Raw genomic sequence first — 72,089 nt, 5'->3', positions numbered from 1 at the left:
TAATCCGGGACACAGCATCTTGCTCAGTTTCATGGGGTTGGATGGGGTTCAGGTAAGGGACATAAGGATGAAGGGGCCCCTGTTTTTCTTCATTCTACTCCTCCATTATAGCCAGTACTTTCTACTTGTGCCATGAAGACTCCATCATAAGGATAAACATCACTGCTACCAAAAGCATGTCATGATTTTTCAAGACATTTTTTCATTGAAGGTCTTTCCTCAAGATATCTGATCATTTGAGGCCCAACACCTGGCACCCCTGTAGACCAGCTGCTTTTCAGAGCCATGAAGCCAGCATACACAGAGAACAGAGCCAGAAGCAGACTCCTCCTTACATTGTGTAGTGGTTTCGCTGGGTTACTGAAGCTCAGCTTCCATTGAATGATGCTGCAGTAACCCATCATGGCCACTATACAATGTATGGAGCTGTCTGTTTCTGGTTGTTCTCTGTATATGTATGCAAGCAGTCAATAGGGGGAATGACAGGTGTTGCACCTCCAATGATCACACATTGATGGCCTATTCTTAGGGTAGACCAATGATTATACAGTCCTTGATGGATTCCTGTCATATACTGCACATTATTAGATCAAGTCATAGTAAGATTAAAGATCTTGTGAAGATAAATACTGGGCTGTTCAGATGATGTTTGTGATCTACATCGTCCTCCTGTGGTATAGCTCTGACATAGGGCCACGATGATTCCCATTGTATCGATATACAGTGGGACACATCACCTCTAGAACCCCATTTTGAACAAATGTTTACTGCACATTACTGCATTTTTTATGTCTTTTATGTTCTATTTGTTTGAACAAAAAGTGACTCAAGAGGTAAAATCATTAATTTATCCTGAGCCACATAAGAACTTAACTAAAGGTGGATATAAAGCGTTACAATGGCTTAAGTCCAGGGATGATGTCATTGTGAAACCAGCAGACAAGGGAGGCAACATTGTCCTCCTTAAAAGAGAATATTATATATGGGAAGCTGAACGTCAGCTTAAAGATACAGACACCTACGTGAAGTTACAAAAGAACCCATCAATTGAGTATTTGGCAAAGGTTAAATCACTATTACGGAGAGGTGTTGAAGATGGTCTGATGTCTAGACGGTTTGCGGAGAAGCTCATCATTGAGAATCCCTGCAGACCGTACTGGTATTGGATTCCGAAGTTACATAAAGATATGGTTCACCCTCCTGGACGCCCTATAGTGGCGGGTACGGGCTCTGTGACCGAGCCGATATCCAAATATCTGGATTGGGTCCTTAGACCATTACTACAACAGGTACCGTCGTATCTACGTGATACAAAAGAGCTTCTATTGATTTTGAAGGATTTTGTTTGGGGGGAGGGTTGGTCGTTGACCAGCATCAATGTTGAGAGCCTGTAAACTCGCATCCCACAGGATGCAGGTGTGCAGGCTATCCGGCGTCGATTGCTGAGGATGGGAACCATAGAGGAAAATTTTGTTTCATTTTTGTGTAAACTGCTGAGCTTTGTTCTCCACCATAACGCCTTCCAGTTCGCTGGTCAGTGGTACTGCCAGCGGGCTGGAACGGCGATGGGGACTCCGGTCGCCCCAACTTTCGCAAATTTGTTCTTGGCGGAATTGGAGGAGGAATTAATTTTTTCAATAAAAAATAATGCTTTTTATGCGTTATAAAGATGACGTACTTATAGTCTGGTCCGGGACGAATGAGGAATTCCAGCAGTTCATTACATATATGAATGTGAACAATTACAATATGAGGTTCACCTCCCACTTTGGTGGAGATCAGTTAGACTTTTTAGATGTCCACCTGCAGATGGTAGATGGCAGTATCCAGACAAGCGGTTATCGCAAACCGACAGCCACTAACATGCTATTAAACTATACAAGCGACCATCCTGCACATGTTAAACGAGCAGTGCCGTATGGACAATTCGTGCGGCTACGTCGTATCAACAATTCAGTTGAGTCATTTGAACAACAATCTCGTGAGCTGTGTGATTGCTTGTATAAAAGGGGCTACCCACGAAGGGAAGTCAGAGAAGCTATGGAGAGGGCAGGCAACTTAGATCGTAATGGGCTGATCCGGAGATCTAGTGGACGTAAGAAATCAGATAGGTTTGTGTTCACATTTGGTCATGGACCTATGGATAATGTGATTAAGGCAGCAATCTTCAAACACTGGCATGTTCTTGAGGGTGACCCAACTTTGAAAGAGTTAACCGACACACGTCCCATATTTGCTTTCCGGCGCTGTAAAAATCTCCTAGATGAAAGAGGAAGATTAGAGGAGAAAGCGGAGGAAAAACGCACATGGTTAGGACGAACTAAAGATATGCAAGGTAACTACAAGTGTGGCCGTTGTAATTATTGTTCACAATTGAATAATGTACAGGAAGTGCAGCTAGGGGGTAACAGGTGGAAAGTACGTGACTTTATAACATGTAAAACTCCCTTTGTAGTCTATGTTATTATTTGCAGCTGTGGACTTTATTACATAGGAAAAACTGTACGCCCTATGTATGTGAGATTTGCGGAACATGTCCGATCGATTAGGACAGGTAAGGGTTGCCCGAAATTGATCGAACATGTACGCTCGGCCCATGATGGTAACAGTTCAGACTTGCGTTTTATGGGATTGTTGAGATTGCAGAGTTCACCAGCAGGGGGGGATAGACATACCCAATTGTTGCAGAAGGAAACAGAATTAATCCTGAGAATGGACGCATTAGGTCCGCTTGGATTGAATGATCGATCCTCAATACATGGTACCTGTTGGTGATATTGTGACTATAGTATGTAAATATGTATTGTATATATATATTGCAGACGGCAAGAATGAAGTAATCTCTCTAATTGTAAATATGTATGTAATGTTTTTATGGTAATGGACACTTATGTGTGACGTGTATATAAAGGGGAGGTATACGTGATGACGTTGTGGCTGTGACAAAGCACGCTGTGCCGTGCTAAACAGCTGTTGCCTGTTATCTGTCTGCATCCGAAGACCAGCTAGTCGGCTGAATAAATTACTGTTGGTTGGAGCAAGAAGAGTGCTCCTATCTTTGTTTCTTTGTTTTATACTACACTTGAATCATCTTGTCTTTATGCTGTGAGCACCTTCAGCAAGCGGGATCAATATACGGTGAGTCCGAGTGCCGTGGTTCGTCTATGGCTTGAGTGGTGCGGGGAAACCGTTCTTAGTGAGCTCAATTCTTTTATGTTCTATAGCAAAGCTTTTGTTTTTTTGATATACAGGTTTCAAACTCGGTTCCATTGAACTAAATGGGGCTTAAAGAGGATGTACCACCAGGTGCATCCTTCTTTAAGCTGAACCCATGGATTGAACGGCGCCGTCACGTGGGAAGCCGGTGCCGCGATCCGTTTTTCGGACCGCGGACCCGTTCCCGTGCACGGCGCCGTTCTATGCACCAGAACCGTCCGTCGCTCAAGCACTGGAGGTCGGCCGGCCCGCCCCCAGTGGGAGGGAATTCCCTCCCCTGTATGACGCGGCTCCCTTAGAATGAATGGAGCCGCGTCATACAGGGGAGGGAATTCCCTCCCACTGGGGGCGGCTCGGCCGGTTCCGGTGCATAGAACGACGCCGCGCACGTGAACCAGGCCACGGTCCGAAAAATGGATCGCGGCCCCGGCTTCCCTGTGGCTGCGCCGTTCGATCCGTGGGTTCAGCTTAAAGAGGATGTAACTGGTGGTACATCCTCTTTAATTGCAAACCAAACTTGAACTGGAGACAAGAGAGGGGGGAAAGGGGGCCATGTTTTTGTAGCGCTGGATAACCCCTTTAATGTAGCTTTATGGATACACTTATGTATATGGCAGGTGATTTAGGGTCCTATTACACGGAGCGATTTTTAACGACTAACGATAAACAATTGCAAACGAGATTGTTTATCGTTAACCTGAAATCGTCCACCATATTACATAGAGCTAAAATCGTTAGTTACGATAGTTATTGCAATCGTTACTATGATCGTTTATTCCTTCTGATCCCAGCAAAACAATGGGCAATGTGCAATTACAGTGAACGATTAGTGAAAAAACGCGAAACTTGAGCCAACGAATGTGGAATTACAGCGAACGATTAACGATAATTTTAGGTTCAGATCTAAATCAATGATCAACGACATACGAACGATTTTTCAATTGTTGGCTGAAATTACACAGAACAATTATCGTTTAAATACGATCGATTTAACGATTTTTCGCACGATAATCGTTCTGTGTAATAGGTCCCTTACTTCAGTGTACATACGTTGTGTGGTCTTCTGGGTTATATACAGCATATCTCTCTATATCTATCTATCTATTGATCTATCTATCCAGTATCTATCTCTCACATTAAAGAGGTTGTCCAGGAAACAACTATTCATTCCTATGGAGCGATGGGAAGAGCCAAGTACGCCGGAAAAGTGCTGTACTTATCTCTATCGGAACGACTAGAGCCACGGGTAGCGTGCCGTACCCGCGGCTCTATTCATAATAAAGTCGGTGGGGCCCGATTAATCCCCATCTATCTACCTATCGATCGATCTATCTAAATTAAATTTCAAAAGTCCACAGCACACAGCGAAGAAATTGGGTGCCAGCTCCTAAACCTGATCCAAGGTGCAGTAATATATATTCCAAAAATTGAAAATTTTAACTTTTGATCACTTCTATCTATCTATCTATCTCCTATCTATCTATCTATCTATCTATCTATCTATCTATCTATCTATCTCCTATCTATCTATCTATCTATCTATCTATCTATCTATCTATCTATCATCTATCTCCTATCTATCTCCTACCTATCTCCTATCTCTCTCTCTCTCTCTCTCTCTCTCTCTCTCTCTCTATCTGTCTCTCTATCTATCTCCTATCTCTCTCTCTCTCTCTCTCTCTCTCTCTCTCTATCTGTCTCTCTATCTATCTATCTATCTATCTATCTATCTATCTATCTATCTATCTATCTCTATCATCCATGTGTAATTGTATATGTCTGTATGTATCACTGTCATCCAACATGCTGGCTGCTTAGCAGATTTGATGAGTGTTTGCAGACGACATGACAATCTGGTAATTCAGTCTGAGCTCTCTCCCGCTTTCCTGATTAATTCACAGGTTTCAGTGGGGAGGGGAGAGTCTCCCAAATGCACATGCCTTCCCTCACGTAGCACCGCAGCCACTTGGAGGGTTTGCTCAGTGCACGGTTGCTGTGGTAACAGCCATACATCTCATCCTGCCTTCTGGACAGATGTAGGAATGTGTAACCTATAGGAATGCTGCCCCGGCCTAATGATACGTCCACATACAGGCCCTATTTGGTTTTATTATAAGGTTTTATTTTTTTGGTTTTATTATAAGAATTGAAAGACAAAGGGATAATAATATAACTTTATACACTGACTTCTTTATACCCTGGAGATTAAGTTTATTAAAGGCAATAGATTAAGAATGCCGGCATCATTCAAAACACGTGAGCTCGCAATTCAGGGTATGGTTGAACAATGACAATTTTACTGTATTACATCCAATTTTTGTGGATTGTAATATGGAGCTGTATGGGGCAAATAAAATACACCCATTTAAAAAATACACCATGCAATAAGTTTATTCATTTTCCGGATGCAAAACACCTTTTAAAATCTATGGAGAGGGATTACAACCCATATGCATCTGTATGTGCTCCGTATTTCATCAGTATTTCCTCTGTATTACATGATTTCATAGTCTGGTTCAGCTTCCTGCCCATTAGTATTTACTGTACAGGAATGTAGATGCAATAGTCAAGCAATACTCATGACATTCTGAGGCCTTTTCATCTTTCATAAGTCTGTTTTTTTTCTTTTTACAGAACTATTTTATTAATTTTTTTCTACGACTTGAGAAAAAGTGCAGTCTGTGCAAACAAACGATGTAAAACATTATTCTGCCCAGAAAACCTAGGTATATTGTGTGTACATGATTACCTATAAATGTGCCTGTGTTTCAATTGATTCTTTTTCTGATCTTCTCTAAGGTGCGGCATGTGACTGACATCTTGTAATGAAGTCATTTGCTGCATCACACTTATACACCTTCCAACATTAGAAAATTGCTGATATTCACACTCCCTCCCCATGCAGAATAGTAATGAAAAGCCTATTCTGGAGCATGAAACCATAGAAACTCCCATGACAGTGCACGCCATCCAGAGATCGAGTATTATAGAGTAACATAACGCATTACTTACCTATCTATCCCTATCTATTCCAGACATGTCAATTCTTTGGCCGGATTCTGCTAGAAAAGTCTAATAGAAGTCATTGGGGCTTTGAATTTGCACTTTCCGCTCGAATTCTGCACCTATTTTGCACAAACTCCGCACAAATTCTGCCCCAACTCAAGAAGACAAAATTCTACTCAGAAAAATTTCCTCTTTAATTCCTCTCCTATTCCTCAGTGTGAACATACTCTTAGACTCTGTTCCCACATACATGCAAACATATGCCTCTAAAATCATGCCCCCTTGTGTTCTTCAATGACCATGCAATGACAACATCACTCGGGGGCTTGGTTTGAGACACGTGTTTGCATGCCTGTATGAACAGAGTCTTAGGGCCCTATTCCACAGGACGATAATCGCTCGGATAATCGTTAAATCATTTGGAGCTAAGCAATAATGGTTATGTGTAATAGCAGTTAACAATTAAACGACGAACGAAAAATTGTTGATCGCTTAATAAGACTTGGACCTATTGTTATCGTTGATCATTCGGTGTAATAAAACATCGTTTGGTCGTTCCTTGGTCGTTAGTGAGTGCGTTCACCAGCTTAATAGTGCAAATCACCTACTTGAACGATAATCTGTTGTTCATCGTTCCGTGGAATCACTCTGAAGCGAACGATCAATGAGGTCAGGACGACCGCAAGAACGATTACAATTAGGGTATATTCACACGAACGGGCTCGCAGCGAGATTCTCGCTGCGAGCCCGGCAGGTCCTGGCAGTTCCCATAAACTACATACTTGCTGCGGTCTAAACGACCGCAGCGAGTATGTAATTCTGCCGCCCTTAACCCCTTCTGCTCCCGGCCGGCTCCCCCGCTGTAAGCATACATTACCTGTCCTCGCTGCACGGGTCCGGCGTCCGGCTCTCCCGTCCGGCCAATTAGTGTGTTGCCCAGCTGCAGCCACTGATTGGCCGGACGGGAGAGCAGGACGCCGGACCTGTGCAGCAAGGACAGGTAAAGTATGCTGCTTACAGCGGGGGAGCCAGCCGGGAGGAGAAGGGGTTAAGGGCGGTAGAATTACATACTCGCTGCGGTCGTTTAGACCGCAGCGAGTATATAGTGTGTGGGAATTGCCAGGACCTGCCGGGCTCGCAGCCCGTTCGTGTGAATATACCCTTAAAGACAATCGTTCCGTTGGATTATGAGAACAATCTCAAGATGCTTGCTAAAGCGGTAGTTTAAAATCGTTTATCGTCAACGATTATCCAAACGATAATCATCCTGAGGAATAGGGCCCTTAGGGTTCAATTACGTGGCCCACTATAGGGAAGTGCATGGATGCAAGGATACTTTGCAGTGCCTTTAGAAGGCATAATTAATTGTGCATCCAGGTCGCATGAACAATCACTGTATCATTCGTGCGACCGTATAAATCTATTGCTTTTAGCCTGAGCCAAAGCTTTAGCTGTCCAGGCATGATGGGAATTGTAGTTTTGCAACAGGTGGAGAGCAGCAGTTTGGCACCTGTGCTTTATGGGGTCTCAGGTGCACCTTTTGCCCTCAGTGCAGGTCTCTCCTGTAGCCCCAGCTCAGTACTTACCCAAGATGTCACCTGGGGCTGCTGCACTGTGATGTCCGGATAGCCGGAACACTGAAACCTTTCTGAACCTTTTCAATTGAGCAAATTCAATCTGACATCCACTGAATAAACAATGAAGACATTTATAACTATACTGACACAACCAGTTTACTTACATAAAGACACAGTATAGCAAATGACTCAGACCTTACAGCTTCTATATAAGTTGTTCATTTGCATATATATAAAGGTCGAAACAGCTGTTCCTCTCCACGGTTTCTTGGCAGCCTCATGAAATAACTGTAACATGACTGCTACATCTGAATATACCCTAAGGCTAGGGTCACACATAGCTGAAGTGCTGCCGCCTTGACTAAAGCAGTGAAGTGGGAGAAGCTCAAAAAAATCTCAGCCGTATGCTGCAAAAAAACGTCTGGATGACATATGTAAAGGGAGTGACGTCAAATCTGTAGAATGTAAGTTATGATGCTGGACATGCTTTGGATTTATTGAAGATTTTCCCCTTTGAACTCAATTTGGAAGTGAAAATTCACAGTGAATCTGCAGTTTTGTAAGTGAAGATACACAGAAAAGGCCCGATTTTTCCTTCAGAAAGTGGTGTATTCTTCCCAGGCTGACACAGTGCTCCCTGCTGCCACCTCTGTCCATGTCAGGAACCGTCCAGAGGAGTAAAAAATCCCTATAAAAAAAACTCTCCTTCTTTGGATGGTTCCTGTCATGGACAGAGGTGGCAACAGAGAGCACTGTGTCAGACTGGAGAGAATACACCACTTCCTGCAGGACATACAGCAGCTGGAAAACTTGCGATTTTTAAAGAGAAGCACATTATAAATTTGTATAACTTTCTGGCACCATTTAATTTGATTTTTCCCCCCTCCGGAGTGCCCCTTTAAGGAATGGCTACAGCTATTAAATCTGTTAATACCATTTTTTTGCAATTCTTTTTTCCCCTCTGCAGTATAACAAGAAAAAAAAAACCTTACTTTGTGAACCTGTTCACAACCTATGTTCAGATAGACCATAAAACAAAGTTAAAATACGGCTCTGTTATCAATATAATGCATTTCATTGAGGTCAAGGGAAAATTGACCAGCAGTGCACACACCGTATAGAATAACGTCCGTGTATTGATTGTAACCGTCCAGACATGCTCATTATTTATAACCCGCTTTATCACACTATTGTTTTATTTTTACTCAAAATGACAGCCATGTTTAGCTTTTATGTTACTGCGTGACCATAAACTCAACAAAAGTGTGCCCTGTATATACAATACTGCTGTCTATATGCTTATATACATATAAAGAACACAGAAAGATCAATGAAGATCATGAACATGCTGGACACATAAATAGCTCAAACATAGTGGGGGAGATTCATCAAACATGGTGTAAAGTGAAACTGGCTCAGATGCCCCTAGCAACCAATCAGATTCCACCTTTCATTCCTCACAGACTCTTTGGAAAATGAAAGGTGGAATCTGATTGGTTGCTAGGGGCAACTGAGCCAGTCTCACTTTACACCATGTTTGATAAATCTCCCCTATAGAATCTCTTTATTGACAATAACACCAAATATTAATAAAACCACCCACAGAATATAAAATATAAATGGAAGCGGTACAATACACCAGGACCCATAAACAGTCACATGTTTAGTACATGGTGGGCATGCCGCCATATGAAAATGACCCTCAATTCTATAGATTTACGTAAATGAGGCACAAATCAAAGTCCAGCATTTTCACGACCTTCATTGATTGTTCTATGTTCTTTCTCTGTGTGTGAACATAGCCTAAGGCAGGGAGGCGGCCATCTTGTAAAATAGACGGCCACTGATAATGATCATGATCATTATGATCATCGGTTTTAGATCACATAGGTTGTATCCCTCTTTTCCTGGCCGCCCTAGGGCCGGCACTCAACTTCTCCAAACACCAGGAGTCAAATGCAGAGCATTAGGGTTCGGAGAACATTGCCTATCCAGAACAGTTTCACAGGTCCGCTCATCACTACTTACAGGGGAGTATTTGTAGCCATATTTTAGCCATTTTTTAGGCTGTAGCATTAAACTTTACATAAAAAAACAACTGTTTGGAATTAGGCCATTTACTGCCTAAAACATGTGCTGAAAAACTCATTTTGCATCTTAAACATCCTAGCACATTATCTTACAGCCATAGACTTGATAAAGAGAAAAAGATTGGGCATGCTCAATTTTAACCCCTTGAAGACCGGACCAATTTCAATTTTTGCGTTTTCGCTTTTTCCTCCTTGTGCTTAAAAGGCCATAGCAGTTGCATTTTTTCACCTAGAAACCCACATGAGCCCTTATTTTTTGCGCCACTAACTGTACTTTGCAATGACAGGCTGAAATTTTGCATAAAGTACACTGCGAAACCAGAAACAAATTAAATGTGTGGTAAAATTGAAAAAAAAAAAAAGCATTATTTTATTTTATTTTTTTTTGCTTTTACGCCGTTCACCCTGGGGTAAAACTGTCTTGTTATATATGTTCCTCAAGTCGTTACGATTACAACGATATGTAACTTGTAAAACTTTTATTTTATTTGATGAATTAAAACCTTTTTTTAAAAATATATGTTCCTTAAAATCAGTCTATTCCCATACTTATAACGCTTTTATCCTTTGGTCTTTGGGGCTGTGTGAGGTGTCATTTTTTGCGCCATGATCTGTACTTTCTATTGGCACCTTGATTGAGCATATGCAACTTTTTAATCGCTTTTAATTACAATTCTTCTGGATTTGATGCGTTTACCGAGCGAGATCAGGAAATAAATTAATTAATAGTTTGGCCGATTACGCACGCGGCGATACCAAACATGTTTATTTATTTTTATTTATTTATAAAATGGGAAAAGGGGGGTGATTCAAACATTTATTAGGGGAGGGGGATTATTTATTAATAATAAAACACTTTTTTTTTTACACATATACTAGAAGCTCCTCTGGGGTAATGGTTATTCCCCCTGGGGTTAGGGTTATACCCCCTGGGGGACATCTAGTGTAAGTACACTGATCTCTCACTGAGATCTATGCAGTATAGTAATACTGCATAGAGCAATGAGATAGGCGTTCTATTGCTCTCGGCTGCTGCAGCCGAAAGCATTAGAATGCCGAGCCGGAATCAGCGCAGACCCCAGTCGGTATAAGACGCGGGGATCGCTCCTCCGCGACCATGTCGAGGGGGGGGGGGGGGGCGTTCACCCCCACTAGACACCAGGGAACCGAAAATCCTGCATTTTAAATGCAGCTGTCAACTTTGACAGTTGCATTTAAAAAGCTAATTAGCTGCACGGCGATCGAACAGTGCCCGATAATAGCCGCGGTCTCGGGCTTCAGAACGCACCTGGGATTGCGGCAGTTCAGAGCGGGGTCGCCGCGCGGCCCCCCTCTGAACTCCCTTAACCCCTTAGCGTCCCATGACGTACCTGGTATGTCATGGTGCCGCGAGGGGTGTTCAGAGCGGGGTCTATTAGCCGGCGCGGGTCCCGTTGCCGCGCCGGCTAATTAAGCACTTCAATGCAACTGTCAAACCTGACAGCTGCATTGAAGTGCTTTGTACTGCACGTACCTGGTGTCTAGTGGCACGGATCTCCCCCCCACGATGCGATCGCGGGGGGGGGGACCCGTTCTTCTGGCCGGCCCGGGTCTCAGCGTTGGAATGGCTCGGCAATAGATTGCTATGGCCTGCAGCAGGCCATAGCAATCTATCACCGATTGCAATGATCTTTGCTGTGTATATACACAGCATTGATCTCTATGAGAGATCAGTGCTGTCTATATACAAGTCCCCCAGGGGGACTTCTAGTTTATGTAAAAAAAAAAAAGTAAAAATGTGTTTTAATCAATAAAAAATCCCCTCTCCTAATAAAAGTCCAAATCACCCCCCTTTTCCCATTTTATAAATATAAATGAATAAATAAACAAATAAATAAACATATTTGGTATCGCAGCGCACGTAATCGCCCGAACTATTAATTAATCACATTCCTGATCTCGCACGGTAAACGGCGTAAGCGCAAAAAATTCCAAAGTGCAAAATTGCGCATTTTTGGTCGCATCAAATCCAGAAAAAATGTAATAAAAAGCGTTCAAAAAGTCGTATTTGCGCAGTCAAGGTACCAATAGAAAGAACACATCATGACGCAAAAAATGACACCTGACACAGCCCCATAGACCAAAGGATAAAAGCGCTATAAGCCTGGGAATAGAGCGATTTTAAGGAACATATATTTGTTAACAATGGTTTGAATTTTTTACAGGCCATCAGATAATATAAAAGTTATACATGTTACATATCATTGTAATCGTAACGACTTGAGGAACATGCATAACAAGTCAGTTTTACCATAGGGCGAACGGCGTAAATGCAAAACTCCACGAAATCAAAACAAACTCCTTTTTTTTTCAATTTGACAGCGCAAATGATTTTTTTCCGGTTTCGCAGCATATTTTATGGAAAAATAATGCCTGTTATTACAAAGTACAATTGGTTTCGCAAAAAATAAGCGCTCATATAAGTCTCTAGGTGAAAAAATGCAAGCACTATGGACTTTTAAACATAAAATGGAAAAAGCAAAAGCGCAAAAACGAAAATTGGCTTTGACCTTAAGGGGTTAAAGACCACAGGGCATAAATATACGCCCGTGGTCGTTAAGGGGCTAACTGCTACTACTACTAATATTTATTTGTATAGCGCTAACATATTCTGCAGCGCTATCAGACTACCAGACTCTATCAGATTCTTTTGTTTTCATGGAGTTAATGGGATTATCCAGGCTTATAAAAATATGTCCGCCTTCCTCCAGAAACCTCTCTTTTCCTTAGTTTGGGTGTGGGTTTTGCATCTCGGTTCCATTGACATGAATTGCAATACCACTCACAAACTGGTGGTGCTGTTTTTGCAAAAAAGTAGCTGTGCTTTTTTTTAATCCTTGATAACCCCTTTAGGTTATGTTCCCACTACTGTATGTTACCAGTAAAATCACGGCCGGTATTATGAAACAACTGTATTTGCCATGAAAATGACAGCAATTTTTCCTCTTTTCCTGAGAACACGTGCACGCTTGCATATGTGTATGGGAGGATTAGGAAACATATCTGTCTTGCCAAATGAACATTCAGCCAACAGCTTTTTCATGTGTATATTTTGCAGGGAAATGATGGAATCAGGGATTTGATCATATGCCAGGAAATGATGAAATGACCGCGCCGTTCCATCATTTCCCTGAAGAAAGTCAGGGATTTGATCAAATCCCTGACCCCTTTCAGGAAAATGATAAAACAAAACGAGTCAGGAGTCGCCCGTCTCTATGTTTATTTATTAAATAATATGACAATAGTCGTTGAAACGCTAATTATTTATTCAAAACTAATTAACAAAGGAAATAGGTAGTTAAGCTGATATTTTTACCAAATGCGATTAATAAATAATCACGTTCATTCTTTTTTTTTTTTTTTTTTTTTAATTAAAACACCTTGTTGATTTGTGGCATCTTGATTTGCAGAGTACCTAACCTTTTTTTTTACCTGAGTAAGTAAGTACTGGAAGAATTTAGATTTTTAAATAGAAGTAATTTACAAATCTATATTAAAGGGGTTGTCCATCGAAAACATTTTTCTTTCAAATCAACTGGTGTCAGAAAGTTATATAGATTTGTAATTTACTGCTATTTAAAAATCTCAAGTCTTCCCATACTTATAAACTGTTGTATGTCCTGCAGGAAGTGTTGTTTTATTTACATTCAGAAACAGTGCTCTCTGCTGACATCTCTGGAGTCAGGAACTGTCCAGAGCAGCAGCAAATCCCCATAGAAAACCTCTCCTACTCTGGACAGTTCCTGACTCGGCCATAGATGTCAGCAGAGAGCACTGTTTCTGAATGTAAATAAACAACACTTCCTGCAGGACATATAGTAGCTTATAAGTATATCTATACAAATCTATATAACTTTCTGACGCCAGTTGATTTAAAAGAAAATAATTTTCGCTGGACAACCCCTTTAAGTTGGGGTACCAGTTGATTCAAAAACATTTTTTTTCCCACTGGAGTACCCCCTAAAGCCAAAAATGTTCAAAACTTTCTGCAGTGGCAAATATGCACCAAATCGTACAGGTTTCGGTGCGGATTAACCACTCAGTAGAGGTACAGGAGCTACTGAGTATCTCCATACTTCCTAGTCATGCACAGTACTGTATGCATCGCTGCTCACTACATTGACCAGACCAGGTATGAATGTATACCGGGCATATATATTGAGCAGCAATGCATACAATATTATACATGTTATATCCAACCCAGCGAGTGGTATGTAAGCAGTGACACACACAGTACTGTCTGCACCTCCCTCAATACTGCTGAAGTAAGCAGCGATGCATACAGTATTGTTTCACACCTGTCCTCGAATGTTTCCAGAATCCCCATGTCAGTCCATGTGCAGCGTCAGGCAATGTCTCATCCCAGTCATGTAGTGCATTACCTGACACAGCAAAGAGAGGGACCTGGAGCAGCTTCTGGAAATATCAGACCCTTGTTCTAATCCTATGCAACCCTTGCAAGAATTTTGTGGTACTGTGCAAACGCTTTGACAATAGCAGGTTGACCTGGCCTGGAATCTCCCAATGTCACTGTGACCCCTCTAAGGGCAATCAGGGGAGATATATTAATATCCTGTTGCTGCCCGGCTTTAGATTGGATCTCTTAAGCTTTCAGCTAAAATTAATTCGGCTAATGAGCTATGGAAATGCATGGGATTTTCCAGTCTTAGGTAACATTAGGCATTCTTACCTATAAGCAATGTTTATAGGAAAGAATACCTGTAACGTGCAGCATGAAAATATGTATATATACCATGGCTCTATAGGCTACAGACACACGGAAAGGTTATAGATGTTGTTTATAGACCAGCTGATGCAGGGCAAAGCAAGGACAGAGACAAAAATCAGAAACCAATACGATACCAAAGCCGGACGGCGTCAACACAGGAGGTAGTGCAATACACAGTCACAAACTGGAAGCAGGGGGCAGGCACTGGGACCCCCATTTATTTGATCAGTAGGGTTCCCATTGTGGACCCTTATCACTTATCTCCTAGGGAAGTTAATAGAGGGTGATGTGAGTAATCAGGGGGCAGAAGATAGAGCTTTCTTGGAAAAGTGCTATGGTTTTCATATTGCAGGTGAGGTGGCATATCCTGACAGTCTTAGTGTTTAGGAGTCTGAGGCAGCAGCATTCTTCTACCCCTATTAAAGAAAGGCACTTCGTTGACTTATGGAAGGGGAAAGCTTTAAGCCATGTTCACACAACGTATGTTTAGCATAAATCATGGCCGTTGTTGCAATTTGCAACAACGGCCCTGATTTATGCTAAACATACGTGGTATTTGAATGAATGAAATCCTGGCCAGAGCATATACACATAGCATACGCTCCGACCGGGATCCCATCCGGCCACATGAAAAACTGACATGTCAGTTTTGTGCGGCTGCTATTCATTGAATAGCGGCTGCACAATACATGTCAGTTGACAAAATGGAGCGTGCTGCTCCGGCCGCACACTCCATTGTGTGCAGCGGTGAATTGCACCTGCACCCAAATTCACCAGAAATAAAGATCATCCGGCCGGTACTGCTGGGTTGATAATAATAATAATAATAATAATAATAATGCTTTTATTTGTATAGCACACACAGACTCCGCAGCACTTACATAGTTTTGCCAGTTATTGCTCTTTCAGTGTACTCTGATGTCTACAAAGTGGATGACGCCCAGCAGGTACTCCTTAACACACAAATGTAGCAGAGCTGAGTTGGTCAACTGATATGACAGTGACTTGTCTTTGGTAACCTAACAATGCTAAATTACGGTATATAATACATAGATTTAAATGACAAATTCAGCTCAGCTAGTTCTTTAAAGGCTTTTGGGGCACAGACAACAAATCCTCTATAAGCACTATCGAGGGGAATACATCGTACATCATTTTCAGTGAAGGGTATTTTAATTCTTTTGCAGTTTTCCATAGGACATTGGGAATTTGTATACATTTGTTTCTATTGCAGTATAACTCACATATGTTCTATATGTCTCTTCTTCACCCTAGTTGTTGTACATAAAGCAATGCTTCAATTTTGGTGAATGTATGGAGAATCAGCCATTGCCTCCTATACCTGTCACATCCACATTGCTCCATGCAGAAGCAGTGTAAGGTGATTGGATGGGTGGAGAAGTATCCCACGTATACAAATGATGTGTTAAACATCCCTTATATATCCTTACAACTAAAGAGGCTCTGACTTCGAGGGATGAACTCCACAAGACCCCTGAAGGTGTCCTGTGGTATCTGACACTATGATGTTAGCAACAAATCCTTTAAGTCCTGTAAGTTGTGTGGTGCGGCCTCCATGGATCAGCCTTCATTTTCCAGCACATCCCACAGATGCTCGATTAGATTGAGAATGGAGAATTCTGGGGTTCAGGAATGTTTTGTGAAATATGACATAGAGATCAATGTTTTTGCAGTATGGTAGGATGTATTATTCTGCTGAAAGAGGCCACTGCCATTATTAGGTAGGTGGTATATGTCAAAATAAGATAAGGACCCAGGACCCAAGGTTTCTTCCAGAACATTGCCCCGAGCATCAACCAGTGCGTCCTAGTGCCATCTCATTCCCAGTAACACACTAATCTGGCCATCCACCTTCTCCCATTGCTGTATGGTCCAGTTATGATGGTCATGTGCCCATTACAGGCAATGTCAGTGATGGACAGGACGCTGACCAGTCTCACTACAGACCTCATAGGAGAGGTGTGCCTTGTCTCATTTGGTTGCTACTAGTGATGAGCGAACATCCCGATCTTCGGTCCGGATCCAGAACAAAAACATTAAAAAATATTGTCGTGATCGGTTCGTGTTTGCCAAACATTCATGAACAAATATTGAACATACAGTGGAAGCATTTCGGTCTACGCACATGTGTACAGATTATAGGGTGAAAAGTGTAAATTACGCAGTTGCGTACGTTCGCAAGTTCGAGTATGTTCCAAAAATCGTTATAACCATTCCAATCATCAAACAAATTTTTCGTGATCAGCGAACACAAACAATTAGCGTCATGTTTGTACGAACATGTTCGCACTAGTAACTACACCACAAGACCATCACATGAAGAAGACATTTATTTTAATAGGAGGCGATAAAGCAGAAAATCTAGGAGAAAGCCGTCTCTTCTGATACAGTAAGGATACACAATCTGCCTTAGGTGTGTATAATAAAAGCAGCCCCCCTTTATAATAATACATATAGGCCATGTTTTGTAACCAGATACCTATATTAAAGCTGCTGGGTGGGGATAAAATTATGACTGATGGCGACTAGAGGATTGTATATCACTATTTCATCCCTTGCTGCAATATATACATATGCAACCTGAGAGCCCCTTTCCATTGTGATCACTGTCGTCAATTGCAGTTGTACAGAGGGATTGCATCAGCTACATCCTGTATGACTACACATTCCTGGTGACATTGTAGAGCCCAACCCATGGCCGAGCCTCCAGCACGCTGACAATGACACAATACATGGTGCGCTGTCCTGGAAACACTACATATATTATCCCCACAACTCTCCTGTCTCCTGGCCATTAGACATACCATGTGATATAGTATATAGGACACTGACTGCGCTTAGACCCTCCTATCAGACCCCACTGAAGAGATGGCTCAGGTCATAGTGGGAGAAAGTTCATGTTTTGGGTTATTAAGTGGCAGGGTATTGGGGTACATGGCAGAAATCGTGGAGATGATGATATAAGAACTAGATAGATAGAGGTATCGTGAGGATTACATGAGGAGGTCAGGTCAGAGGTATATGGAGGTTTGGAGGGACACGAGGCGGTAGGCCGCAAAAGTGGTACTTGAAGACAAAGCCTTACATAAGCTGTCCCAGGCCAAAGTATAGGTGAAGGGTAGAGGTCCCAGGACAAAGCTTGAGGGTATTATTAGCTAGATAAGATAGCTATTAGCTACTGCATATGAATGTGGTTATCAGCTGCTGTTACATGGGACCACACCCCAACTGGATATGTAGATTCACCTTTAGTGAATCAGATACAACCACCCTCAATGATTGCTTTAGGATATTTGTGTTTTTTAGTTACTGATCTGGACAGTGACCACACATATGCACTGACCTTTCTGCTAAAGCCTCTATTACACAGGACGAGGAGAGGGAGCAAGCGAGCGCCTACCTGTCAGGCCATCGCTCGCTCCTCGTTCCCAGCTCGCTGCCGGTGCTATTATATATGTCGGCAGAGAGCGATTAAGAGCCGGAGGGGCAGCGGGGAGCTGCAGGAGGGCTGCCTGGGCAATCGCTAGATCATCGGGGCAGCCCATAGAAGATAGTGGCGGTCTGCTGCTGCAGCTGCTCCTATTACATGGAGTGACTGCAGCATATTGCTGCTAACCTCATTGTTGATTTTTGAAATCAACGATCATTGATCAATCATTGATCATTGTCTTCTATTACACAGACAGATTATTGGCCGTAACGGTCGGTATTGGCTGAATACGGATGAAAATCGCTTTGTGTAATAGGGCCTTAAGACAGTGAGACATTTGGGGCCTAGCCAATCAATGTCATAAATGTGTGTTTCGGAAAGAAAAAATAAACTTTAAAGGGGTATTCCCTTCTCAACTAACATAGCTAAACTATGGTTTAAACTGACAAACTATGGGTTTGTCAATTTAAATATTTTGGCAAATACATTCATTTAGCAAACTTGCCTCCTCCCCCTGATACGCTGCTCTTTCCCTCCCTGTGTTGACAACTCGTTGTCTAGGTTACCAACCACCACTCTGTTCTAAAAGCAGTGGTCTTGCTAGTATATATATATACTTTGGTTTAAGAGCGTTTTGGTTTAAGAGCTTACAGTTTTTCAAAATTGTGACTTGGTTTAAGAGCATTGCTTTGGTGTAAGAGCTCCCTGTACTGGGTGGGAGGGGGAGTGGAGGTGGGGCATGGTCTGCATAGCGGGGTCTACAGCACTGTACTCTGACCCAGGAAGTCTCCCTCACCTTCCAAATCATAGCAGATCCACTTCAGGCTGGGGCTTACATCAGGGGACAGGACTGTGGGGCTAATCTCTTCATAGCTGTAACCCCTCTCTCCCCGGACAGAGAGAGCTGCATGTATGTGCCCACATCTGCCCTGCTCATCCCTTCATACTCCTTGCAGTCTCTGTTTGCCCTTGTGTTTCCTATCCTCGCCATTGCTGTTTCTGAATGTTTGTTTCATCTGTTTTACATGTTATTCAGGATAATAAATCATTATTTTTGGGGTGTGGAACCAATTGTCTGCCTTTCTATGATTTCTTATGGGAAATTTGCTTTGGTTTGAGAGTGGATTTGGATTACAAGCACGGTCCGGAACGAATTATGCTCGTAATCCAAGGCCCCACTGTATATACATTATATTGTGTATATTTACTCACACTACATAGCTATACATCTACGCTACATCTATATACAGTATCTAGATTATTCCAACCACTGCTTTTAGAGTAGATTGGTGGTCGGTAACCTAGACAAAGAATTGTCAACAACAGTATTGAAAAAGCAGGTTACCAGGAGAAGGAGACATATTTGGTAAATGAATGTATTTGTAAAAATATTTAACTTGATGACCCCTACAAGTATATGCTCATATGGGAATACCCCTTTAAGAAAAACATTTGTAGACTTCTTTTCTGAAGAAATCAGATCACAGAGCCGGCCAACCTTATTCCCCACAACTACCCTGTGTCTGCCAGGCCATAGCATGGCTACAGCCTTGTGTGCCAATTCCCAGGACCTACTGCTTTATTATAAGATTATTGCAACTCTTAAAGGAGCAAATCTGATAATTATCCTATTTACCAGATCTGCCAAATTTGCAGCTGTCCTTACCGATATGACACATGTCACGCTGTACGGCCCTCACACTGTGTACACTCCTACCTGCAGCAGTTTGCATACATAAGAGCTAAAGCAATCAATCTCCTTCTTCCTCTTCTGCAGATGAGAGAGTGACAGCAGGCGGCTTTCTAGTCGCTGTGGGAGACACTGTAACTTTCCCTTGTGTCTCTTATAAATGACTCCAGGTGGGTCCACAATAACAATAGTGATGGTTATCACATGGGGACTGAAGATTTGGGAATGCTTATCTGGTTAATAATAGAAGGTCGGCAGGTGACGGTGACCTTTGTAATAAGGAACAGGTTACACATGACGTGTCTGGAGCCGCAGGCACAAGCTCCACCAGACATAGCTCAGAGGAGAAGTGTCATGTGCTGCAGTGACATAAATCTTTTAGTCTTCTCTAGTATGTAGATGGTATGTACAGTGTGGAAGTGGACGGCTCCGGTACTCTCTTGTAGGCTCAAGTGTCATTCTGAACTCCACTACCGGTCAATACCCAGATAATTATAGTATGGAGAACTTAATGGGCCTATTGCTGGACTGGTTTGCTGGAAACTAGGATTGCTGGAATCCCAACCCATTACTAGAATAGGGGTCTCCAATTCCCCTATGCTGTTACCTGAATGGCCATGGTAAAGAGGGGCATACTCATACTCTGGAGGAATGCTCAGTGTCCCTCCAGTGCCCTGTGTCCCTCAGTGTCCCCCTGCCATCATCCTCTCCCGCAGCCACAGCCCGCACAGCTCTGGGAGTCGGGTCGTGACATCACCATGTGATCCAGGAAGTGACATCACCATGTTATCCAGGAAGTGACATCACCATGTGATCCAGAAAGTGACATCACCATGTTATCCAGGAAGTGAAGCCTTGATGCAGTAGTAAGTGCAGGGAAAAAAGCACTTTATAAGCATTTCCCGTAATAAGTGTATATTGTTGATTTGTATAACTTTTGGGGGAAATACAATACTTTAATAAAAAAATTTGCCGGCCTTCTCCTTTAATTCTTTATATTGGTTGGATCCCCATCATCAAATCCGCAGCAGATTAAGTATGTGTGAACTAACCCTTAAAGTGTCTGTCCAATAAAATAACGCTCATCAGTATTTTATATTAGGGTACACAAACCTCATAGGATACCACTGTATTGGAGGTGTTTTATACCTCGTAGCTGCCGCTATGGACTTGTTTACCGTAGTGGCTTGTGAAGGTTAAGTGACCTCTTGTTGCCTTTTCTATGTCCGAGTCTCTTGTGTGCCCTTTCCTCTCTGAGTCTTCTGCTTCTCTCTCCTTTCCAATCTTCTCACCTCTCCCTCTGTCAAATACAGTCCTTACCCACCTCTTACCATCTTCCTATATCTTGCCCTATTCTGTGCCACACACAGCACACATGGACATGCAGAGTAATGGCGGCCTCCAGCCCAATCCTCTCACCAGGCTGGAGATCTGACAGCAGACTTACTGCAGAGTGTAACGGCAGTAACCACAGCCAGGGTGGAGCTGGGAGCAGAGCCGCCATGTGCCATCCACTTAGTTACATGGACGGTAAAAGACATTCAAAGATTTTAATGGAAAAGAGAAAGTGTATTTGTCTGTTGCTGACACTTACACTATCACCCATAGGGTTCCCATAACACTATCACCCATAGGGCTCCCATAAAACTATGACCCATAGGGCTCCCATAACACTATCCCCCATAGGGCTCCCATAACACTATCTCCCAAAGGGCTCCCATAACACTATCCCCCATAGGGCTCCCATAACACTATCTGCCAAAGGGCTCCCATAACACTATCACCCATAGGGCTCCCATAACACTATCACCCATGAAGTTCCCATAACACTATCACCCATAGGTTTCCCATAACACTATCACCCATAGGGCTCCCATAACACTATCACCCATAGGGTTCCCATAACACTATCACCCATAGGGCTCCCATAACTCTATCACCCATAGGTTTCCCATAACACTATCACCCATAGGGCTCCCATAACACTATCACCCATAGGGTTCCCATAACACTATCACCCATAGGGCTCCCATAACACTATCACCCATAGGTTTCCCATAACACTATCACCCATAGGGCTCCCATAACACTATCACCCATAGGGTTCCCATAACACTATCAGCCATGAAGCTCCCATAACACTATCACCCATAGGGCTCCCATAACACTATCTCCCAAAGGGCTCCCATAACACTATCACCCATAAAGCTCCCATAACACTATGACCCATAGGGCTCCCATAACACTAGGTGTGCCAAGGTGTGGAGACACAGCCCAGGATAGAATCCTTGAAACCTCCGGCTACGAACCAACCACCAGTGATGATCCAAGTCTACTGTATGCTCCACGGATGTCAAATGGGGACTGATAAGGCTGGGTGATATGATTTTACCTACTTGCACCGTACTTGTGGGACTACACCTATATATATATATATATATATATATATACACAGACCTCTGAATTAAAAGATGCGTGATCAGAGGGTAACAGAAAGATGGTCTGAAAGAAGGAGGGGAATGCTGGCAGCACGCCTGTCATGAATGTGCCTGTGCTGAGTTCCGTGCGCCCAGGGCCGCCGATAGGGCAGTACAAGTGGTACTGCCGTATGGGGCCCGGACCCTAATAGACACGGGGGGGGGGCCCGGCGGGCCCGCCGGCCGCCGCCCCCCGACCGCTACGCTAGGGGGGCCCGCACGGCCCCCCTTGCCACCTGTTTTTGAGCATCCCGAGAAGCTGCGGCCACGCAGCTTCTCGGGATGCACTGATCGCTTTAATGTTCCGCCCGCACAGCGGGCGGAACATTAAAGCGATCAGAATACAGGAGAAGGACCTGTCAGCGTCCTCCTCCTGTATTCTCTCCCATAGGCTGCCGGCACTTCATACCAGCAGCCTATGGGAGGCCGGGCCGTGATCATGTGCCCCTCCGGCAGGCGTGATGATGTGACGTCATCACGTCTGCCGGAAGTCCCGTCCCTGCGGCTCGCAAGATGGAGCCCGAAGAGGAGGAGGAAGAGTTGCTGCCTGCACAGCGCGGATTAGGTGAGTAGGATGTTGTTTTTTTTTAGGGGCACCTCTGGGGGCGTTATTAGTGTATGGGGGCACCTCTGGGGGCGTTATTAGTGTATGGGGGCACCTTTGGGGGCAATATTAGTGTATGGGGGCACCTCTGGGGGCATTATTAGCTCATGGGGGCACCTCTGGGGGCATTATTAGTGTATGGGGGCACCTCTGGGGGGATTATTGGTGTATGGGGGCACTATTAGTGTATGGGGGCACCTCTGGGGCATTATTGGTGTATGGGGGCACCTCTGGGGGCATTATTGGTGTATGGGGGCACCTCTGGGGGCATTATTAGTATATGGGGGCACCTCTGGGGGCATTATTAGCTCATGGGGGCACCTCTGGGGGCATTATTAGTGTATGGGGGCACCTCTGGGGGGATTATTGGTGTATGGGGGCACCTCTGGGGGCATTATTAGCTCATGGGGGCACCTCTGGGGGCATTATTAGCTCATGAGGGCACCTCTGGGGGCATTATTAGTGTATGGGGGCACCTCTGGGGGCATTATTAGTATATGGGGGCACCTCTGGGGGCATTATTAGTATATGGGGGCACCTCTGGGGGCATTATTAGTGTATGGGGGCACCTCTGGGGGCATTATTAGTTCATGGGGGCACCTCTGGGGGCATTATTAGTTCATGGGGGCACCTCTGGGGGCATTATTAGTTCATGGGGGCACCTCTGGGGGCATTATTAGTATATGGGGGCATTATTAGTTCATGGGGGCACCTCTGGGGGCATTATTAGTGTATGGGGGCACCTCTGGGGGCATTATTAGTATATGGGGGCACCTCTGGGGCATTATTAGTATATGGGGGCACCTCTGGGGGCATTATTAGCTCATGGGGGCACCTCTGGGGGCATTATTAGTATATGGGGGCACCTCTGGGGGCATTATTAGTATATGGGGGCACCTCTGGGGGCATTATTAGTTCATGGGGGCACCTCTGGGGGCATTATTAACTCATGGGGGCATCTCTCGGGGCATTATTAGTGCATGGGGGTACCTCTGGGGGCATTATTAGTTCATGGGGGCCACCTCTAGGGGCATTATTAGCTCATGGGGGCACAGCTGGGAATCCTACATACAGGGGGCACAGCAGGGGATCCTACATACAGGGGGCATCCCAAACAGCGCAGTTACTATGGGAGCCTACAGGAGGGAGAAAGGGAAGGAAGTTGCTAGAAATGTGCGGAGCCTAAATTGTTTGTCTCGCAGGTTCTGAAAAGATTAAACATATCTGGAAGGACTCATCATGGCGGACTGGGCCGGATGGAGAGGAAAAGGGGAAGTGACGCCTCAGATCAAAGAAGACATCACCGGTGAGTCACTGTATGACACTTTTCTTATTTTGTAGAACATCATTTAGTAGAGGTGCCCCGAGGTGACAGCTACTACATTATCTGTACTCAGAGATATCACTGTGTTATCTGTTGTGTTACATAGGACTGCAGGTGACTACTACATTATCTGTACTCAGAGATATCACTGTGTTATCTGTGGTGTTACATAGGACTGCAGGTGACAGCTACTACATTATCTGTACTCAGAGATATCACTGTGTTATCTGTGGTGTTACATAGGACTGCAGGTGACATCTACATTATCTGTACTCAGAGGGATATCACTGTGTTATCTGTGCTGTTACATAGGACTGCAGGTGACATCTACTACATGATCTATACTCAGAGATATCACTGTGTTATCTGTGCTGTTACATAGGACTGCAGGTGAAATCTACTACATTATCTGTACTCAGAGATACCACTGTGTTATGTGGTGTTACATAGGACTGCAGGTGATATCAGGTGATTTCTCCAGGTTGCAGAAGTTCAAACTTCATTGTGCCCTGGTGTGCTGGTGTCTGTATGTCTGTATACACGTGTGCTGGTGTCTGTATACACGTGTGCTGGTGTCTGTATACATGTGTGCTGGTGTCTGTGTGTGAGATCAATTCTAGAGAACTGGCTCATATATCCCATTTTCCCCAGTGGCTTAAAATGTAACCTCTGTTATACAGTTATAAAATTGTAGAACTTAAATGTGAACAAGGTGCACTTCAAATAGACACTTACTTGTATAGCTGCCTCTTGTGCTCTGTATGCAGTGCATTATATTCACCCTTGCAACGTACAATTTATAGCGTGTCTACAAGCCCAGCGGGGCTCATTATGATGGAGACTAAAACTTATACAAGAGTGGGGTAGGGGTTCCCCTGTATTCAGAATGCTGTTGAGTGCTAGGCAATGCCCCGTTTGGGGTTATTGAATTTCGAGGGTCTATGCAGAGCAGGATAAAGACACCTCTGCTGCACAAACAGGATCTCCTAGAAAGCGTTCTCACCGCCATGTATTCGCTATCACTGGCTTGGGTGAGCTAAACTAGTCTGCCTGGGGGGGGGTGTGATTTGTATATGCTCACTAACATGGAACAGCCTCATTATATTAGCCTTATCAACATATTCTATGTTAGTGAGCATACCGGGGGGGGGGGGGGGGGATATTGGTGAACATATACAAATCAAACAGCCCCCCCCAGACCCTCGAAATTCAATAACCCCAAACGGGGCATTGCCTAGTACTCAACAGCATTCTGAATACAGGGGAACCCCTACCCCACTCTTGTATAAGTTTTAGTCTCCATCATAATGAGCCCCGCTGGGCTTGTAGACACGCTATAAATTGTACGTTGCAGGGGTGAATATAATGCACTGCATACAGAGCACAAGAGGCAGCTATACAAGTAAGTGTCTATTTGAATTGCACCTTGTTCACATTTAGTTTCTACGATTTTATAACTGTATAACAGAGGTTACATTTTAAGCCACTGGGGAAAATGGAGTATATGAGCCAGTTCTCTAGAATTAATCTGAACCAAATTATACCTCCCAGCAAGGCGTGGGTCGAACACACAATTTTTATTTTTTTTTATTAATGTGGGGGGCCCAGACACTTTGGTTGTATGGGGCCCCGAAATTCCTGATGGCGGCCCTGCGTGCGCCCCTCGGCTCGTGCTGTGCGACTGATACTCAGTGTTTTGTATGTGTTGTGCTGTAACCTGAACCCTGTCTGAACACTGGCCTGTTTCTATCAGGATGTTCTGCCCCACCCGTCTGCTGTGTGCTCTGGCCATGTAGGAGTTACACTGCTCCAGTTCTGTGCACAGGTGATTCTGTTTTGAACCAGGAGCCTTGTCCAATAGGGCTGGGAGTTTCCCCTTATTCCCTATAAGTGTTTGGCTGAGGCTCATTCTGGTGCCGGTTATTGAGCTTGTCTCTGCCTGCTTCTGCCTCTGTTTAGCTCTGTGTTTATTCTGACTATTTTGCCTTGTATTCTGACTATCCCTGCTTGCTGCCTGCCCCTGACCATATTGCCTGTTTATTGACCTTGCTTTTTGGATTGTGTTTTTGTACTGCGCTGCCCGATTGTTGTGACCCGGACTGTCGACCATTTTTTATTGTGTTTTGTCTGTCTGTCTTGTCTTTGTGTCCCACCTAGCAAGTGCAGGGACCGCCGCCCAGTTGCTCGCCGCCATCTTAGGGCGGATTGTGGCAAGTAGGTAGGGACAGTGGGCGGGGCTGAGCTTAGGGCTCACTGTCTCTGTGTGTCTGGTGTCACCGGTTCCTGACAACGCTAATGAGCACAGCTCCTTGAACTTATCATTGCAGCCACAATATAGAAGCAAGGGAGACACTGATATATAAACAATTTATGGTAAACAAGACGTTGTGCCAGCTTGACTGCGCAGGACAGGAAACTGCTGACCATCTATGGACTGACCTGAGAGTGTGACGTGTGTGTCTTGTGATATGAAACCCCGCCTGTATTAAATGTTTATGTAATTCATGTGAATACACTTCGCATGAGTAGTACCGCCCCATATTCTGTCTATAAAAGTTAACACAAATCAATAAAGGGGGCGCTTCCCAAGCTTACGTTACTGATACGTACATCAGCTGTCTGTGTCTGGGAGGACCTGTCTGGAAAATAGTACTTGTATTAGTTTCACTCCCTGCTTGTACACTGTTGATTGGCATACATGACACGGATCAGTGGATCCGTAGACGATTCTCGTCTGCTAGGAGGACAGCAAGGAGGGAAGGCATCCTGCTGCAAACTATGGGAAATTGAAGCTAAGGAAGATAGTTAGCGATGGGCATGTAAAGATGCTGTACAATATCTAGAACAGATCTTGAGGAGATTTGATATGAAGGCAGACACATGCCTTAGCCCCACCAACCTCTGGCTCTCTGACCAATACCTGGGAGACTCTTCACACTCCTGTGCGCAGTATCTATGTTATTATAACTTACATAGTTCTATGTAACTTTGGGTAAAAAGTCTTTATATACATATATATATATATATATATATATATATATATATATATATAAATAAAACAAAGGTAATCCGAGGTGGCACTCCAGGTATAAAGTGAATGAAAAAAAGTTTTATTCACCCATAAATGTGCAAAGTTTCGATCTCTCGTTGAGATCTTTTTCAAGCAAGAGATCGAAACGTTGCACATTTATGGGTGAATAAAACTTTTTTTCATTCACTTTATACCTGGAGTGCCGCCTCGGATTACCTATGTTGTGGATCTGGAAGCCTAGGTCTGGCTACCAGAGGTTGTGCACCCACCTGAGCCTTGAGCCTGCACAGCGCCGTCCTGCAACCCTTTCTTCTCTTATATATATATATATATATATATATAAAATTTGCTTAGAACTTATTAGGATATATATATATATATATATATATATATATATATATATATCCTAATAAGTTGTAAGCTATTTTTTTTTAAACTGAGGTATAATTGTGTGTCATTGTCTGGTATTTTTATTACACAAGATTTTCGAAGAAGTTTGCACTCTTATAATCTATGATTTTACTTCTCACTGTTCAAGGTTAGAAGTGAGATTATGGGGGCTATAGCTGCTGTGTATTGTGTGATTAGCTTTTAGATAACAGCGCAGGTACGCTAAAGATGTTGACATACTGTATATATCTAATTTACATTACATTTTCAAGGTGTCTTGTATTTGATTTATAGCAAAAGAAGGTCAATGTGATACTAGCTGAGTGTAACATGTTTTATTATTTTTATTTTTTTAGGGATAACAATTTTGTGGTGATTATAGCAAACTAATATAATACAATAAACCCATGAAAAAAAAAAGTTATTACTTAGTAAAGGAAATATTAGAAACTGAGAGTTTATAGAGTAGTCTACCTAAACACCTTCATTCCATGAAGTGATTTTATTTCTGTTTTCCAATGTTGTTACTAAAGTTGTATAGTTTTATACTTGGCACAGGGCCCCTTACCCCAGAAGGACATGATGGCACAGGTCCTAGTGAGGGCACCTTCACCCTGGAGGAGAGGATGGCACAGGGCACGTTCACCCCTGAAGGAGAGGATGGCACAGGGCATCTCCCCCTGCAGGAGAGGATGGTACAGGGCATCTTCCCCCCTGCAGGAGAGGATGGCACAGGGCCCCTTCCCCCTGTAGGAGAGGATGGTACAGTACATCTTCCCCCCTGGAGGAGAGGATGGTACAGTACATCTTCCCCCTGGAGGAGAGGATGGTACAGTACATCTTCCCCCTGGAGGAGAGGATGGTACAGTGCATCTTCACCCCTGGAGGAGAGGATGGTACAGGGCACCTTCCCCCCTGGAGGAGAGGATGGTACAGTACATCTTCCCCCTGGAGGAGAGGATGGCACAGGGCATCTTCCTCCTGGAGGAGAGGATGGTACATCTTCCCCCCTGCAGGAGAGGATGGTACAGTACATCTTCCCCACTGAAGGAGAGGATGGTACAGGGCATCTTCCCCCCCTGGAGGAGAGGATGGTACAGGGCCCCTTCCCCCCTGCAGAAGAGGATGGTACAGGGCCCCTTCCCCCCTGCAGGAGAGGATGGTGCAGGGCACCTTCCCCCCCTGCAGGAGAGGATGGTACAGGGCCCCTTCCCCCCTGCAGGAGAGGATGGTACAGGGCACCTTCCCCCCTGCAGGAGAGGATGGTACAGGGCCCCTTCCCCCCTGCAGGAGAGGATGGTACAGGGCACCTTCCCCCCTGCAGGAGAGGATGGTACAGGGCCCCTTCCCCCCTGCAGGAGAGGATGGTACAGGGCACCTTCCCCCCTGCAGGAGAGGATGGTACAGGGCCCCTTCCCCCTGCAGGAGAGGATGGTACAGGGCACCTTCCCCCCTGCAGGAGAGTATGGTACAGGGCACCTTCCCCCCTGCAGGAGAGGATGGTACAGGGCCCCTTCCCCCCTGGAGGAGAGGATGGTACAGGGCATCTTCCCCCCCTGGAGGAGAGGATGGTACAGTACATCTTCCCCCCTGGAGGAGAGGATGGTACAGGGCATCTTCCCCCCTGGAGGAGAGGATGGTACAGGGCACCTTCCCCCCTGCAGGAGAGGATGGTACAGGGCATCTTCCCCCCTGGAGGAGAGGATGGTACAGGGCATCTTCCCCCCTGGAGGAGAGGATGGTACAGGGCATCTTCCCCCCTGGAGGAGAGGATGGTACAGGGCATCTTCCCCCCTGGAGGAGAGGATGGTACAGGGCATCTTCCCCCCTGGAGGAGAGGATGGTACAGGGCATCTTCCCCCCCCTGGAGAGGATGGTACAGGGCACCTTCCCCCCTGGAGGAGAGGATGGTACAGTACATCTTCCCCCCTGGAGGAGAGGATGGTACAGTACATCTTCCCCCTGGAAGAGAGGATAGTACAGTACATCTTCCCCCTGGAGGAGAGGATGGTACAGTGCATCTTCACCCCTGGAGGAGAGGATGGTACAGGGCACCTTCCCCCCTGGAGGAGAGGATGGTACAGTACATCTTCCCCCTGGAGGAGAGGATGGCACAGGGCATCTTCCTCCTGGAGGAGAGGATGGTACATCTTCCCCCCTGCAGGAGAGGATGGTACAGTACATCTTCCCCACTGAAGGAGAGGATGGTACAGTACATCTTCCCCCTGGAGGAGAGGATGGTACAGGGCATCTTCCCCCCCTGGAGGAGAGGATGGTACAGGGCCCCTTCCCCCCTGCAGAAGAGGATGGTACAGGGCACCTTCCCCCCTGCAGGAGAGGATGGTGCAGGGCACCTTCCCCCCTGCAGGAGAGGATGGTACAGGGCCCCTTCCCCCCTGCAGGAGAGGATGGTACAGGGCACCTTCCCCCCTGCAGGAGAGGATGGTACAGGGCCCCTTCCCCCCTGCAGGAGAGGATGGTACAGGGCACCTTCCCCCCTGCAGGAGAGGATGGTACAGGGCCCCTTCCCCCCTGCAGGAGAGGATGGTACAGGGCACCTTCCCCCCTGCAGGAGAGGATGGTACAGGGCCCCTTCCCCCTGCAGGAGAGGATGGTACAGGGCACCTTCCCCCCTGCAGGAGAGGATGGTACAGGGCACCTTCCCCCCTGGAGGAGAGGATGGTACAGTACACCCTCCCCCCTGGAGGAGAGGATGGTACAGGGCCCCTTCCCCCCTGGAGGAGAGGATGGTACAGTACACCCTCCCCCCTGGAGGAGAGGATGGTACAGTACACCTTCCCCCCTGCAGGAGAGGATGGTACAGTACATAATCCCCCCTGCAGGAGAGGATGGTACAGTACATAATCCCCCCTGCAGGAGAGGATGGTACAGTACATAATCCCCCCTGCAGGAGAGGATGGTACAGTAGATCTTCCCCCCTGCAGGAGAGGATGGTACAGTACATAATCCCCCCTGCAGGAGAGGATGGTACAGTACATAATCCCCCCTGCAGGAGAGGATGGTACAGTAGATCTTCCCCCCTGCAGGAGAGGATGGTACAGTAGATCTTCCCCCCTGCAGGAGAGGATGGTACAGCCCCTCTTATCACACGGAGATGCTGCCCGCAGGATGCTCATGCCCTGCACGTTCCCGTATATGACACGCTCAGGGGGCGGGGCCAGATAGCGTCATCAGCGGGGGAGATTCCACGACCACCAAGACACATAGCCCCGCCCACAGCCCTCAACATAACCAATCTCAGCGCAGCATCTCCACACACCCCATACTCAGCCAATCGCCTGCCGTGCCGGTGTTAACCCCTTCAGTACCTGTTAGGGATGCTGCGGTTCTCTATGGGTACTGATATATAGGTATATAGGGTATATAGGTAATGTACAGCGCTGCCCCGCGTCCCCTCTGTCAGGAGAAGGGTGTCACTTCCCATAATAAGTCATTACCGCACGGCGCTGTACAGACGTGAATCACCCAGACAGGAGGATGCTCGGGACGTGCTGGCGGGAGGGCAGGGGTTAAAATGTGCGTGACGTCAGCGGGGGCTTGGCTGCCGGGCATCAGTGAATGAAGCACATTGTAAAGAGAGACAGCGGGGAAAAAAGCCGGCACTGCTGGAGAGGAAACCGCGGCGGTACTGCACCTCATACACCGGGGGAAAAGCCGGCACTGCTGGAGAGGAAACCGCGGCGGTACTGCACCTCATACACCGGGGGAAAAGCCGGCACTGCTGGAGAGGAAACCGCGGCGGTACTGCACCTCATACACCGGGGGCAGCGGATAGACCCGGGACACACCGAGACATGATCGCGTCCCATCTACTCGCCTACTTCTTCACCGAGCTCAACCATGACCAAGTGCAGAAGGTGAGGAGCGACCTGCCGGGACCTGTAATACTTACTTACCGGATACACTGATAGAAGTACCGCCATATATAACAACTATATTATCCTGTATACTCCAAACACTGCACTCTTATATCCTATATACTCTATACATTGCACTCTATTATCCTATATACTCCATACATTGCACTCTATTATCCTATATACTCCATACATTGCACTCTATTATCCTATATACTCCATACATTGCACTCTATTATCCTATATACTCCATACACTGCACTCTAGTATCCTATATACTCTATACATTGCACTCTAGTATCCTATATACTCCATACATCCTACTATAGTATCCTATATACTCCATACATTGCACTCTATTATCCTATATACTCTATACATTGCACTCTAGTATCCTATATACTCCATACATCACTCTGATATCCTATATACTCTATACATTGCACTCTAGTATCCTATATACTCCATACATCCTACTATAGTATCCTATATACTCCATACATTGCACTCTATTATCCTATATACTCCATACATTGCACTCTATTATCCTATATACTCCATACATTGCACTCTGATATCCTATATACTCCATACATTGCACTCTAGTATCCTATATACTCCATACATTGCACTCTAGTATCCTATATACTCAATACATTGCACTCTGATATCCTATATACTCTATACATTGCACTCTATTATCCTATATACTCCATACACTGCACTCTAGTATCCTATATACTCTATACATTGCACTCTAGTATCCTATATACTCCATACAATGCATTCTTATATCCTATATACTCCATACATCACACTCTAGTATCCTATATACTCCATACATCACTCTGATATCCTATATACTCCATACATCAAACTCTAGTATCCTATATACTCCATACATCACTCTGATATCCTATATACTCCATACATCACACTCTAGTATCCTATATACTCCATACATTGCACTCTGGTATCCTATATACTCCATACATAGCACTCTATTATCCTATATACTCCATACATTGCACTCTAGTATCCTATATACTCCATACATTGCACTCTAGTATCCTATATACTCCATACATTGCACTCTAGTATCCTATATACTCCATACATTGCACTCTAGTATCCTATATACTCCATACATTGCACTCTAGTATCCTATATACTCCATACATCGCACTCTGATGTTCTATATACTCCGTACATCACACTCTAGTATCCTATATACTCTTACGCTAGCCTCAGTTATTGTACTAGAATGCAGAATAATAAGGTATAAAGGATATTAAGGAGTGTAAGGAGATAGAAGTGATACTAGACTGTAGTGTAAGGGGTAATGGATACTGGAGTGTAAGTAATAGTAGATTGTACTAGAAGAACATAGAAAGCTGTCTGTCTATTAGATATTAGATTTGTCTGTGGCTCATATACTGGCGTGTGCAGTGTGAGGGGGCAGATAGATCCCTACCCTATAGCCATTGTGGTACATTATGCCACATGTATACAGAGTGTACAGAGTATGGTGTGTGTGTATATATCACAGCAGTGTAAGGATGAACTGTCACATGTATATAGAGTATACAGAGTAGGGGGTGTGTATATTACAGCAGTGTAAGAATATACTATATCACATGTATACAGAGTAGGGTGTGTGTATATATTGCTGTGGAACCTTTATATTGCCCCCTACTGTCTGGAACATCTCCACGTGTCGGGCAGGGCAGGTGGCAGTCGGGGCTGTCAGGTCAGGAGACATGGAGGCAGCCTGTACAGCTGTCTGTGACTCTGTGGCCATTCATGCAGAGCTTCCAGGAAGCCGCATCCCGCTCAGTTTCTCCACTTCCATCCATTCTTCACCAGGGGGGCAGGCTGCCCACGTGGAGCCAGGAGCCGGGGTAACGCTGAGTGGGATTTCCCCAGTCACTACCTCATAACGCTGCGTTTCCTCATCCCCATAGCTATGACTACACCATGGAAGATAGAAATTCCAGCTACAACAGGAAGTTTCTTTAGTTGCCTGGAAATCGCTGTGTATCAGTTTTAACTCTTTCCTTCCTTTTTGATACCATGAGTTTCATGTCTCGTTGACATTTCCAGACCTGACCCCAGATCTGCGGTCGGAGCTGTAATATTCACCGAGAAATTTGTTTAGTAGCCACTTAATTTTTCTAGAACCATAGACGTCCATAGGAAAGAATGTAAAATCTTGGACGTTGGTTTTCTTATCTCATCCAGCTCCTCTTCTCCCTAATCATTGTCCGCAGATAATAGGTTCTCCTCCATTCCGTACACTGATATATAGTCGTATATTGGTTGCCATGGAGTTTCTTGGAGAATTCCCTGAGTAAGCCACCTTGCTGATGAGAATCCTTATAGACAAGAGGATGACCTTCCAAGGTACTCCGCACTCCCAAGGTCAACACTGTTTCTATGGAGAAATTGCAGTCAATGAAATAGGAAATCTATGGAAATCTGGCTGTAATACGTATTAGAATTTATTAGCCCCCTCTCTATAACTGGCCGCCATCTCTACAGGAATATGTGAGACGGGAATCCGGCCAATACTTTGGTTAATTCCCCAGCAGCTGCTTTTTTTTCTTTCTTCCCTTCTATACAGCGATACATGACGGCGTATATAGGATATTAAACGTCCACCGTGTGATTGGATAAAAAAATGAGGTCACTTTAGCTGTAGCATAAGGCTGGGTCCAGTATACAGGCAATCACTTCTCATTTACTGATACAAGAGATGAGCGCCCCCTGCAGGAATCTTTTGGAAGAGGTCACATATTTTAGCCTGGATCACTGCTTCATAGTATAAGACTACCAGGCGTCTGTACGTGCCTAACATATACTCCCCTTGCATATACGCTATGGATATTTAGGATCTTATATAGGGTTTTCCAAGAGTTTAAAAATCCGAATCCGACTATACAGAGCAGGGGCAGGGAACCTTGGCTCTCCAGCTGTTGCAAAACAACAACTCCCATCATGCCTGGACAGCCAAAGCTTTAGCTTTGGCTGTCCAGGCATGATGGGAGTTGTTGTTTTGCAACAGCTGGAGAGCCAAGGTTCCTTACCCCTTATACAGAGGTATTCTTCACTAGTAATAGAAAGAATATCTGTTCATTCAGCTAATAATCATAGGCCCTGTGTACGCTATGCTATGTGCATGAGACATAAACGAACCAAGAATCTGGATTCCATGAAAATTTTACATTTTTACCCTTACGTCCATTCGGCGTCACCATGCCATACCTCATTGTGTTGCAGTCTATTGCTTTCTAGGAATTCATCAGAATTGCCCTTGCTGCTCAGTTTTGGAAACCCTGGAGATAATGCACCGATTTGTAGACAGGAATGCAATGAAAACACATCTGCGTGGGAATCTTCAGACGGAAATAAAAATAGTGCATGCTATATATAGGGATGGTGACTAGGCAGTGATCTCCATTGGGAAAAAAATATGAAATACTAAAAAAAAAAAAATGAGCATGTAGTATTTACATCAGGAAGAATATGGAATACTCAGTGGTATTAGACCCCCATGCAGCCCCCCATCTGCTGTGTGACATTTATAGAACTGCTGTGACTGAGGTGACATTAGTCTGCCTGGAGTATCAGCCGTGCCTGTCTGCAGCCTATAGCTATAACATCAGTCCATATATATATATATATATATATATATATATATATATATATATATATATATATATATATATAATATAATATAATTAGACTCCTGGTGGGATTCCCCACATAGATGCACAGTCCTTCACCGGGTTGACCCGTACCCAGTGCTTCGTCCAGAAAAAACCGCAATTGAAGACAGTGTTATTTTAAATATCAAAAATGTTTTTTCTTTACTTTGCCATATGCGTACAAAAAAACAACGAACTTTCGGCCTTTAAAACATACTGAGCCTTTCTCAAGTATGAGAGGCTCAGTTTCCCCCTAGCAACCAATCAGATTCCACCTTTCATTTTCCAAAGAGTCTGTGAGGAATGAAAGGTGGAATCTGATTGGTTGCTAGGGGCAACTGAGCCAGTTTCACTTTACACCAGTTAGGAGATTTATCAAACATGGTGTAAAGTGAAACTGGCTCAGTTGCCCCTAGCAACCAATCAGATTCCACCTTTCATTCCTCACAGACTCTTTGGCAACTGAGCCAGTTTCACTTTACACCATGTTTGCTAAATCTCCCCTCATGTTTCATAAATCTCCCCCACTGTCTTCAATTGCGATGCAGGAGATGAGTCATAGGAGATCAGTGTGACCCGGGTCTATAGGAAGTACAGAGATGAGACATCACTAAAGGCTACGTGTAAAATGTGTCGGAGCTGTATGCAAAGTAGGAAGCACTCGTGAGCGCAGTAATATCAGTTCCCTATTATAAATTACTAGGGTTTTTTGCATCAAATAGAAAGCTGTTTGGTTACATAATAACACATTGTGTGCGAAACGCTTTTAATACTGCACAACTCTGACCCGAGACGATGTCTTACAGGAAAAATTTTCAAAACAGCCCCTATATTTAAATTAGAATAATTCTATCATCCGTCTATCTATCTAATATTTTTGTATATATAACCTAAAATTAAAATATCCACTTTAAGGAGTAGACAAGCGTCAGACTTTACCCAGAGAAGTAGTATGGGTGCAGTAGTAGTGGATGAGGTCACGCCTGAAACTTTTATCTGACACACCTACAAATCCCTTTTTCCGAGAAAACCCCTCAGTACTTTAGAGAAGTTCTGCCCCCCCACCTTTACGCACACAGGGCTGAAACCAGACACCCTCGCTGGAGGAAGCTGACTCATTTCTTCATACTCCTCAGGCATTGCTAAAGCCACGCTGCTGCCGCTGCTGGAACCATGATGAAAGCAAAGCATGTGATGTGCAAGTGGCGGAGGCATCATTTGTTTAGAGAGCGGACCAGTTCTGGAAGGTGTGGCGGAGGGCGCTTATAGAACGTATAATTTTTTATTGTATTACCATGAAGAAAGTCAGGGCTCATCTTATAATAAACAAGGACGTGGGATCATATAATTTAATAAGACACATTGGGGTCTATAGAGGCACATATAGAAGTCCTGGATCCTGTTCACATTGACATTTTTCTCTACAATATTTTGTTCCCTTATGTTTATAGAGAGGAGCTTCTATTAAATCCCCAGTTGATTTCCATGTGCAAATTCCTTCAGTTTGCATCGGCTTTGCATGGAGTGAAGCAATATCTCCCAATGAGCGTTCGCTAAAAAGATTGTAGTAATAATACACAGTGACGGAGGATAATTCCAGACCGCCGCAAAATAATTGACTTGCTAAGGGACAATAAGCTAGAGATGCATAGGAAACTTGAAGATTATTGTTTTAACTCTTATATTGGAATACCATGTATAGGACTCCTATGTAGAAGAAGTGAAGGCGCTCCACTGTAGAGGAGCCATATGAGGCTTAAAGGGATTGTTGGTGATTAGGAAAATGGACTTCTTACCATGGGCTTCATGTGGTTTTGCAACTTGGGTCACTTACGTGATGAGTTACAATATCGCATACAGCTTAAAGTGTCACTGTCGCTATACATTTCAAAATCTAAATCAACACTAGATGTGATATAAAGCAAGTTTGCAATATACGTTCATTATTTTTGTTGTTATCATGCTGTAAAACAAAGCTGTACTTACCAGAAATCCAGGTCCAGTCTCCTGAAGGCAGATTTTCTGACTTGTGCTAACGGACTAAACACAGGAATTCCGGCCAGTACAGAGAGTCACGGCTCAATGTGTCCATCAATTACATGACTGTTTTTCTCTGTGAGCGCTCAGATGGCCTGGGATACACAGGACTTCCTGTTTTCTGACACTATCCTCAGAGAAAAAGAGTCAGAAAACAGGAAGTGCCGTGTTTTTTATGATAACTAAAAAAAGAATGTAAGTTGCAAACTTACTTTATATCACATCTACTGTTGATTTAGGTATTGAAAGTTATAATGACAGTGACACTTTAAGGACTACAATGCTTTTTTGGGGAGGGGAAAATAACCCCTTTAAGGAGCTTGAATACTTTAAGGGCCTTTTTTAAAAAAAAATCTGTTCAATAAGATCCGTAATGAAAATCAATTAAAAAAGCAATCGAAAGACGTAGGTACCAATACTAAATGTACAGTGCGCTGGTGTCCACGCCCAGCACGTGGCCATACCACGAGATGAGGTCACACTGACCTATATTATAAGTGATCCTTCTATTTTCTATGAGCATCACCACAAGTGCTTGGCGGTTTATGTCTCAGGCGGTTTATATCTCAGGTTGAATCTATCACATGCTGTAGGACCAGCTCGACATTAACGTCTTTAAACCACAGCTAGATCCTGATCTTAAGATGTTACGAGGAAGCTGCAGCTGCTGATGTCATGGAGGAGTCTCTTGTCAGGCTTGATGGTGTCGGACTAAGGTTACTTCTTCATTATTTGAGGATTAAAAAGATCTCTGAGTTTTGGCTCTGCGACATCCTGGAGAAGTCGGAAACTGTGACTGGTTATTATAGGGAGTACAGTGACATTATACTGTAATTACAGCCTTACAGGAGTCATTGTATTGTGTTCTTAACCACTTCTGGATGTCAGTGGATAAAAGACATTGTGGATGTCTTCTGGTTTCTACTTGTCGACCAGCAATTAATTTTTATAGGTAATAAAGTAGCACTAACAGCACTCATACTGACGTCTTTGTGTGCCTTGAGTTTCTCTTTGTTTTAGAGGTCCCCTGTGTACCAGTCATGTGGTCCCCCCCATGTACTGGTCATGGGGTCACCCCTGTGTACCAAGCAAGAGGTCACCTCTATGTATGAGTCATGTGGTCTCTCTTGTGTACCAGTCTTGAGGTCCGTCCCCCTCTGTACTGGTCATGTGATTCCCCCCCCCTCGTGTACCAGTCGTGTGGTCCCCTCTGTGTAGCAGTCATGAGGTTCCCCCCCCCCCCCCTGTACTGGTCAAGTGTTCCCCCTCCCCCTCGTGTACCGGTCGTGTGGTCCCCTCTGTGTGGCGGTCATGAGGTTCCCCCCCTGTACTGGTCATGTGGTCCCCCCCTCGTGTACCGGTCGTGTGGTCTCCTCTGTGTAGCGGTCATGAGGTCCCCTTTGTGTACTGGTCATGAGGTCCTCCCCCCCCTGTGTACTGGTCTTGTGGTTCCCCCTTGTATACCAGTTTTGAGGTCCCCCCCCCCCCCCGTGTACTGGTCATGTGGTCCCCTTTGTGTAGCAGTCATAAGGTCCCCCCTCTGTGTACAGCTTATGTGGTACCCCTGTTATGTGCAGGCTGAGGCACATGGTGGCCCCATTCAACATCATGGAGCAATAGCAAAGAACCTAGGGGTTCTTCATTTCCATCTTCTTCTCCTGCAGATCGTCACCACTGTTTTTGTCTTTGTTGTCTTCACAGGTGGACAAGTACCTCTACCACATGCGCCTCTGCGATGAGACGCTCCGGGATGTATCAAACAGATTTAGCAAGCAGATGGAGAAAGGACTTGGGGCAGAAACCAACCCCACCGCCTGTGTGAAGATGCTGCCCACCTTCGTACGGTCCACACCTGATGGAACAGGTAAGGGAAACATTGTGAGAAGTAAAATGTAATAATGTGATGAAAATGATCTGGGATATGTTACTACCAGGGGAAGTATTCATTTAAAGAAGTCCGGCGATTGCTAAAAGCCATCAGCCTGCAGGGGGAAGGGGGAAACAGATGGCAATAAGGCACTTACCTCTCTACCTGTGTGTGGTATTGCAATTCAGCTCCATTCACCTTAATGCAACTGAGCTGCAAAATCCCCACCCAACCTGGGGACTAGATTAGTTCTGTTTCTGGAGGAAAGTGGCCATGTTTTTCTAATGCTGGACAACCCCTTTAAGGTAAACAATTAGATGATACATCCAGCTCTATCTGAGAACAGTATATGATAGAAGAAGCAGAGCTCTGCTATATATGGTTTATAGGATTAAAGGAGTAAATCTGGACAGGACTCCTAGGAGAGACAGTGAGAGTCCTGCTGCCCCGCCCACATTCATTGATTGACAGCTTTCCTTCTATCAGTGCATGTACAGAGAAAGCTGACAATCAGCCTATGTGGGAGAGTTATGGTGCGTTTAGTTGTAACGATTATCGTGCGAATTTGCGCGATAACGATCGAATTCTAACGATAATCGTACGTGTAAACGCATCGAACGATCAAACGGCGAACGAGACATCGTTCGTTTTGATCTTTCAACATGTCATCAAATCGTCCGTCGGTCGCGAAAAATTCGCCGATCGTTCCGTGTAAACAGTCGTCGCGCTATAGTCCGGCCGCCCGGCCCCCCGCTCGCAGCCTGACCCCCCCCCCCCCCGCGCTTATCCGCAGCCCCCTGCGCCGGCTGCAAGGCAGCACTGATTGGAATCAGAGCGGCGGCGGCAGGTGGCGATGAGAGCGGCTGGGGTGGCGATCCAGCCGGCGCGGGGGGCTGCGGATGAGCGGGGGGCCGGGCTGTGGGCGCGCGATCGCAAAACGATTTTTCCGTATGATATATCGTACCGTCTAAACGCTGATCGTTATGATAAAAAAAAACTTTACTTCGACATCGTTAATCGTACGATCGGGCCAATTATCGTTTCGTGTAAACGCACCATAAGGCTCTGTTCACTGTTTAACACCTGTCCAGCAGATCCAAAGATCTCAGACATATACATCAGGGTTTGCGGGATGGAGTAGCAGAGATTACCACACTATTCCATCCAGCTGGATCCTGTGCAGTATACATTTCTTTTAACCTGGGTCCCTATGTATGACAAATGCTTTAGCTGACCAGGTATGATGGGAGTTGTAGTTGTGCAACAGCTAGAGAGCCAAGGTTCCCTACCCCTGTGTTGTATATTTTGGGCATCCCCCCCCAAAGTATACATCTAATGGACACTGTATACTTGTATGTAAATCAGAGGGTTCAGAGCGAGGTATCTGTCAGCAGAACACATCTTAGCTGCCAGCAGTCTTATCAGTGCGGCCACCTTATGGTTTGCCCAGCTCTATCCTATCATACGTGGTTGTGAGATGTTCCTGGAACAGTTTCTATACATATGATTTATATAGCATTGCAGGGTGACTCCTATATAGAGGGTGCATGGCAGGGTGCCTCCTATATAGTTACAAGCTTTAATAAGAGCCATGAGTATGAGACATGCCACAGCCTGACATCTTGGCAGCTGTCTCGATTATGCAAGCACAAGAATGTCTCTGGGCAGCGAAACTCTGTCTCTTATAAAAACATGTCTTTGTGCTAAAACACTGCAGGGACTGTAGTGAGCGACTCTCAACCACGCTGGCATAGCGTGTGGCTGCCACGTTGATAAGATATCCTGCTATCACAGCCTCATATCATGTTATTGCCCTTGTAAAGGACATCGGAGTGTTTACTAGAGCTGTCTAAAGGCCCTATTCCACGGGTCGTTTAGAGGAGCAATATTGTTCGTATTCAGCCGATAACGGCCGCTACGAACGATATTCGTCCCGTGGAATAGAGTGCAACGATCAGCCGACATCGTTCATGTCGGCTGATCGTTGCAGTCGCTTGTTTTTCAACATGTTGAAAAACAAGCGACTGATATAGCAGCGATCTGCTGCCGTCTCTCCGTTGAATAGGACCGTCGGCAGCAGATGCTGCTATATCCTATGGGCTGCCCGGACGATCAGCGATCCCCCGGGCAGCCCCCCCAGCAGCTCCCCGCCGCCCCTCCAGCACTCACCCGCTTGCTGACGCCGCGTTGAATAGCGGCGGCAGCGAGCGGGGAACGAGGAGCAAACGAGCGCTAATAGCGCTCGTTTGCTCCTACAAACGACTCGTGGAATAGGGGCATAAGTGTGTTAGACCGGGGTAATGTTTATTATTGTAGGATCTGGAGAAAGACTCAGTGGGGGCATGTTGTTACAAAATTTATATAGGTAAGAGTTTCCTTAAAGGGATGATGGGAATTGTAGTTTTGCAAAAGATGGAGGGCCGGGAGTTTGACCCCCCTGATGTAGAAGGAACAAAGCTGTCTCTCTAGCGCCATCTACTGGAGGCATCTACTTGACTCTTGCAATTTGACCAGATTGAGAGAGAAACCAAGATTTCTCTTCTATCGGGAGATAGTGGAGGAAAAACAGGAGCATAGTCAGATTGATCCAAAGCAATATTAGCATTACATTCTTATTCTTATCTTAATATTAACCTATTTCTATCCTGTACGGCTACAAACCACTAACTATACGAACTTTAATTTATTTTTACATTTCTTTTCATTTACCTTTTAGAGGTTAAAGTATTACTGTCACTTTAAAAAAAAAACTTTTGACATATAAAAACCTTTGATCAGTTTGAGTCTGGGAGTTCAGACCCCTATGATCCCATGATTGCTATATAGAGCCAGGAGAAGTCCATGGCTGAGTGCTTAAGCCCTTGGCACAAATGCATCAGTTTTTTCATTAGATTTTTTGCATAAAATAGATAAAAAAAAACAGACTGAAAAAATGCAGTGTAAACACAGCCTTAGTGTCTTCACTACAACATTTGTAATACACAAGGACATATGAAATGAAAATGTATGATCTGAGCAATCGCTTTAATGGGAATCTGTTATCACTTTCATGCTGCCTGAATCAAAGTGGTCCCCACCAGCTCGTCCCCAACGCGCTGGCCTTGATTGATGGATATACAGGACATACAGGAAGAGAGAGCTAGCAGTCAAGGCTAGTGGGACAAGGCCACCCAGATGGCTTGTGGTTCAGGCAGAATGAAAGTCATGACAAGTTCCCTTTAAATCAGAATCTCTAACAGTGGAATGAATAATCCTGTTCTCAGATCATGTATCAACCAGTCTTATATCTCTCTCAATACTCAAAGATGTTAAGTGCAATTTCCTCCTCGTGTTGGATCCCTGTGCAGATCGGGCATGAACAAGCTGGAACCCGCACTGCCTGATAACCTATTGTAGCAAACAAATCCTTCCTTCTGATCTAAATGCAAATCACAGATACCATAGTGCAGACCACAGGACAATCCAAGCAAGTTCTTTTTTATTTACACACCAAACGTGCAAAAAAACACCGCACTAACAGCGCTTCACAATGTAACATCCCCCAGTCAGCTGGCACACCCTACGGGTTTCACTGCTTACGGCTTCATCTGGGGCCTATTTGCCATTAGTCCACATCATTTTGAGGAGAGTCTCACAGAATTTAGTATTCTAGAAGCTGACACTGGGGTAATGCTGTTATGTAACTGCCAGCTGATTGTTATGTGAGTGCTTGTTTAGTATGAGCCGCCATGTTTCCGCTCCACAGCTGTGCACATAAAGGAGCAGGTCGGGTTATTGGGTTCCTTTGTATTGACACAGGTTGGACTCCCATTGTTTAAACACTTCAGGCAGGTGTAATGTATGATCTCCTGAAGAAAGAGCTGGGCCTGACGTAGAAGTGGGACGTCAATCCACCCGGACAATGGTTTATATCACGGCAGATCACAGGACTAGCTATGTAAACATATATAGACAGATGATAGATATAGCATAAATATGAGATACCTAGATAGATGATAGATAAATAAATAGATATGAGAACAATAGATATTATATACTGGTATGTATTAGATAGACCAAACATGGTGTAAAGTGAAACTGGCTCAGTTGCCCCTAGCAACCAATCAGATTCCACCTTTCATTCCTCACAGACTCTTTGGAAAATGAAAGGTGGAATCTGATTGGTTGCTAGGGGCAACTGAGCCAGTTTTACTTTAGACCATGTTTGATAAATCTCCCCCAAGATGTATATATATGAGACCGATAGATATTTGATGTATGTTAGATATTAGATGATACTCTACCCCGTCAATATGAAAGGCGACAACCGCCCAATGCCTCGCTTCTGTGTCTACATATAAAAGTAGTGGCAGTGAGCAGTATTACTTTTGCTTCTTGCCAATATCCGCCTAGAGGCAAACACTGTAATGGATTACACATGGACACCGCTATAATTCCGCTACATATGGATCTCATCTAAATTCTACCTTTAACCTACTTACATAAATCACTAGGTCATGTATAAAAACTAGGACAGAGAAAAGGAGGACTTAGTGACCGATGGGATCCTGCTTGTCATTACCACAGCAGTGATATTAGGCTAGGTCCACACTACGTTTTTTCAATCCATTTTTTGCAAAAAAACGGATGCAACTGTGTGCATCCGTTTTTCCATTAACTTCCATTATAAAAAAAAAAAAAAAAAAAGGATCAAAACAGATGGTTGACACATGGTTGACCACGTTTTTGTGTCCGTAAAAAAAAACTGATCCGTTTTGATCCGGTTTTTTTAATAATGGAAGTCAATGGAAAAACAGATGCAGACAGTTGCATCCGTTTTTTATCAGTTTTTTGCAAAAAACGGATTGCAAAAATGTAGTGTTAACCCAGCCTTAGGTAAACACGAATCCTTTTGTCCCTGTCTAATAAGGGATATTCCCATCCCTGCTAATATAGTTATACTTGTAGGACTCGTCTTGTAAATACAATCATTTAACAATCTTGTCACCTTCTCCTGATATGGCTGCTCGTGTCCTCCCATTGTTGACAGCTTGTTGTCTAGGTTGCCGACTACCACTCTGCTTTAAAAACATAGAGCATATAGCAGCCAGAGCATTGCTTTTAGAGCAGAGTGGTGGTCTGTAACCTAGACAATGAGCTGTCAACAATGGGAGGGAAAGAGGAGCCATATCAGGTTGATAAATGAACAGATTTAACTTGTCGAGTCCTACAATCATAACTATGATAGTGGAGATGGGAATACCCATTTAGTTCTGAACAGTGAGTACAGTTTCATCACACTTTTGCCATATCATAGTGACAAATCAGTCATTTTCATGGTGGAGACTCAGGTGCAGAGATCCACAATGACTGAGCAGAAGTCTTGTATACCTTAGCTTCCATTGTGTATACTCTGCTCTCTTTAAAAAGTGACTTGTCACTATAACAGATCAAAACTTTGATGACGTTATAGTATGTGTGTTATTATAGGCCCCTATAGATAGGTACTACAGTCACATGGCTCACACACCCTCTAGGCGGTGGAGGCCTCAGGGCTGGATTACGTAAGCAGGTTTTTCTGTTAAGTAACTAGGAAAAGTCACCTGTGACATATACTTGACTAGCAAGTAATATTAGTGTTAGCATTAGCATTAGAACAACGTGGCAAGTTTTTTCCTCTTTTCTCTGGCATTTTGGAAGGTCTAACTGGCTTCTGATGTCTATACAATGCTAACCTTTGACTTAAAGGGGTACTCTGGGCAAAATGTGTTTTTAACTATGTTGTTACATAAAGAAAGTTATACAAATCCCTAATATACACTAATTATGGGAAATGCACATATTCTGCAATTTCCCTCACTTTAGTAGGTCAGGCAGGCTCACTTCCTCAAAAACAAATGTGACGTCACGTCTCAAGTGTATGCAGCAGCAGGGGGTGCATGTAGAAGTATAGAAAGGGAATAGACGTCTATTCTCCATCCCTCCCTGGGCTGGTAATGTCCCACCCCCCTGCCCGGTTCTATTATACTTGCTGCAGTGGCTCACCCCAACTAGCTGCCCCCTCTGAGCCCATCTCTCCCCTGGCCCGTCCCCTGCAGGAGCACTCACCCGCTGCCCCGTTCCGGCGGGGTGAGAGCTCCTGCACCTACCCCCAACTTGCCGCCCCTCATCTGAGCACTGTGCCCTGTCCTTTGCACAAGCGCTCACCCGCCACCCTTCGGGGTGAGCGCTCATGCACCTCCTCCCCCGAGTCTGCTCCCCTCCATCACAGCCCGCCACCTGGCCCCGTGCAGAGCGCTCACCCGCCGCCCCGTCCCGGCGGGCTGAGCGCTTATGCACCTCTTCCCAAGCAGCTGCACCTTCTCCCAAGCAGCTTTCTTCACCGTGCACGGAACCGGGCGGCCGGGTGAGCGCTGAGACTGGCTCAGATTGCTTCATCTCAGCGCTCACCCGGCTGCCCGGTTCCATGCACGGTGAAGCAAGCTTCTTGGGAAGAGGTGCATAAGCGCTCAGCCCGCCGGGACGGGGCAGGCTGTCTCTCTTTGGCTGCCCAGGAATAATGGGAATTCTAGACAGGGCCACTTTTACCAGAGGGCAAATGGTACACGTGCACCGGGCCCACTGGTTAAAGGGGCCCACCCTGAGCAGGGCCAGCCTTTGCTCTGTGCAACCAGTGCGGTCGCACAGGGCTCCGACCGACAGCCTGTGACATCCATGGTGCCCCCTGCAGCCCCCCCCCCCCTCTGCACTGTAACCACCTTTGTTCTATTGCCACCTATAGATATTTACCTGTGAGTCAGTGTTCCCCAACCTGTGGCTCTCTAGCTGTTGCACAACTACAACTCCCAGCATGCCTTACATGCCAGCCTTACACAAGGTTTTATAATGGATGCTCATGTGCTGTATAGTATTAAAGGGGTACTTTGGCAAAAATCTTTTTCTTTCAAATCAACTGGTTTCAGAAAGTAATATAGATTTGTATTTTACTTCTATTTAAAAATCTCAAGTCTTCCAGTCCTTATCAGCTGCTGTATGTCCTGCAGGAAATGGTGTTCTCTTTCCAGTCTGACACAGTGCTCTCCTCTCGCTGCCACCTCTCTCCGAGACAGGAACTCTCCAGAGCAGTTGCAAATCCCCATAGAAAACCTCTCCTGCTCTGGACAGTTCCTGTCACGGAAAGAAGCGGCAGCAGAAAGCACTGTGTCAAACTGGAGAGAATATACCACTTCCTTCAGGACATACAGCAGCTGATAAGTACTGGAACTCTGGAGATTTTTAAATAAAAGTAAAATTACAAATCTACATAACATCCTGAAACCAGTTGATTTGAAAGAAAAAGATTTTCGCCGCAGTACCCCTTTAACAAGTAAAATGATAAAATCTGGAGATATTCCTAGAAACCGTGTGTCGTGGGTGGAATTCACCAATTCATTTGCAGAGAATAGGGGAGAAGGGTTTTGTACATTTTGTTTGAAAGCTTTGAAATAGATATATCCGGTGCGATCAACAAATGTTTCCACGCAGCAACCTGCCTTTAAAGGGGTTAAACCCGCTGGCACTGTTGTGGGTATGGCCGTCTCATTGTATGAGCACAATGGTTCTGGGCTGTGTAATCCTGCACAATGCAGCCAGCACAGCAGAATCATTGCCTGGTGTAGAGGGCTCAGAGAGGTCATCCCAGGTCTCCTAGGCCGTACCACTCAGATGCATCGGAATCCCACTACCAGAGACATTGCCCCACTTTTTATACCAGCAAGTTGGCACGCAGGCCACTTGTTACATTACTGTTGAGGATCGATTAGTACATTTCCATGGAGGCTCCATTATATAACTGCTCAATGGGGATGGGTGAACTTAGTCTACTTCAATAACTCTATATACAGTTATATTACCGAATGCAAGAAGCTGCAGGAGACAATGGGTGACTCTCCAACCTGTAGAGGTGGGGTTCTTCTCTAAAAGAATGCATGAGGTTATGTTCACACATACATCCATGAACCCCCCTTATTATAAGACATTTTGTCACTAATCCTAGCCCAGAGACCTGTCATTCCCTATCTGGGTTGATATTTAAAGGGGTTGGCCAGGGGTTAGTTTTGTACTAGGGCAGGGGTAGGGAACCTTGGCTCTCCACTCCTATCATGCCTGGACAGCCAAAGCCAGCCAGGCAGATTCTTCTCAATCTACATGGACCTTTATCGGGATCGCACTATCCCTGCGACTTTATTTTGAATCCCTTGAAAGTTTGGACTCTACCTCTGCACATGGTCTCAGTGGTTTCAGGTCTCTACCTGTTCTTATATGCAGTTCCTCTTTTCTCTAAAGCTCATAATGCTAAGTGTCAGCTTGGGTGATGTGGAAATTTCTTTTTTTTTTCTTCTCGTCTTTAGAAGATGGAGAGTTCCTGGCTTTGGACTTGGGAGGAACCAATTTTCGAGTCTTGAGGGTAAAAGTATGTGACAATGGAATGAAGAAGGTGGAGATGGAGAACCAGATTTATGCCATCCCAGAAGACCTGATGAGGGGCAGTGGATCACAGGTAAGGCCTTGTCCACACTACGGTTAGACCCTTTATTGGTAGTTCCATCAGGTTTTATAGGAAGAACAACATGTTCCACTCTTCTTCCCATTGAAAGGACTGACCTTATGCTGGAACCTGATGGACTACATATAAGTCATGGGGGTCCATTAGGCATAGTTTGTATCCATGTATATAAGACAATAGATGTGTATATACACTATGCACCCCCACCCCCAATATGTAGGATGAACTTGGCAGGGGTGGCTGGAAGTCATGCAGAATGGAGGCAGCTTTAGAATTTGCCCTCCTCAGCATTCCCGCTGCTCCTGGACGCCGCACGCCGTTCCCCTTTACACACAAGTAGAACTTTTCTGCCAGCGAGTGATTTCAGGAATAATAACACACCCGCTCCATTACAATAACTTGCACAATCCCAGCTCCGCTGTGCCCGGCTCCTGCCATCGTTAATGCTGTCAGTCACTTTGACGTGTTTTGTCCTTGGCTTGGCAAAGAAAACAGTGAAATAAAAAGTGCCTAGCCTGATATTACTGAGCAAGCTCACAAATCCAGCTGTCCGGCAGTGTCTACAGTCAGAGGGTGTTCTATTATGTACTGTATATGAGCCCAGTATTATGTACTGTATATGAGCCCAGGATTACGGACTGTATATGAGCCCAGGATTACGGACTGTATATGAGCCCAGGATTACGGACTGTATATGAGCCCAGGATTACGGACTGTATATGAGCCCAGGATTACGGACTGTATATGAGCCCAGGATTACGGACTGTATATGAGCCCAGGATTACGGACTGTATATGAGCCCAGGATTACGGACTGTATATGAGCCCAGGATTACGGACTGTATATGAGCCCAAGATTACGGACTGTATATGAGCCCAGGATTACGGATTGTATATGAGCCCAGGATTACGGACTGTATATGTACATGTTGGAGACTTAAGTGTTCAAATCCCCATTGATCACTAGGATGAGTTGGGAAAGAAGCGTGTAGCTGAGCACTTCTCTCTCTGTTCTCTGCGACAGTCCCATAGACTTACATTGGGAGTCCGTCTCGGTCAATTGGCACAAAGCTGAGAGAGAGCGCTCTGAGGCTATGTTCACACATCATCAAAATTATGGAAGTTTTTGTTGGCCGGCCATTTTTTAACAACAAATAATGGCTGTTATTTTTAAATATATGAAGGCCATTGTAAAAAAACGGCTGTAATTTCAATGGTGTGTGAACATAGCCTTAGGGTGCAAACACACAGGACGTATATGCAGCGAGTTTCTCGCTGCGTAAACGCAGTGAAACTTGCTGCATTTCCCATCCCTGTGTAGTCAATGACAGGCAAAATCGCAGCCGGGATGAACATCCCTGCTGCAAGTTTGTCTGCAGCCCGCCCTTTTAACCCCCTGGCCGCCGGAGCGTATACTTTACCTGATCCCGGCTCCGGCGGTTCCCGGTGTCTTCAGCAAGCCGGAGCGGGGACCAGGTAAAGTATATGCTCCAGCCAGCCGCCGCCCGCAGCCTCCTTAACACATCCTGCAGCCCCGATCGTCCCCACGAGCGCCCGATCGCCCGCCCGCAGCCCTGATCGGGGCTGCTGGGGGGGGGGCGATCGGGGCTGCTGGGGGGGGGGGGGGGGGCGATCGGGGCTGCTGGGGGGGGGGGGGGGGGGGGGGCGATCGGGGCTGCTGGGGGGGGGGGGGGGCGATCGGGGCTGCTGGGGGGGGGGGGGGGCGATCAGGGCTGCCAGGCGGGCGAGGGGATGATCGGGGCTGCAGGGTGTGTTAAGGACTGGCAGCGGCTGGCCGGAGCATATACTTTACCTGGTCCCCGCTCCGGCTTGCTGAAGACATCGGAAACCGCCGGAGCCGGGATCAGGTAAAGTACACGCTCCGCCGGCCGGGGGGTCAAAAGGGCGGGTTGCAGACAAACTCGCAGCAGGGGTGAACATTTTGCCTGCCATTGACTACACAGGGACGGGATATGCAGCGAGTTTCACTGCGTTTACGCAGCGAGAAACTCGCTGCATATACGTCCTGTGTGTTTGCACCCGGGGGCTGGGTTCACACTATGTATATTTGAGGCTGTATTTGGTCCTCATGTCAGGTCCTTATAGCAGCCAAAACCAGGAGTGGATTGAAAACACAGAAAGGCTCTGTTCACACAATGTTGAAATTGAGTGGATGGCCGCCATATAACGGTAAATAACTTCCATTATTTCAATACAACAGCCACTGTTTTAAAATAACAGCACATATTTGCCATTAAATGGCGGCCATCCACTCAATTTCAACATTGTGTGAACAGATCCTTTCTGTTTTTTCAATCCACTCCTTGTTTTGGTTGCTATACAGCCTCAAACATACAGCCTCAAATATACGTAGTGTGAACATAGCCAAAGTGTGCATTTTCCTCAGTAATAAATACATTCACCTAAGTAATAGTACCAAGCTATATATACATTCACCTCAGTAATAGTACCAAGCTATACATACATTCACCTCAGTAATATTACCAAGCTATATATACATTTACCACAGTAATGGTACCAAGCTATATATACATTTATCTTAGTAATAGTACCAAGCTATATATACATTTACCTCAGTAATAGAAAATCATCCGGCTATCACCTATGGGTAGTAGCACAAATACTTTGCTTTTATTTAGCCTAAACCGTGAATGGATACTAAAGGAGGTAAACTTTCTGCCTCCCTTCTTTATTTTGGATCCGGTCCCAGTAAGAACAAGTCCTATGGGAGAAGCACAGGTTAATAGGGCTTCCCACCACATTGGCGTCAATGCCAGCACTCTCAGCATGTCTGCTTGCATAGTGGCTGCAGCTGGCAATGGTTTGCTTTAGCTGTGGATATAAACGTCTCCTAGCCAGGAGTTATATGAGGTCAGACAAGTTTCTGCTTCTTATTTTACACTTTTCTTCTCCAGCTGTTTGACCACATCGCTGAATGCCTGGCCAACTTCATGGACAAGCTGCACATCAAGGACAAGACGTTGCCCTTAGGATTCACTTTCTCCTTCCCCTGCCACCAGACAAAACTGGACGAGGTGAGTGCAGAATGACAGGCACCTCTTTACCATGTGCCATGGAAGGGCAGGTTATATATCATGCTGGCAGCCTGTAATCAGCTTGTTCCATGAAAAGGGCGATGACAGATAAAGCCATCCCAGGCTTTGTTGATTGACAGTTCCTATGGCTAGGAGCAGTTGTCGCCTGATCTTTCCCAAGCATTCGGAATTGTCATGTCCCATGACCTCGTTCCTTATTATATAACTTAGGTACACTATAGACCTTACATAAGCATATTCTGGATAAGACATATACAGGAATAGCAATGCAAAAGTCATACATTGCCCTTTAACCATGTGCACTAAATACATGGGGTTCTTGATCCCAGTATAAGAGGATGTAGAGATCCTTTATTGCATTTGACCCATACATATATAGATAGATATTGATATATGTTATTTTCCCACAATCATGATCTCTCTAATAATCTTTCTACAGAGCATCTTGGTGAACTGGACTAAGGGATTCAAGTCCTCCGGTGTGGAAGGAAAAGATGTGGTTACTCTGTTAAGGAAAGCCATTAAGAAACGTGGGGTGAGCAGAAATTATATATTACCCATCTGTTTATAGGTCCTATGTGATTTATATATGCAGGAAATGTTGTTTTCTTTTCAGTCTGACACAGTGCCACCTCTGCCTGTGACAGGAACTGTCCAGAGCAGTACCAAATCCCCATAGAAAACCTCTTCTGCTCTGGACAGTTCCTGACACGGACAAAGGTGGCAGCAGAGAGCACTGTGTCAGACTGGAAAGAATACACAACTTCCTGCAGGACATACAGCAGCTGATAAGTACTGAAAGACTGGAGATTTTGTAATCAAAGTAAATTACAAATCTCTATAACTTTATGACACCCATTGATTTGAAAGAAAAAGATTTTCGCTGGATAACCCCTGTAATAATGCAGGCTGAGATGGTGAATGACAAGTGATTGCTGCCGTGCCATCCATTTAGCTGCCTATTCATACCAGTGCATGGACCACCCCTTGATCCACACTTTCTGTATTGTTAATCGACACTTTTCTTTCTGTTCTTCCAAAGCCGCCGCTACTACTGAAACAGAATATTCCCCTCTTCTTGTTCTAGGATTTTGATATCGATATTGTTGCTGTAGTAAATGACACAGTGGGCACAATGATGACCTGTGGATATGACGACCATAACTGTGAGATAGGACTTATTATTGGTAAGTATAATATATATTATTGGTATATGGACATCTATACATCTGGTATAATCTCATCAGTATTTCTGGGTTTTATTTCCCCCCAGGTACTGGTACCAATGCCTGCTACATGGAAGACCTGCGTCACATAGACCTTGTAGAAGGGGATGAGGGGCGTATGTGTGTTAATATGGAGTGGGGAGCTTTTGGGGATGATGGATCATTGGATGACATCAGGACTGAGTTTGATCGAGAAATTGACATGGGATCCTTAAACCCCGGGAAACAATTGTAAGTATTTCTATGTAGCCACCTTCCAGTCTCTGCTTCTTGTATACTTTCAGCTCCTCACCTTTTCCAAAATATGCTTGGATTTCAACAACAGTCCTTTCATTCGTATCACAAATCAATAACACCAGAGGCTATGCTCTGACATACACTGATTTGGAGCTCCCGGCATCATAATGAATCATGATGCCAGGAGTTCTGTGATTCCCATCCATGCACGGACTGTAGCCACGGGCCGTGTGAATGCCCCCTAAGACTGATCAGTGGGAAGCAGTGTGATCTCCAGTCTCATACACCTTACCTGCCTGGAGCATAGAGAGATAAGATAGAAGTATGTGCAGCTGATCTATAGGCTCACAGAGGATTGCCAGGACTGGATAAACTTGTAGCAGTCCCACAGCTGTAAGACGTGTTTGGTCTGTTCAGGTTTCCAGCCTTCAGACATTAGCAAAAATTCTTCCATTTATTGGTAGCAAACAGAAACCTTGGAAATGCTAAGAAATGTAAACTCCAAGTATAGCAGCCAGTCGCTGCAGCCGGAGAACTTGTGATTGTGTCTTTATCATGTGACTGTCTCGCATCGATTCCAGGGACAGCCTGTTCTGCAAGTTGTGTCATTCTGCTCCTCCATTGTGCAAGTCCATTGTTCTCCCTCAGTATCAGATTGTGAAATAAGTCTCGCCCTAGCTATATGATTTACATTAGAGTCAGCCTATGGTGTAACATACAAATGTGTGTGAATAGACCCTGAAATGGACACTTATCTGCTGCACTTTGGCTAAGCTAAAGTTTTTTTTTTTCGCTGTATAAATCTTTTATGTAACACTATGGTTGGCAGAGTTTCAGTATAAAAATGCCATGTCCAGATGCAGCAGTAGTTTTAGTGTTCTTGCATAAGAGCCAAAACTCCATCCCTGTGTGCCAGAGCAGAGTTTTAAAATTACAACATTGCCACCTGCTGGTTGTATTGGGTAATGACATGTCTAATCCTATACTTCAATGTTCCCCCCCATATTAGAGCTTATACCCGCGTCCCGGGCTCTGCGCATGGGAAACGCCTGTAATGGAGTGTTTCCCTGCCCGGCATGATGTATCAATATCATGCCGGGAACAGGGGAAATGTTTGAATCTCTGTGGCACTGTAATGACATTGCTGCACAGCTCTATCGCTACAGTTCTGCAGAGATTCAGTTTCCCCGCTCCAGGTATGATATTGAAACATCATGCCGAGCAGGCAAGCACTCCATTACATTTCTCCGTCTGTAACCTCTGTAATATATGGGACATGGGAATAAGCCCTAAGGCCTCATTCACACATTCAGTAAATCTTCAGGACCATATATTCTGTCCGTAATCGCCGTCCACAATCGGCAAAACAAAAACGTCCATAGTGCATCTGCAATAATAATTAAATTAATCTGTATTTTATGTGACCAATAAGGTTGTAGTATCTGTAACGTCCACAAAAAATGCTGATCCCATAGACTTCTATTAGCTGATTGTTCTGCAGTTATGGTCCACACTGGGACATGTCCTTTTTTTGCTGATCTGTAAGACTACGGATAATGTGAATAGCCCAATAGAAGCTGTTCCTAATCTACAACTCCTATTATGCCCTTACATACTGGATATTGTAATGACCAAGGTGTCTTACGCAGAGGATCTTTTATTAGCTGTGTTACCTACCATAGAATAGGTAGACGCTACTGACATGCAGTTCTTACCCATCTAATGGTGACCGTCTCTTTCAGGTTTGAAAAGATGATCAGCGGGATGTATATGGGTGAGCTTGTGCGTCTCATCCTAGTCAAGATGGCAAAGGAAGATCTGCTCTTCGGCGGGAGGATCACAGCTGATCTTTTGACCACCGGACATTTTGAAACCCGCTTTGTCTCCGAGATTGAAAAGTAAGAGTTTTAAACCAAAAGTTTTGATCACTTTCTCTTCTCTCTGTGCTATGTGGCCAGCACAAACTCCCAATGTAAGTCAATGGATTATTCTCAGCCACATAGAGCAGGGAGAGAAGCACTCTGTCTCACACTTCTCTCCCCGCTCATTCTGGCAATCGATGAACACCCAGACCCTGACCAATATCTGCCTTGTAAAGGGTTTAGCTCTACGCTCTCAATTATTATTTTATAAAATATTATATTTCATATTATATTCTTTATACGTCTACTCACTCGCCACATTCTCCTGCACTTACAGAGACAAAGAAGGGATCAAAACAGCCCATCAGATCCTAAGCAAGCTGGGGCTGGAGCCCTCACATGAGGATTGTGTGGCCACGCATCGGATCTGTCAGATCGTCTCGTCTCGGTCTGCCAACCTTTGTGCCGCCACGCTCGCTGCTGTCCTGAGACGCATCCGAGAGAACAAAGGGGTGGAGCGGCTGAGGTCAACGGTTGGGGTAGACGGCTCCGTCTATAAGAATCACCCACAGTAAGTCAGTGAGAATAGTCTGGATTAAGGAGTCATAATGAACCTTCTTGTTTTCTGGATAGAGGATAGACGTAACCATATCCTGATACTGAAGAATTTGTTATATTCCTAATAAGCCGCCCAAGATCTCAGACATACCTACAGCATTTTCCTTGATTTCTTTAGCTTTGCACGGCTCCTTCAGAAGACTGTCCGCAGACTGGTGCCCGATTGTGACATCCGATTCATCCGATCAGAGGACGGCAGCGGTAAAGGAGCCGCCATGGTGACCGCTGTAGCCCACCGCTTGGCAAACCAGCGGCGTGAACGGATAAAGACACTTGAAGCCCTCAACCTTAGCACCGAGCAACTTCTAGAAATTAAGAGGATTATGAGAGTTGAGATGGAGAGAGGCCTGAACAAAGCAAGCCATGAGGAGGCCACAGTCAAGATGCTGCCGACGTATGTGAGGTCAACCCCTGATGGTACAGGTAAGAGGAGGTCTCCGATGACCTTGTTAAGAAAATTTTGTCAAAATTTTTTTACTGACTGATTTCAGGGGTTCTTATGGTTATATTAACATAAGCTATCCAGATATTCTAGAAAACTCTTTAATACTTGGACCAAGCCATTATGATATACCGTATCCTGACAGCATCACTTTGTAATCTTTCAGAGAGAGGCGACTTCTTGGCATTGGATCTGGGGGGCACAAATTTCCGCGTTCTCCTGGTTCGTGTCCGCAACGGTATGAGACGTGGGGTGGAAATGCACAACAAGATCTACACCATCCCCCAGGATATCATGATAGGAACCGGAGAGGAGGTGAGAACTGCTGAATATTGGGACCCCATATGCAAATATACTGTAATAAGTCCATAGATAATTCAGGCTATATAATTCTGTAATCCTGATATATTTCCTTATGTGTTATAAATAATTGACTGTATTTTATCCGTCATTCATTGCAGCTGTTTGACCACATAGTTCACTGCATTGCTGATTTCCTGGAATACATGGGCATGAAAGGAGTCTCTTTGCCCCTTGGCTTCACCTTTTCCTTCCCGTGCCATCAGAACAGCCTGGATGAGGTAATTGGAGGGGATCGTAGTATTTTCTGATTGGTTGTAATCCATAATCTGGTCACTGGTCTTAAACTGTTTTCTGTACTTATCATGAGTCCAATATTCACTTAAAGGGGTTTTCCCATTAAGATCTATCCCCTGTCCACGGTATAGGGGATAACTGTATGATTGATGGGTGTCCAATTACTAGGATGGCCTTACAGTTTTTATAATATGGAATTGAGTCTTCTGTCAGAGTGCACCACCGCTCCATTCATTCTCTATGGTAGCTGCTGGAGATCACGCTTGGCTATCTTCAATAACTCCCATAAAGAATGAGTAGAGCGGTGGTGGTGTGCATTTGTGGCTGATGCTCCACTGCAATTTGGAGAATTGGATCCATGTTCTTAAGATTCCAGATTATCCCGACAGTTGGACCCCCACAATCATACACTTACCCACCATGCTTTGCATAGTGGACAAGTCTTAACTGTGGAAATCCAAAAAAGTCCAGTGATCACAGCTTCTAAAATCCAATCTGATCTTTATTTGGGCATTACAAAAACATAAAAAACAAAAACAAATATGCTAAAAAAACACGCCAACTGTGGAAACCCTTTTAAGAGAGCCCAACACGTCCAGTCCCCCCACATACATACTCTCAGCTTGGCAGAGCCGGCATGTATACTAAATGGGGAGAAGGGAGGAAGCTACTGCCAGACACCCCTAGTGGCGGTGTATCCACCTGGAGAGGATTGGACATGAAGAAATGTAGCAACTGGAGGGTTATCCAGGTTTAGTAAAACATAGCTGCTTTCTTTTGTCTTGTGTGTATTGCAACTAAAGGCCCTATCACACAAGTGATAGGGCCTTTAGCTGGGTGTAATAGCTAGGTGTAATAGCTACTGTTGAAAGGCAACGATCAGCCGATATGAGCAATGTCGGCTGATCGTTGTCTTTTCAACATGTTGAAAAATTTGTGAACAATGATGACTGTCTGCTGGCCGTCGCACCTTGTAAAAGAAGCAGCAACCGCAAACTACCATCATCTCCTATGGGCTTTCAGATGATCTAAAGCCCCTCCTGCAGCTCCCCGTGGCACCCTCACTCTTACCCACTCGCCTGTGCTGGGAATGAGGAGCAAGCGAGCGCTGACCTGATTGGCCCAAGTAATAGCGTCTTTATTGAACTGGTGCTAATGTGAATGGAACTAGTGTGTCTGAAAGAAACCAGCTATGTCTTTCTAGTGGTGGATAACCCCTTTAACCCCTCATACTCCTGACATCTTTCTTTAGGGGGAAACTCTTCCTCAACTATATTTTTCTGCTTTAAAGACTATAGCTTGCCATACACATTATTGTCAACTCAATCCACCAGTATCAATCAGAGGGGCCAACCAACTAATGTGACATTAGTTGGTTGGCCCCTCTGATTGATACTGGCGGATTCAGCTGACCATAATGTGTATGGCAAGCTATAGTCTTTAAAGCAGAAAAATAAAGTTAAAGAAGAGCTGCACATCCTTATGACCTGTTTCTAAGGTTTACGATTATTCAAGCTCCTTCCTCAGAGCCTTATCCTGTCGTGTTCAGTAGCTTCGTACAGTAATCGCTGCGGATTAGACAGACTTTAAAGTGATCAGAGATTTTCCTTAAGTTCCAGTAGTTCAGTTAAGTTCATCTGAACACAGAAAGTGAGTAGGGGTCTAGCTGTGTATTATAGCTGGAAATGATATGGATATTATGGAGGAGCATCTTAGTGACTCTCTTAAAGTGTTGCTGCTCTAGTATTATTCCTGCTTATAGTCCATCCTGCAGATTTCCGATCCCAGACTGAAGCTTGTGTGTATGTTTCCCCATAGGGCATTCTCCTGAAGTGGACCAAAGGGTTCAGAGCATCTGGATGTGAAGGGGAAGATGTTGTAAATCTCCTAAAAGAAGCCATCCACAGACGGGAGGTGGGTATTCATTCTGCTTTACTCCATATAGTGCACTATTTATTCCTTTATTATGTTAGGCCAGGGTAGGGAACATTGACTCTACAGCTGTTGCAAAACTACAACTCCCATCAAACCTGGACAGCCAAATCTTAAGGGGGGGAGACAACTTCACAAAAAAATTTTTCTTTCAAATCAACTGGTGCCAAAAAGTGCCAGAGATTTGTAATGTAATGTTATATATAAAAAAAAAAATCTCAAGTAGTCCAGTACTTATCAGCTGCTGTATGTCCTGCAAGAGAGGTTTTCTATGGGGATTTGAGGTGTCAGCAGAGAGCATTGTGTCAGACTGGAAAGAATACACCACTATCTGTTGGACATACAGCAGCTGATAAGTACTGGAAGACTTGAGATTTTTAAATAGAAGAAGATTACAAATTTCTGGCACTTTGTGGCATTAGTTGATTTAACCCCTAGACGACCCTGGACGTAGGGTTACGTCATGGAAGTCTGTCCCCAGACGACCCATGACGTAACCTTACGTCATGGGTGTTATTCCCGCTATGAAGCGCGCTCCGGAGCGGAGCGCGCTTCATAGGAGGTGGGGGCCGGCTGCAGTGAGCAGCCGGGACCTCACCGGTAATGACACGCTGCAGCGATCGCGCTGCCGCGTGTCATTAACCCCTTAAACGCCGTGTGACTGCGGGGGTCCCGATCGGTAAAACGGACTGCCGGAGGTCTCTTACCTGCCTCCATGCGGTCCGATCGGCGCTCTGCTGCACTGAGCCTGCACAGGCAGGCTCAATGAGCAGATCGCCGATAACACTGATCAATGCTATGCCTATGGCATAGCATTCATCAGTGTAAAAATCAAACTAGTGAATGTAGAAGTCCCCCAAAGGGACTTCAAATGTGTAAAAAAAAAAAAAGTTCAAAACACTAACACACTACCCCAAAACCCCTCCCCCAATAAAAGTCTAAATCACCCCCCTTTCCCATTATATAAATAAAACATATAAAAATGAATAAATAGATAAACATATAATATACCGTAGCGTGCGTAATTGTCCGATCTATTAAAATATAACAAGCGTCATTGCGACCGGTAAACGGCGTACACGAAAAGAGGGGAAAAAGTGCGCAGATTACCGATTTTATGTTACATTATATATTAAAAAAAATCAATAAAAAGTGATCAAAACGTCCGATCTTCACAAATATGGTATTAATAAAAACTAGAGATCATGGCGGAAAAAATGACACCCCATACAGCCCCATAGGTGAAAAAATAAAACCGTTATAAGCGTCACAATAGTCCCATTTTATTAATATTTAATTGGCAAAAAAACGGATTTCATAAAAAAAAAAAATATATAACATTAGAGAATCTGTGTAACCTGCATATGGTTGTGTTCGGACTGACCTATAGAATAATAGTGTCATGTCGCTGTTACCATATAGTGCATTACGTAGACACAGGAACCCCCCAAACGTTACCATATTGCATTCTTTTTTGCGATTTCACCAATTTATATCTTCATAAATAATATATTTGGGATTCTGTCATACATGTTATGGTAAAATGAATGACGCCATTACAAAGTACAACTATTCCTGTAAAAAAGAAGCACTTACATGGCTTGTAGATAGAAAACTGAGAGTGCTAGAGCTCTTAGAAGGGGAGGAGGGAAAAACGGAAACACTAAGATCAAAATTTGCGCGGTCCACTGGGTCATTTTGGGCCTGGTCCTCAAAGGGTTAATATATATATAATATATATAATTTTTTTTTTTTTTTGGTGAACAACTCCCTAAGCCCCAATTAATATTCATCATTCGATAATCTTTCATTATAGCGTCATGAAATCTTTTTTTTTTTTTCTGGTTTAGAGTTTGTTTACTGCATAACCAAAAAGTGAGAGAATAACATTTATGTCTACAATTCCAATGTAGTCCTCTAGTGTCCACTAATCTGTTTCGCTCTCTGTAGGAGTTCGACCTGGACGTAGTGGCCGTTGTGAATGACACCGTGGGGACTATGATGACATGCGGCTATGAGGACCCACATTGTGAAATGGGACTGATTGTCGGTAAGACAGAACATTAACCTGTGATCATAAATGGCAGACAGCCATCTGCTGGTGTATAGTATAAGGGTGATCATGAGCCAACCGCCCTGTTGTCCTAGGTCTCAGCATTGAGTGTTTTCCCGGCCCTTCCTCTCAGCTCTGAGTGACAGCTCTGGCAGTCTTCTGATTGGACACCGGAGTCATCAGTCAGAGTTGAGAGGAGCGGCTTAACAATGAGAGAGATTCAGTTTTCTGGATCATGCAGATTTCATGACCATAACCGGTGGTGTGATTCCACTTCTCTCCATGTGATCTCTGTAGCGCTGTCTGCAGGTTTCAAGACTCAAAAATGTTGACAGGCCCCCTTTAAAGGGGATTTGTCAGCAGTTTTAAGCTGATAAAACTACTGACAGCCCAATACAGAAGTCAGAGAGGGAAGTATCTCTCTGGTATGAAGGGGTGTACAACAAAGTTTTGTAGAACTCCTCACCCTGTTATATTGCACCCCGTGGACAGTGTAATTCCTGTCACATTATAATGTTAAAGGGGTACTCCACTCATTTTTTTTTTTTTTTCATTTCAGATCAACTGGTGTTAGAAAGTTATACAGATTTGTAATTTTACTTCTGTTTAAAAATCTCAAGTCTTCCAGTACTTATCATCTGCTGTATGTCCTGCAGGAAGTGGTGTATTCTTTCCAGTCTGACACAGTGATCTCTGTTGCTACCTCTGTCCCTTTCGTGAACTGTCCAGAGCAGGAGAGGCTTTCTATAGGGATTTGCAATTGCTTTGGACAGTTCCTGCAATTCCATGGAGAGAGGTGGCAGCAGAGAGCACTGTGTCAGACTGGAAATAATACACCACTTCCTGCAGGACATACAGCAGCTGATAAGTACTGGAAGACTTGAGATTTTTAAATAGAAGTAAATTAAAAATCTGTATAACTTTCGAACACCAGTTGATTTGAAAAGAAAAACATTTCACCGGAGTACCCCTTTAAGACATTCATTGACAGGTCTTCAGCCACATGTATGTATATAGTTAGGAGTCACGTGGAAACTATGGGTTTCATTTTCACTTTTTTCCCATCTGTGCCTCTCAGGTACTGGCAGCAATGCTTGTTATATGGAAGAGATGAGGAACGTGGAGCTAGTAGAAGGGGAGGAAGGAAGAATGTGCATCAACATGGAGTGGGGAGCGTTTGGTGACAATGACTGCCTGGAAGATTTCCGAACAGAGTTTGATAGAGCGGTGGATGAATTGTCACTGAATCCCGGCAAACAGAGGTGGGTGGATGTGTACAACAACAAAAAATAAAAAAAAAACACGTCTGTCCTTAATGAACTGTCATGGCATCCCACAGAAATTGTGTAAAGTAGAATCTATTATACTGCTGGCACTGTGTTCTTACACTACGTCATTTGTGTCATACTGTGCATGGAGAAAGGTGCAAGATTAAAGGAGCCGCCTGTACCTGAGACATGTCAGCCTTAGTCCTGGGCTCTGTATCGTGTCAGGGATTATGTACTCTATGGACATGCACAACAGGAATATTGTCACTTTTTATTAATTTAGCATTTTCTAGCCAAAACATTTGGAACTATACTATAATAGTATATGGGGTTGGGAAATCATTTTTGCACACTTTGTTTCCTGTTGGGGGCAGCATTTCTTCTATGGTGTAGTGTTATCTAAAGGACTTGGGCATTGCAAGAACAACACAGTGAAAGATAAAGCTCAACCCATCAATTTCCAGTGAGTCCCATATTAAGGGTACTACTCTACGAAGCGATTTTTCGATGATCAACGATTAACGATAAACTAACTCAAAGGACTGCAATGGCGAACGACCTGAAATCGATCACCCAATTACACGGAACGATTATGGTTACTCGTTAGTCGTTTAATCGTTGTCTGCTGTTACACTAAGCGATTATCGTTCAAATCCGAATTATTTAACGATTTTTCGACCGATAATCGCCACCCTAAGGGCACAAAATACCGCAGACCTGCAGGGAATCAGCAATCTAAAAGTCATGAAGATCCAGCACTTGCAGCTAGAGTTGCTTCTTTATTCTTATCACATTAAGTTTATATATACAGTGTATATAACATAGCAGAGTGGTGGTCGGTAACGTAGACAATGAGCTGTAAACAATGGGAGAGAAAGAGCGGCATATCAGGAGGAGGAGGCAAGTTTGCTAAAATTTGAAAAAATATTTAACTTGTCGATCCCTACGAGTATAACTATATTAGTTGGGATGTGAATACCCCTTTAAGGCTTCACAATGATGACTGCCTACCTGTGGCTCTAGAGCTGTTGCAAAACTGCAACTCCCATCATGCTTTGGAAGCTGAAGGCAGTCAGGACATAATGGGAGTTGTAGTTTTGTACCAACTGGTAGAGGAACACTTCCCTAAAGTGTTCCGCCATATTTCGGTATTGCCCAGTTGCCTTTTGGCTGTGTAAGAGCAATGCAGGGGGTACACCTTACTTTTCAGGATTCTGCTTTAAGTGTAACCATTTCTTCCTAGAAAACATCCCACTAATAACTAAAATCTCGGTCTGCACACAGGTATGAGAAGATGATCAGCGGCATGTACCTGGGGGAAATAGTAAGGAACGTCTTGATAGACTTCACTAAACGGGGACTGCTGTTCCGTGGAAAGATATCCGAGAGGCTGAAGACCAGGGGCATTTTTGAAACCAAGTTTTTGTCTCAGATCGAGAGGTGAGGGAACCTGTTGTCTACATGACTGTAAGCTCCTGTGACGCATATGCCATAAGTCCTTACTTTATATATTTCTCATCCTATCTTGGCAGTGATCGCTTGGCATTGCTTCAGGTCCGCTCCATCCTCCAACATCTGGGCTTGGACAGCACGTGTGATGACAGTATCATTGTCAAGGAAGTGTGTACGGTAGTGGCAAGAAGAGCCGCCCAGCTTTGTGGTGCCGGAGTGTCCGCCGTTGTTGACAAGATCAGAGAAAATCGAGGGTTGGATTTCCTAAAAGTCACTGTGGGCGTGGATGGGACCCTGTATAAACTTCACCCTCAGTAAGTTATGGGGGGCATTGATATGCTAGACCATAAACAGCGGCTTTGTTTTGGGGCATACTTTGTTAAGACCAGCTTCACATATGTCACTAATAAAAGGGTATTCCCACAATCTAAAGTTATCCCCTATGCTATGGTGATCTATTATAACTAGGTGATCGATGGGGGTCGGACCACTGGGAAAAGTCTCCTGCAATACAAGGAGTAGATCACACTGTGTGGCAAGTGCTCAGTTCCCGGTCTAATTCACTCATCACTTTTTGGCTTCTGAACCATGGAGAGAGCCACTCCATAGACAATGAACTTATAGACAATGAGTGCTAGCCCTGTACGCACAGTCTGCTGCTTTAATTGCCAGGGACACGTTTGCTCTTTTCTAGTGATCAGTGGGGGTTTCAGTGGTCGAATTGTGGGAGTACCTCTATAGGTAAAGGTCTGTTGGCATATGATGCACACATGTATTAAGAGAATCTGTAGCGGCCTCTGTTGTGAGCGGAGTAGATTTTTCTGCATAAGTTATGTTAAAGGGAACCAATCACCTCCCTGATGGAGTGTAACCTGCCCCCAGTACCTTATAGCTGCCGGGAACAGCTCTTTAACTCTATGCCCATCAGTCTCTGGCAGGGTGGCCCATGCTAGTTACCAGGCTCCTGGGCTGAGCATGAAACATGGATTTTTCTTGAATTGCCGCCCTGCCAGAGTGTTGAAGAGCTGTGCCCGGCAGCTGTAAGGTGCTGGGTCCAGGTTACACTCCCTTAGTGAGGTGATTTGTTCCCTTTAAATCTTCCCGGAGGCCGTGCCCATGCCTCTGCAGATGAAAACTTTGGAGACAAATAATGCCGCCATACAGTATGCATCTATAACACCTAATGCAAATAATACCAAATGTACTAAATAATGCATATGTTCTAGAGACATCTGAAAAGTCTTGAGCACTCAGGGTTTGAGTGGAGAGACAAGCAGTCACTTTAATCTATGGGTTTTCATGGTTCCATTGAAACTATGGAAATCCTAAAGGATGGAACCTACCTTATCACACAGACACAACACACTTATTATGATATATACCTAAAAATGCTGAAAACTAAAAATCTTTCCCCCCCCTTTTTTTCCTGTAGTTTCTCTAATATCATGCACGAAACCGTAAAGGAGCTTTCTCCGAAGTGTCAGGTGACATTTGTCCAGTCTGAAGATGGCAGTGGAAAGGGAGCTGCCCTCATCACCGCCGTGGCGTGCAGGATCCGAGAGGCAGGCCAACGTTAAGGGAAAGGAGCCATGGGATTTCTGTTTTTTGAGCGCATTCCTTTACAAAGACTCAATCCAGCTCCTTACATCTATTGTCTCCAATCCTTGGGAATGGTTGGAATCCCTAGATACAGTTTTGGTGTCCCGGGAATTGGCATATATTCACTCTTCCATACCTGGGAAATGTAAATAGGTCAATGTATTTTATTTTTTATAGGATAGATATGTGGAAAAAGACTGAAATGGAAACAAGCCTCCCTTCTCGGCGTCATTCAGTTGTCCTGGATATGTAGCCAAGTCTCTTTTTGTCAAGGTCCCACACACATAAATGTTATCGCATCTCCACACACAATGTGTATTCTGTAAAGCCGCTTTACACAACCTGTGGTTTTTCCATTTATTGCCTCTGGCTGTCCGGGCATGATGGGAGTTGTAGTTTTACGACTGCTGAAAAACGACAGGTTGGCAAAACACTGCTGTTAAGTTATGGTACTTCAGGTTGCTTAGCAACCGCTTAACTTCCTGTTTAGGTGACCACTTTATAGTATTTCTGGTTGCCTAGCAACCACGTAACTTCCTGTGTACCAACCACTTACAAATATGGTCACAGGAAGTTGTTTTACCATAGACTGCCTCTCCATTGGGCACAGACTTATTTTAGGTTCCCCTGCAATGGTTTAAGGGTATGCAGATTTTATAAAGTAACTTAAATATAGGAGTCAAAAATCTGCAACATGTAAACAAACCCCAAGGGAGACAGCAGTAAATGGCGTAAGGCTTTTTTTTTTTTTTTTTTTAACATGGCTTTAATATGGCTTTAACATTACATATTCAAACACAATATTAGGTCATGTTGCATGGGACGGCAATGCCTTAATCTATGTTATAAGAAGTATTTTCCCCCTATGGATTGAGTTCTATTAAAACCGGTTTGTATTTTCCAACTAGTCTTATACTATATAATATACTGTTATTCTGAATGTGTAAATGGATGTATATGAGTAGTCAGTATATCCTGCAAGACTTGAAAACTTCATCCAAACCTTAGTACTGTGGGTGACTATTGGAATAACGCATAGGTTCAGCAATAATTCATCTCTGTAGGGCGAGCAGTCTCCTATCGGACCCTGTACTTGTCTTTTTTTTTATTGTAGAATACAGGTAGATTGTTGTTGTTATTATTATTATAATTATTATTGTAATATTAATTTATGTTAAGCCTGCATAGAATGCTATAGAGATACCTTACTGGTGTGGAACACCTTGTAACCCTTTGAATGCTGCTCTTGATGATTTGCCTTCCCAAAGAATAGCAATATAGGAACCGTCAGACTGATGCTACATATAGAGAGTCCATGTATGTACCGGACAGACATATATTTCTACAGACAGGTGCAACCTCTGTCATGCACATAGTGTTTAATTTTGCTACCTATAGACCTAACTATATTTTGTAGGTACTGTACAAATATGTATGTATAAATCTCCTCTATGCAGACGCACTAATGTTCTCATAGGTTTCTGCTGTTATGCTCACATGTAACATGCTCGGGGCATGTGACTTCTTCTAGGTCGCTGGTTTGGGTCTGCTGGTAATGCACTGTATCATTGTCTGTCTAGCAAACTACAGGCGTCAGTGTCTTGTACAGTTATAGCTGTGTTTTATTTATATTTGCTATTTTATTGGCTTTCTGTACCTGTCAATGGATAAAAGTTGCTGAATGCTTTATAGAAAGATGAAATATGGCTGTGTTTGTCTTTTATTTCTTATAAGACTTAAATGTTTTTTTTTGGGACATTTTCATTGATTGGTTTATCCTCTGAATTGGCCACCAGTGTCTGATCAGTGGGGATCCGACACCCATGACCTTGTGGATCAGTTGTTTCCTAGATGAGCACTCAGAGCAGGACCTATCTACTCAGCCAATCACTGGCTGAGATGGGATGGGATATGGCCAGTGATTGGCTGAGCAGGCAGGTCTGCAATGTCTCACTCTGTCAGGTGCAGGCAACTCAAAGTGCAGCTTTCATAGCCACAATGAACACTAGGCTCAGCCCAAAGCCCAGATGGGTCCTAGAGAACAGCGAGGCACCTCTGATGCTTCTCCTCTGCCCCCTGAAATTCCTTTCCATTAAGAATACATGAGGAATAAATGAAACACCAAAATAGGCATTGAAACAATAGTTTGCAGTGTATATTTACATTTCAACAGGAAATTCAGTTGTAGGAGTACACTCACCGGCCACTTTATTAGGTACACCATGTTAGTAACGGGTTGGACCCCCTTTTGCCTTCAGAACTGCCTCAATTCTTGGTGGCATAGATACAACAAGGTGCTGGAAGCATTCCTCAGAGATTTTGGTCCATATTGACATGATGGCATCACACAGTTGCCGCAGATTTGTCGGCTGCACATCCATGATGCGAATCTCCCGTTCCACCACATCCCAAAGATGCTCTATTGGATTGAGATCTGGTGACTGTGGAGGCCATTTGAGTACAGTGAACTCATTGTCATGTTCAAGAAACCAGTCTGAGATGATTCTAGCTTTATGACATGGCGCATTATCCTGATGAAAGTAGCCATCAGATGTTGGGTACATTGTGGTCATAAAGGGATGGACATGGTCAGCAACAATACTCAGGTAGGCTGTGGCGTTGCAACGATGCTCAATTGGTACCAAGGTGCCCAAAGAGTGCCAAGAAAATATTCCCCACACCATGACACCACCACCACCAGCCTGAACCATTGATACAAGGCAGGATGGATCCATGCTTTCATGTTGTTGACTCCAAATTCTGACCCTCCCATCCGAATGTTGAAGCAGAAATCGAGACTCATCAGACCAGGCAACGTTTTTTCCAATCTTCTACTGTCCAATTTCGATGAGCTTGTGCAAATTGTAGCCTCAGTTTCCTGTTCTTAGCTGAAAGGAGTGGCACCCGGTGTGGTCTTCTGCTGCTGTAGCCCATCTGCCTCAAAGTTGGACGTACTGTGCGTTCAGAGATGCTCTTCTGCCTACCTTGGTTGTAACGGTTGGCTATTTGAGTCACTGTTGCCTTTCTATCAGCTCGAACCAGTCTGCCCCTCTGACCTCTGGCATCAACAAGGCATTTCCGCCCACAGAACTGCCGCTCACTGGATGTTTTTTCTTTTTCGGACCATTCTCTGTAAACCCTAGAGATGGTTGTGCGTGAAAATCCCAGTAGATCAGCAGTTTCTGAAATACTCAGACCAGCCCTTCTGGCACCAACAACCATGCCACGTTCAAAGGCACTCAAATCACCTTTCTTCCCCATACTGATGCTCGGTTTGAACTGCAGGAGATTGTCTTGACCATGTCTACATGCCTAAATGCACTGAGTTGCCGCCATGTGATTGGCTGATTAGAAATTAAGTGGTAACGTGCAGTTGGACAGGTGTACCTAATAAAGTGGCCGGTGAGTGTATATTCCCAATGAAAGCCATGGTACACACACTGCACAACTTTTTTTTTGCACCCTTTTGTGTATGGCCAACCTAAGGCTATGTTCACACTACGTATTTTTTCATAAAACTACGGCCGTTGTTGCCGATTGCAACACTAGCCAGGGTTAATGGGAAAAAATATGTTACCTTGCTGTCTATGGAATCCGGCCAGGATCCCTAGCGGCACTGCAAACAACTGACATGTCAATTTTCTGCGTCCGCTGTTCACTGAAAAGCGGCCACAGAAAACCCTGTCAGTACACACTAAGGAGTGAGCGGCTCTGACCGTACGCTCCATAGTGTGTAAAGGAGAGTTCTTTGCGGCTGCAAAGATCATCCGGATGGTACTGCAGTACCGGCTGGAATTATCTTTTCGGAGAGCAGGCGCTCAGTGACCGATTTTCCAGACAGACAAGATTTTCCAATGCAATTATTGAAGCCAAAGCCAGGAACAGACTATAAACAGACAACAGGTCATAAAAAAAGACTGAGATCTCTCCTCTCTCATTCCTGGCTTTGTTTTCATCAATTGCAACCAAAAATCTGTATGTGAGAACACACCATTAGGCTATGTTCACTCTATGTATAAACAGTGGGCGTTGTGTGACATCTTCCTGCGGCTGATATTACCATATTGGCTGCAGGAACATTTTATTTTAATTGGGCACATTTGGCCATACATGGTGTACACAAAGCGGGAACAACGGCCGTTGCATGAGCTGCTACAAATAATTGACAAGTCAATTATTTTTGCGTCTGTAGGCGAACAACAACAGCCACTGTTGTTCCCATAGAGTCCAATGCAGTGCATTATTTTAAGGCAAGAATGGCTGTTGTTTTAATCGCCAACAACGTCCGTTATTGCCATAAAAATATATACTCTGAACATAGCCTTATACTACTGTACATGACATCTGTAGTATACTTCACCCTAGATGATAATGTGTTTGCGTCTTTAATTTGGCCTACGGGGGGGGGGGGGACTACCTCGAATGACTGCCCAGACAACAGTAAATACAACCAAATGCACCTACAAATTGCAATGTGATAAGTTTTAATGATTTGTTTTGCACCAGGTTATTGGCAGAAGAGATTAACTAGAATGACTTAATGGCTGCCGGGTACAGAAAAAAAAAAACTTGAGTGGAGATGGAAATATTGCTCATTACTCCGGACCACTTCTGTGTTAAGCGGCTAATGAATTGCTAATTAAATGTAATAATGTGATTTCTTGGATGCATGTTCTGTACAGAGGATTTCAGCTCGATTATTACCAACCAGCAGAGGATAATCATCATCATTAATGTGGAAGCGTCTCACCGGGGGGGAACTTGGCCCACATCTACCCTTCAGACTATTTCAGTGCATTAAATAAAACAATGCAAGTATTTCCCAAGTGCGGAGCGGAGGCAGAGCCAGATCTGTCTGCTGTATGATAACATGTTCTTAAGAAGAGCGATGGGCAGGAAACGGACCCTCTCTATCAGTAGCGGATTATAATAGGTCCATTTCAGGTGGTACCACAATTTTGTCATTATCTATTCTGTTCTATGAACACCACGCTAGTGCTACCATAGTTACAGTGGAGTGGGTGGGAGGCAGACTTGGTGAACAGCCCAAGGCCTATGGTAAAGTTAAAGGGGTTATCCAGCGCTACAAAAACATGGCCACATGGCCAATTATTGCTCCGTGGAATAGGCCCCTTACTCTAGGTAAAGCTATTCAAAATGCATAAAAACGAATAGATAAGAAGGTGTGCTCATCCAACCAGCAAATAACCGCAAACCGGAAGAATAGAAAACAAAATGTCAGCTGTCAATCAGCAGCTGGAGGGGTGTGGCCAGAATTCTATTTTCCTGCATATTAGGAGAAAGGCTGAACAAAATGATGTAAGCAGGCCTGCCATATTAACAGCTGCTGCTGCCGTAGGCACTAAACGCCCCACCACAGGATTGGTGGATTGGTAGGTAATAGCTCCAGACCTGACCAATACTGCCATATTATGACTGGATAACACCAGTCTCCCTCACTCTTCTCTGTAATCACGCCTGTGCTTCCCTCCCCTCCCCCCAAAAGACACCAGATGTACTGGCAAGTCGTAAAGGGAGGTGGGAGTCTACAAAAATAAAATAAAAAAAAAAAGCTGATTTCTACCCCCAGCTCTCTGGGGCTGCCCCCCTGCAAGGTGCTGCCCTAGGAACACGGGTGCCTAGTGGTAAATCCGGCCCTGGATGTAAGTGATACACCAATCTGTTCAGCATTTCTGTCACTAGTTTATGCTGCCCTCATTTAAGGCAGCATAAACCTAGTGACACTTTAAGGATATCAGCTATGTATAATCCTAATGTAGTCACCTTATATAACATTTCTACCAAATACAAGGTTACGCATGCCCCCCCCCCATCCACATTTTGTGCAGTGCCTTAATTCTATAGTATGAACATGTAAGACTTCTTTCTCTAAGCTTTTCCTGACACAGAACTAATAAGCGGTGAATACCCGCTAATCTTCCATTACTTGCCGCACAATGCGATGTTAATAACGCTTTGAATAATCTCTTATTTAAAGAACTGTCTATACTGTATTCTGGTTCATGTATTAAATCTACAAAAGGTTGGAAAGTAACTGGTATTAGCTCGGTGAACTGTGCGGAGTGCCCCTGACTAGGACGTGTACACTGCATATCCCCCAGTAATTACACATCTGGTGTAATTGGATTAATAGAAACGAATTACCTTAATTATAATGTAATCAAACTCACATTCACAACTCACAGCTAAGAGCTGAAAGGCACCTGACGGGATGCAGGGCGTTTAATGAAGCCGCCTACATATTGTTAACCAGTCATTTGCTGGTGACTAATGTGACAGTAATGCCCTTCAGGACATACTTAGTTTATATTGACAACTATTTATTCCTTTCAAGGGTCTATTTGGAGGTAGTATTCAAAATTGGTGCCTAAGGAGCACCTAAAGGCCCCTGTATTGCATGCAAACACAACAGTATTATAGATGGTCCATGGTAGGGCTAGGGTCAGGAAAAGAATGACTTTAATAAATAAATGAAGTTCTGCTATGAATCCACACCGAATATCCACCTCAAAATTGAAAATCTCTGTCAGACTGCTTTGTTCTGGGAGAGAGAAGCTGCAGCTAACCCGTCCCTACAGAGAACACAGAAACCTTGTGATGAACATTCCTGTGTATGGGGAGGACAGGGGCTGGATGGGAGAGATAACTGACAGCTGAATGATCAATGAGCCTTCAGTTATTGAAGGTGTATGGGGACCTTAAAGGGCTAACACAGCATTTTTTTTCCCCCCAAAATGAACTGATATAGAAAAGTTATGTAGATTTGTATATTACTTCTATTTAAAAATCTTAAATCTTATGTGCCATTTTTGGCACATACTGTACTTTGTCACATTTTTTAAAAATTAAATGCCCAGGAAAATTTGCTTTTAAAATAGCCTAGGTTTTACAGTAAAAAAAAAAAAGTTGCTGCTCCCTCTAGGTAATCTTCCGGTCTTCTCTAGATGCTGCTCCTTCTAGATAACCTTCAGGTCTGCTCTAGATGCTGCTCCTTCTAGATAACCTTCAGGTCTGCTCTGGATGCTGCTCCTTCTAGTTAATTTTTAGGTCTGCTCTAGATGCTGCTCCTTCTAGGTAATCTTCAGGTCTGCTCTAGATGCTGCTCCTTCTAGGTAATCTTCAGGTCTGCTCTAGATGCTGCTCCTTTTTGATAACCTTCAGGTCTGCTCTAGATGCTGCTCCTTCTAGGTAACCTTCCGGTCTTCTCTAGATGCTGCTCCTTCTAGATAACCTTCAGGTCTGCTCTAGATGCTGCTCCTTCTAGATAACCTTCAGGTCTGCTCTAGATGCTGCTCCTTTTAGATAACCTTCAGGTCGGCTCTAGATGCTGCTCCTTCTAGTTAATATTTAGGTCTGCTCTAGATGCTGCTCCTTCTAGGTAATCTTCAGGTCTGCTCTAGATGCTGCTCCTTCTAGGTAATCTTCAGGTCTGCTCTAGATGCTGCTCCTTCTAGGTAACCTTCCGGTCTGCTCTAGATGCTGCTCCTTCTAGGTAATCTTCAGGCCTGCTCTAGATGCTGCTCCTTCTAGGTAATCTTCAGGTCTGCTCTAGATGCTGCTCCTTCTAGATAACCTTCCGGTCTGCTCTGGATGCTGTTCCTTCTAGTTAATTTTTAGGTCTGCTCTAGATGCTGCTCCTTCTAGGTAATCTTCAGGTCTGCTCTAGATGCTGCTCCTTTTTGATAACCTTCAGGTCTGCTCTAGATGCTGCTCCTTCTAGGTAACCTTCCGGTCTTCTCTAGATGCTGCTCCTTCTAGATAACCTTCAGGTCTGCTCTAGATGCTGCTCCTTCTAGATAACCTTCAGGTCTGCTCTAGATGCTGCTCCTTTTAGATAACCTTCAGGTCTGCTCTAGATGCTGCTCCTTCTAGTTAATATTTAGGTCTGCTCTAGATGCTGCTCCTTCTAGGTAATCTTCAGGTCTGCTCTAGATGCTGCTCCTTCTAGGTAATCTTCAGGTCTGCTCTAGATGCTGCTCCTTCTAGGTAACCTTCCGGTCTGCTCTAGATGCTGCTCCTTCTAGATAACCTTCAGGTCTGCTCTGGATGCTGCTCCTTCTAGATAACCT

The 72,089-nt window shown here is 44.4% G+C and overlaps 1 protein-coding gene across 3 annotated transcripts; it reads left to right on the top strand.

Annotated features, from left to right (window-relative positions):
* Positions 1 to 30,913: 30,913 nt before the first annotated feature.
* Positions 30,914 to 65,701, top strand: LOC138765714 (hexokinase-2). Of its 3 annotated transcripts, none has more exons than XM_069942724.1 (18): positions 30,914 to 31,502; positions 38,948 to 39,110; positions 47,483 to 47,631; positions 50,573 to 50,692; positions 51,153 to 51,248; positions 51,801 to 51,900; positions 51,987 to 52,170; positions 53,919 to 54,074; positions 54,376 to 54,609; positions 54,775 to 55,079; positions 55,265 to 55,413; positions 55,560 to 55,679; positions 57,514 to 57,609; positions 59,578 to 59,677; positions 60,759 to 60,942; positions 62,233 to 62,388; positions 62,481 to 62,714; positions 63,833 to 65,701. In XM_069942724.1, exons 1-18 carry the CDS (start codon positions 31,440 to 31,442, stop codon positions 63,975 to 63,977), a joined length of 2,754 nt encoding a protein of 917 aa, XP_069798825.1. In that variant the 5' UTR covers positions 30,914 to 31,439; the 3' UTR covers positions 63,978 to 65,701. The 3 variants fall into 3 exon arrangements, with proteins under 3 accessions (XP_069798825.1, XP_069798843.1, XP_069798835.1); XM_069942742.1 differs by lacking the exon at positions 30,914 to 31,502 and adding an exon at positions 35,941 to 36,456; XM_069942734.1 differs by lacking the exon at positions 30,914 to 31,502 and adding an exon at positions 38,116 to 38,198.
* Positions 65,702 to 72,089: the final 6,388 nt, after the last annotated feature.

Source organism: Dendropsophus ebraccatus, chromosome 1 (genome assembly GCF_027789765.1).
Source record: "Dendropsophus ebraccatus isolate aDenEbr1 chromosome 1, aDenEbr1.pat, whole genome shotgun sequence".
Classification (NCBI taxonomy): domain Eukaryota; kingdom Metazoa; phylum Chordata; class Amphibia; order Anura; family Hylidae; genus Dendropsophus; species Dendropsophus ebraccatus.
Note: the sequence above shows the minus strand (reverse complement) of the source record. Positions and strands in the feature narration are given on the sequence as shown.

Excerpts from the sequence above, each read along its gene's own strand:
- LOC138765714 (XM_069942724.1), top strand. The coding sequence starts at position 31,440 with ATGATCGCGTCCCATCTACTCGCCTACTTCTTCACCGAGCTCAACCAT. Across the intron at positions 52,171-53,918 it reads TTAAACCCCGGGAAACAATT|GTTTGAAAAGATGATCAGCG; the intron begins GTAAGTATTTCT and ends CGTCTCTTTCAG. Across the intron at positions 62,389-62,480 it reads TTTTTGTCTCAGATCGAGAG|TGATCGCTTGGCATTGCTTC; the intron begins GTGAGGGAACCT and ends CTATCTTGGCAG.